This window comes from Myodes glareolus, chromosome 22 (genome assembly GCF_982192425.1).
Source record: "Myodes glareolus chromosome 22, mMyoGla1.1, whole genome shotgun sequence".
Lineage (NCBI taxonomy): Eukaryota > Metazoa > Chordata > Mammalia > Rodentia > Cricetidae > Myodes > Myodes glareolus.
Genome location: NC_142047.1, coordinates 33,834,880 through 33,906,968, shown reverse-complemented (window position 1 = coordinate 33,906,968; position 72,089 = coordinate 33,834,880). Strand labels below are relative to the sequence as shown.

At 42.7% G+C, this 72,089-nt stretch overlaps 2 protein-coding genes across 5 annotated transcripts in view; one reads left to right on the top strand and one right to left on the bottom strand.

Moving 5' to 3' along the window:
* Positions 1-5,819, bottom strand: part of LOC125398369 (liver carboxylesterase-like) — a 7,742-nt gene extending 1,923 nt beyond the window's left edge. For both annotated transcript variants that reach the window (XM_048431147.3, XM_087900696.1), the window contains exons 1-9: positions 5,653-5,819; positions 4,888-5,092; positions 3,391-3,529; positions 2,568-2,701; positions 2,228-2,486; positions 944-1,042; positions 538-678; positions 338-418; positions 1-104 (exon numbers count right to left, since the gene is read on the bottom strand). The exon at positions 1-104 is cut by the window's left edge and continues 41 nt beyond it. In XM_048431147.3, the coding sequence (XP_048287104.3) occupies positions 1-104; positions 338-418; positions 538-678; positions 944-1,042; positions 2,228-2,486; positions 2,568-2,701; positions 3,391-3,529; positions 4,888-5,092; positions 5,653-5,722 (1,232 nt within the window). In that variant the 5' untranslated portion in view covers positions 5,723-5,819. The remainder of the gene's footprint in view (positions 105-337; positions 419-537; positions 679-943; positions 1,043-2,227; positions 2,487-2,567; positions 2,702-3,390; positions 3,530-4,887; positions 5,093-5,652) is intronic.
* A 20,638-nt stretch (positions 5,820-26,457) lies between these two features.
* Positions 26,458-47,493, top strand: LOC125398298 (acylcarnitine hydrolase-like). Of its 3 annotated transcripts, none has more exons than XM_087900689.1 (13): positions 26,458-26,619; positions 30,586-30,790; positions 31,417-31,558; positions 40,495-40,628; positions 40,714-40,972; positions 41,720-41,818; positions 42,087-42,227; positions 42,340-42,420; positions 42,648-42,792; positions 43,201-43,338; positions 44,109-44,187; positions 45,119-45,224; positions 45,915-47,493. In XM_087900689.1, exons 1-13 carry the CDS (start codon positions 26,520-26,522, stop codon positions 45,966-45,968), a joined length of 1,683 nt encoding a protein of 560 aa, XP_087756815.1. In that variant the 5' UTR covers positions 26,458-26,519; the 3' UTR covers positions 45,969-47,493. The 3 variants fall into 3 exon arrangements, with proteins under 3 accessions (XP_087756815.1, XP_087756813.1, XP_087756814.1); XM_087900687.1 differs by having other exon boundaries at positions 45,899-47,493; XM_087900688.1 differs by lacking the exon at positions 45,915-47,493 and having other exon boundaries at positions 44,609-45,257.
* Positions 47,494-72,089: the final 24,596 nt, after the last annotated feature.

Below are 72,089 nucleotides of genomic sequence, written 5' to 3'. Positions count from 1 at the left end.
AAGTCCGCCATCATGTTTCTGAACTGTGCTTGCAGGGTCTGGGCATCCTCAACATCCCCCATGTACTCTTCCATTAACAGGTCACTACACTCAGGAGGCAGCATCTACACCAGGAGGAATCAGGAAGAGAGATGTAAGGCAAGTCCTTGGATAGCTGGGAAGCAGTCTCCAAATAAGGAATGTGGCCAGGGATGAGACAGGGTATAGGCAGAAAGGTATAAGCATTGGGTGAGCCCACACAGAAACACATATACTCATTAGCCTTTATTCCGGGTGTGACATCAGAGAAGAATATATGGGAACACTCTATATCAGGACAGGAGCCATGGTCTCTCACCATATGTGCTGCTGTGTTCTTCAAAATAGCTGGCAGGGTCTCTCTGGTTATGTTCTTTATGACAGGATCAAACCCCATGTACTGGAAGGTAGAGGAGAGTCTTTAGTATAGGATGCATTGGATCTAGATCAAAGTATCTCTGAGGTCCTACCACCCACCATTTGAGCTTAAGTTCTTAGGAGCTTATAACAAGGTCTCACCAAGGGGATTCCCCAGCCAAATTCATCCCTGTCAACACCAATGATGCTGGGGACAGGGCGAAAATCCACAGAGGCCAACAGCTCCCGAGGGTGCCTAGGTAGGAACGTCCCATCCACAACAGCAGGCATCATAGTAAAGACCTATGGGGCATTAAGGGTCATTGCTTAAGATAAACCACATAAATAATAAATATTCTGATGCCCACTGAATGCCCACACCCTTTTTCCGTTTCCGATAGCATCTCAGGATCTCAGTGTTAACTCCAGAAGAAACCAGACATCCAAATTAGCCTGTCTTTCATTTTGCACAGAGTACTAAAACAATACCAAACCAAGCAGACTAGTTTTAACTAGTTCCACTAGTAAGTTTTGACAATCCTGAATCCTGGTGACCACATTCTCCAACCTGGTTGATAGCCAGAATCTCTGCTTCACTCTTGTCTCGTAGGCAGAGTACCATGGCCTCTGGGTCCACGGTTTTACATCCAGATAGGTTGGCCACTTTCTGCAAATGGAACAGGTAATGGTTAGCTCATTCCTTCCACCAGGGAGCAGAGTTTCCTTGTTCCAGTAGATGGCATTGCCCCTAAATACCACATCCTGCTGTTTGCTGTGTGTGAAAGCACTTAAGTGGAATCATTCACATTTTCTGTGGCTCGGAGGTGACAGCCGGGACAGGGACAGTGCTACCTGCGTATTTGTTTTGTTGCTGCTTTGTTTGTTTCTGTGTGTGGTGTTCATGTGTGAAAATAGATATGGTGTGTCATATTTTGCCTGTGAAGTTCAGAGAATACCCTCAAGTGTCACTTGTCACCTTGAACGTTGTTTCCTTTTGTCTACACCAGCTTAGCTGGGCTATGTCTATTCAAGGATTCTACTGGCTCTGTTTCCCATCTCTGCATAGGAGCACTGGGGGAACTGTCACATTGTACCACCTCTAGCCTTATGTGGGCTCCAGGTGTTTGAACCTGGGGACTCACATTGCCACAGCAAGTATTTATAACAGCTGACCCTTTTCCTCAATCTGTGTGTACCAATTGGATACCTTTTTAAATCAGCTTGACATAAGTCAAGGTCATTGGGAAAAAGGAACTTCAGCAGAGCAAAGGCCTCTATCAGACTGGTCCATACATAAGTCTGAGCATTTTCCTGGTAAATGACTGATACAGAAGGGCCCATCACATTGAAGGCAGTGCCACACATGGGCAGGTGTCCTGGGCTGTATAGGAAAGCAAACTGAGGAAGCCATGGGTATCCAGCAAGTACGCAGTGTTCCACACTGGTCTCTGCTTCGGTTCTGGTTTCCAGGGACCTGCCTGAGAGCCCACTCTATCTTCCCTTCAAGTTGGACTGTAAACTATAAAAATTTAGTAAGCTAAAATTAATTTCTTTTCTCCCAAAGTAGATTTGATCATGGTCTCTGTAATAGTAATAATAAGAAGTAAACTAGGAAATCATGCAGATGAGTTTTGTCAATGGTAGAAGCCACTGGACACAGCTTTTCTGTTGTGTATCTTATTCAGCATACATAAAGCAGAGGGGAATAGATTGTAAATTTATGACTCTCAGAAATTACTGGAAATAATCTATTTCCCATGATCATTGTTTTCCTCACTTACAAGATTAATGGAGTACCAGAGGCGCAGACTGAATCACCAAAGTAGGAACCGGTATTTATGAGGACACTTACTGTGTAGACCCTCTCATGGGTGTCAGAGATAAGGTCAGGCAGCAGGGCCACTCCACTCTGCATGATGGCTCTGTGGAAGAGTCCTTTGGACATGGGGGACACAACAAGTGAAGACACACTTGTTCCTCCTGCTGACCCACCAAAAATAGTGACCTGGCCAGGGTTGCCTCCAAAGTAGGCGATGTTCTGCTGAACCCATTGTAGGGCGGCCACTTGGTCCAGGTAGCCCCAGTTGCCTGTGGCGTGCTGGTCTCCAGTGCTGAGAAGGGGCAGGGACAGGAATCACAGATCTGTCCAAGTTCTACTCAGACCCCATTGTCCAGCCCAGTCCCAGGATTACCTGAAGAAGCCAAGGACACCCAAGCGATATTGGATAGCAACCATTATTATATCCTCAGTAGCAGCCAGTATGGATCCATCAGTCATGGAAGCCATTCCCAGAACAAGTGCACCACCATGAATCCATACCATCACCTGGAGACATCAACACAAATCTCAGGAGGCACCACCAGCCCGTGGTCAACTGGACTACACACTAGATTATCAATTGCTTTACCTCTGTGAAGGTCAATTTACACACAGATCTCCTAAGGATTTTGGGACATGGTCCACAGATGGGATACTCTAGGCCTATAAGCATATTATAGCATATTAATATATGCTATATTACCATTCCCAATTCCTCATCAGGAAAACTTAGCTTGAATTAATAGCCTTACATCACAAGTAATGACATCATCACTCTCAAACTCATCAAAGTGGAGCAAACAGGAGTGTCTCCATGTGTGACTTTCCTGGTTGCTAAACAGAAGGGACATCAGATCCCATTGGCACAAAAGATAACCTGCAGCTAGGAATTTTGATGATGTCAATATGCAGCCCTTAAGCACCCTCTTTAGTGGGCCAGCCAGGTTCAAATTGGTAGAAAATTTTCTGGTTTAATCAAAGACGCAGAGCCTCTTATCTCTCAGAGTCCCAGAGCTCTGAGTCCCACACCCAGGGGTAAGCAGCTCATTGTGACTGGGATGACATTCCTGACCCCAATAAGTTAAAACTACCTGTCAGGGTATAAACTAGAATACAGTTCAGAATTACTTTTTCCCTTCCAATCCTCCAGAGAAAGAAACATCCTGCTCCCCAGCTGACGATACCCTGACACTCACGGGTAGGTTGGAACCTTCATGGGCATGTGCTGGTGTGTAGATGTTGAGATACAGGCAGTCCTCAGACATAGAGATGGGATGCATGATCAGATTCATCTCCTTGGCTCCCTCTAGAGTTGTTACGTCAGTCTGCAGACACCTGGGGAACATGGAAGACAGTCCAAAATGTATGATATCAAACCTAAAAATCTTCGTCTGAATTGTCTCTCAGGCACCTTCAGCCACTGCTTTTCATGATTTCCTGCGAACATCTGACCCCCCTCTGAAGTCCCTTCCTACCAAGGTAAAGGCCACCAGCTCTGTGGAAGTGGGGATGGAGCAGTACTTTTAGGAAGACCTTTGGTTGGATAGTAGCGTCCTGATGGCTAGAATATGGGGACTGCTGCCATCCTCTATGAAATGGTCGCCTTCCTGTACTGACTTTCATCCCTTCTGTGCTACTTAAATCCTGGTGTGGGGGTTGGTTTTGACTGTTGACTGGCACAATGTGGAATCACCTGGGAAAAGAATCCTAATGAGACATTATCTAGATCAGTCGTTCTCAATTTAACTAATGCTATGAGACGTTAATAGAGTTCCTCATTTTGTGACCAGCCATACACTCTCTTGTTGCTACTTCAAAAGTGTAATTTTGCTACTGTTTTGAACAGTAATGTGAATATCTGTTATACAGGATATTTGATCTGCAAACCCTTGATATGTGGAGATGGCAACCAACAGAATGAGAACCACTTGTCTGGATCCTGTTTGCCTGTGGGCAGGCCCATTGCAAATTATCTGATAACATTGATTGACAGAGAAACACCTGCCCATTGCAGGAGGCACCAGGGCCTGGGAAGGGGCTTCAGAATTGTTTAGGAGTCGGGAGAGTGAACGAAGCATTAGCACTCAAGCATGTGACCTATAGGCTCAGTTTCTGATTAGCGATGGGATGTGATCGGTCCTCTTAAACTTCTGCCCTGTGGTTTCCACCTGTAACTGATTATGACCTGAAACTGTGACCCATAGTAAAATCTTCCCTCACTGGATTGTTTATGTCAGGGTTCTTGATCACAGCAACACAAAACAAACTGAGATACTCGGGTGTTGGGGCTGTGCCCACATGGGATCTATAGGAATGAATGGATAACACCATAGGGTAGGAAGACATTCTCCATCTCACTCCAGACTCTTACGGTACCTCCTTCTTCCACATTGTCTCCAGTTGAAAGCATGTGCACCTGTTCCTTAGCCAATGTCACCTGGACAGTGGATGGTCACAGTGACCTTAGTCTCTGCTCCTCACTGCAGTACCTGCAGTTAAGTCCCTACAGGCATCACACTCTGACCCAGGATCCTGGCACAGTTCTTCCTCTCTAATCCTTAGCACATTCCCCTGAAAACTGCATGGGAGATGCCCTCAGGACAGACAGAACACTGCTGTAGAGCTGAGATGGAGGAAGCACAGAAGTGTGGCCCAGAGCTCAGGCCTGATGCTCCCTGGGCCCCAGAACTTACATGGCCGGATAGGAGGTTCCATCTCTCACACCCCTCCATGGCTCTGGGGGCTCCGGGGGAGCAAAGCGCAGTGGTCCCACAGGTGGCTTGGCAAAGGGAATCCCCAGGAAGGTGTGGACACCAACATCGCTGTCTTTCACATGGACGAGGCTTCCTCTCACCTGCCCTGTGTGTGTGTTCCTGATGGGGCTGGCTGAGTCCTTGCCTGTAGGTGGAGAGGAGTCATTAGTTGTCACCACACTGGGGAATTCCTACCTCATTGTGGTACATGGGGAAGGTAAGCTGGGTCCTCTCAGTTCAGTTGTACGATGTGGATATGAGTCCTTCTGGATTAACTATGTTACTATTGCTGGAAAGCATGACTGTTGACCCTCTTGAAAGCTGACAAGTCACTTCTCTAGTCACCAAGGTGACAGGCTGAGAGCCTCTCGGCATTATGAAGGAATTATGATCATTATCCATACTGCCACTGGGAGCTCCAGCCACAACCACACACAAAGGGGGGGGGCGTGCATGTCTCTCCTGGTCTTCTGTCCCTGCTGGCTCATAAGGACATAACTTTACACATCTCTGACCCTCCTGTGCCACAGGGCCCATCCTGTGGGCTTTGGTGGTGACATTAAGGAGTGCACAAATCCACACTTTGATCTGTCATCTTCACCATCTCCTTCCTCCCTGGTGTTTCCCTCCCACAAGCTCAGCCTCTGACTCTGCAGAACTGGGCAGCTCTGACCCAGGTCCCTCTGCTCACTTAGACAGTCTCACCATGCATGTGGAGAAGCAGGAGCCCACAGGCCACAGCAAACAGCCAGCCAGGAGGTCTACCGAGTGACATGGTTGAATCCCAGGCCTAAGTCTGTGCTGCCACAAGGTGACAACCTTACAACAACAGGAAGCCCAGAAGGTAGGACTTGCCCAGGCAGGAAATTTAGACCTTTCGGGGTGCAGGTGCAAAGTTCTTATTGCAGCGCAACTGTTACGGCAGAAACCACTGGGAGCCAATAGCCAGCAGGCAGGGCAAAGTCACTCTCTGGACTCTGAGAGAGACAGAGCATAGCATCTGAAGTCCTTCAACAACACACACACACAGACACAGATACACAGACACACAGTTGTCACACAGTCACACACACACACACACACACACACACAGTATCATCTGTGCAGCACTGACATGCGATCTGCTGGGAGAAGCACAGCTGTGACTGCACACAAAGTCCTGGCCTGCTGTGCTGGGGACCAGGAAATGAGGAGATGACAGAAAGTCACCTAAGGACCTAAAGACCTACAGGCTCTCAGTCTGGACATTGGGTGAAGTTAAGCCTTTGGACACCATGGGTTTGTACCTCAGAAAATGTCCTGCTTTGGATGCTGTGCAGTCTTAAGCAGTCCTGATCCTCTCTGCCTGGGAGTGCAGGGAGGGGTCCAGGGAGACCCTCCTCCTGCTGTGTGCCATCTCTACAGCTCCACCTCCCTGGCACCTCCCCTCCCCCAGCACCATGGTCAACACTGCAGAGTCTGGCAGACCTGATGAGTTGTAACAAGAAAAGTTAAAATCCTTAAATCGGCCAAGCGAATCTTCTGCTGCAGCCCCTCCCCCATTTGACCCGCAGGAATCAGCGTCTTTGGTGTCACCTTTGTGGATGAGGCCAGGGCAGCAGCCACTCACAGCCACCAAAGAGTGACTTCCAACATCTTTCTCAGTCAAGTGCTCACCCTGTCCTGTGACTTGCTGCCTGCACACAATGGCCTTCCTGACAGCATCTTTGTCCATGCATCTCACTGAGGGCTCCGGACTGTGATGACTGACAGTTATTGCAACAGACAAAACCTATGGAGACAGTCCTGCTTAGAGCCTGCCCACACTCACAGTGTAATGGAGTGAAATGTCCTTGTGACTGGAAGCTAAGAATCTATATCCAGACCAGGAGTCACTAGTGAAAATCAAATTAGGTGAGCAAGTTTCTTCTTTTTCTGCTTTTTGCTTTTGTTTTGATTTTTGTGACAGAGTATTGAATGTAATCCAGACTGGCCTGCTATCTCGGCTTCTCGGGTTCTGTGTTTATAGCGTATCACCTATAAAACATGCAGCTAATACACCCTTCTAAGTAATCTTGGGTATCGTCTGTAAGCCTCTGCTACTTTGATGTTCTCATGGATGACACAGGGCAGGATGGATCAGAAGAGGACAAGTCCACTCTATCTCTCTTACAGGGGTCACAGAATCTGAGCCCAGGAATCCAAAGAATACCCCAAACAGCAGCCATCAGTGAGTCAGGCAGGTCGTCCTGCATGGAGAACTCTGGTGACCTCCCAGAGCCTGGTGACCCACAGCAGGGGTCACAGGTGAGGTGAGTTCAGTGGATCTGACAGGGGTGACTCAACAGAGTTTACACTGTCAGATTGCAGAATCCCAAGTGGAGGTCAATGGGTCCACACTAGGAGAGTGTATGGCTGCACACACCCTGGGCATGTAGCCATTTTGGCTCAAATCCTGATAAGAGCCTGAAAGTTTCTGATAGGCCCAGAGCACACATGCCCTTTGCTTTGGAAGCCAGCCTGCCTTTGCCTCAAGGTAGGTGCATGGTTAAAGGAGCCCAGGGACCACTAAGGTCAACTGAGGCCTGTGGGGCACTTCTATATGCCTGATAACTCTATACCAGTTAAAGGATGGCCGGCCACTGTTCTGTCCTAGGTGACACACTCACGTATCACACTCAGAGATATCTGGCATCATGAATGTATTATTATCATTATTCAAAAGTCCAGGAGCAGCTAGAGATACAAAAGCACCTAGGAAAAGATCCCCCTGCTCCTTTATCCCCTGGCCTGCAGGTCCAGCACAACTCAGATCCCCTGCTACTGGGCTGACTCCTCAGTATGGGTCACCTCCTCCTGCATCAGTGTTTTGCTTGGGAGAAGGCTCCTCTGTGGGCTTTGGGAGGCACATCTGGAATCAGTTTAAGTAAGGTTCCCCTTAAGAGTCTCCCCTGAATGAGAAGGAGAAGCAGGAGCCCTTAGGCCACAGCATTTAAACAGTTAGGAAGTTAATCTGGTGGTATGATGGCCTCTCATTCTGTGATACAGTGGGGAGCACTGTGTGTCATTGACAGGAAACAGAATATAAAGACCTGGCTCAGACGGGATTTTGGATCCAAATGGAGTAGGAGGAAAGTTTGCTGGGACAGGGAAACATCTTAACTGAACTGGCAAAGTAGAGGTTACAAGAGTCAGTGGCAGCAGATAGAACCAAGCCAGGTCCACCATTCCTGCTTCATCTTTATCCTCTATGGAAGGCACAGCAGGGCTCCCAAGGTCCTTCTAGGATATTAGCACCTCTCCCTTTAACCTGGAGTCGCCATGTTCACAGTCCTTCCAGCAACAAGGCCAAGGTGGTGTGTGTGTGTGTGTGTGTGTGTGTGTGTGTGTGTGTGTGTGTGTGTCTGCCCAGAAGAGTAGGGCTGGTTCCTTTGTGTCTGCTGAGGTTTGTTTTTGCTCCTGAGGGTTCTGCTGACTCTGTGAGGCCCACCTTTGCATGGTCATAGCATATCTATAAAGATGTTTGACAGTAGAATTTGTCATACTAGTATGAGGATGTCAGAAGGTCCAGACATGTGCAGTAAAGGAGATTCCTGTCCCATGTATCCCCGAAAGCCTATTTTTATATGAATTGGTCATGCTTGCTTTTCTACTTAATCAGGGTAGATGATCTTCTTGTATTCTTAGATTTGGTTTGCATGTAATTTATGAGGATTTTTGTATCTATGTTTATAAGAAAAATGGTTTACAATTCTCTTTCTTTCTTGGATTGCTAGGTGGTTTGGGTCTCAGGTAACTATGACTTTGTAAAATATATTGGACCATGTTCTTTCTGTTTTTGTTTTGTGGAATAATTTGAGGAGTGTTGTTATTACCCCTCCTTAAGGTAGAATTCTGTATTTAACCATATTGAGCTGGCCTTCTTTCGGTTGGAAGGCTTTTAATGACTTCTATTTCGCTGGCAGTTGTGGGTCTGTTTGAACTACTTTTCTGACTTTGATTTAACTTTGGTAAATAGTATGTACTAAGAAAATCATCCATTTCTTTTAGCTTCTCCAATTTGGTGAAGTACAAATTTTAAAGTATATTCTTAAGATTCTCTGGATTTTCTTGGTGTCTGTTGTTGTATCCCCCTTTTCATTTCTAGTTTTGTTCATTTGAATATGAATCTCTCTGCCTTTCAGATTTTTTGAATAAGGGTTTGTCAATCTTACTGATTTTTTCAAGAACCAACTCTTTGTTTAGTTGATTCTTTGTAACGTTTCTATATTATTTATTGGAGCTCTAAGTTTGATTACTTCTTGCCATCTATTCCTACTCAGTGTGATTTCTCTTTTTGTTCTAGTAGATCTTTCAGTCATGCTGCTGAGTTACTAGTGGGAGATCAATCCAATATTTTGCGTACATACTTCAATGTGTCCTGTAAGTTTGAGTGTGTGTATTTATTTTCATTCAATTTTAGAAAGTCCATAAATTTCATTGTAAATTCTGTCTTGACCCATTTTTTAATTTAGTAGAGTGTTGTTAATTTTCCATGAATTTCTGAAGCTTCTGTTGTTGATATCTGGATTTAATCCATAGCAGATAGATAGGATTCGGGGTGTTTTTTCCAATTTCTTTAATTTTCTTAGACTTGCTTTGTGTACCAGTATACAGTCAGTTTTGGTGAAACTTCCATGAGATGCTGAGGATGCCAAGGGACACAATTCACAGCCCTCTGCCTTACACAGGTTGAGTTCTCTTTGACAAAATTGTGCCTAATGGTCCCCATTGTCTTTTGCATCTTGTGAAGGAGGGGATGGCTCCTCTGGCTGTCACTTTTCAGCATGGGGAAGTGGGAACAGGTGTCAAACCGGCCATAATAGATTGTACACTGAGATTTTTCAGGGCATATACACTAAGTCGGGGATGTTGAAAATTTTCTTCTCCTTTACTGGAAGAATAAGTCCATCCCTGCATAATTCTTTTACTGTTGTTCTCCAAGATGTCTATATGTGAACAGATGGCCTCAGACACCCTGGTTACTGCTGAAAGGTAAGAGGGAAGAGGAGAGAGAAGACTCTTCTTATATTGAATAGTGGTTTTGTGTAGAAATGGGGCAATGGGTATGGAGTTCAAAGGCTTTACTATCCTGAACCAATTAACTCATCTCTATGACCTTTTGACCTTAGAGTCTTCAAAGCAAATTAAAAACCAAAATCAACAACATTAAGTGTGAAATCTCTTGAGATGGGTGTGAGCATCACAGGATGAATTAATAAGTGTGGGTGAGGAATTAACTTTTGGGGCATCAGAAAATGCCTGGGACCTAAACTTATTCCCTCACCTTGAATGGCTTCAGGTCTTCAAAGTTATCCCTGAGTTTGGTGACCTTCTGATAGAGGAGGCCATGAGAGGCACTGAAGACCCCCTAAGCCTCAAACTACGTTCTTGAGATGATGGCAGGTTTCACATTTCTGATCTATGCCCTGCAAGAAACATATGTCAAGGTGTGAAAAGGATCTCGAGGAAGAATGAGATCAGGTGTTTATTTCTGTACAGCTCTAAAGCTGTGAGGTTAGAATTCAAGTTCTTTCCATCCCAGCCTGTGCTCCCTCCCCTGTACCCACCCAAAACGAGCACAGTAACAAAGAGGCTGATGGGAATGCTTTACATTGTGTATTTCTTTGAAAAAGGGTTTCAATATGTTGGACTGATTGTCCTAAAATTCACTTCATGTCAAAAGACAGTCCTCTTGTCTAGGGGCTTGAGAGTACAGCAGTGTGCAACTACTCCCTGACCTGGGAACACTGGTACCAGTTCTTCCTTTGTTGTTTTAAACCAATGGAACATCGTCATCCAAGTGATGATCACACACATCATCACCACCAGGAGGCAGGAGAGCAATGAGAATACTCTTATGCCTGGCCTCTATAGCTGGGCAGAGGAGCTGTGCCTGATACTTCCACAGGAGCTCCTGCTGTAAACACATCTCTGTGAGGTGTGCACTTCTGCTGATGCACAGAACACTTCGCCAAGGGGTTTTTAGACAGTATGTAACCCTCTTGCCATTGGAAAGCTTTATCATGAAAAAAATGACCGGAGTCAACAACCACTGGTCATTAATATCACTTAATATCAATGGTCTCAACTCACCTATAAAGAGGCACAGACTTAGAGATTGGATACGAAAACAGGATCCAACATTCTGTTGTTTACAAGAAACACACCTCAACCACAAAGACAGACACCTACTCAGAGTAAAGGGTTGGGAAAAGGTTTTCCAAGCAAATGGACCTAAGAAACAAGCGGGTATGTCCATTCTAATATCTAACAAAATCGACTTCAAACTAAAATCAATCAGAAGACATAGAGATGGACATTTCATACTCATAACTGGAACAATTCATCAGGAGGAAGTCTCAATCCTGAATATCTATGCTCCTAATATAAAGGCACCCACATATGTAAAAGAAACTCTTCTAGAACTCAAGGCAGTCATCAAACCACACACGCTAATAGTAGGAGACTTCAACACTCCTCTCTCACCAATGGACAGGTCAATCAGACAGAAACCAAACAGAGAATTAAGAGATTTATTGGAGGTATTGAATCAAATGGACTTAACAGACATCTATAGAACACTCCACCCAAATAGGAAAGAATATACCTTTTTCTCTGCAGCTCATGGAACCTTCTCGAAAATTGACCACATACTCGGTAACAAAGCAAACTTCCACAGATACAAAAAAATATTAGTAACTACCTGTGTCTTGTCAGATCACCATGGACTAAAATTAGAATTCAACAACAATGCTTCCCCCAGGAAGCCAACAAACTCATGGAAGTTGAACAGTCAACTACTAAATCACCCCTGGGTCAAGGAAGAAATAAAGAAAGAAATTAAACTCTTCCTTGAATTTAATGAAAACAAAGACACAACATACTCAAACCTATGGGACACTATAAAAGCAGTGCTAAGAGGAAAGTTCATAGCACTAAGTGCCCAATCCTTGTATCCTGCCACGTTACTAAAGGTGTTTATCAGCTGTAGGAGTTCTTTGGTAGAGTTTTTGGGGTCACTTATGTATACTATCATATCGTCAGCAAATAACGAAAGTTTAACTTCATCCTTTCCAATACGAATCCCCTTGATCTCCTTATGTTGTCTTATTGCTATTGTTAGAACTTCAAGCACCGGACTGAGCCCCCCAAGGTCCAAATGAGGAGCAGAAGGAGGAAGAACATGAAAAAGGAAATCAGGACTGCGAGGGATGCTATCACCCACTGATACAAGGGGACGGATCTAATGAGAGTTTACCAAGGCCAGTTGGACTGGGACTGAACGAGGACGTGATCTAACCAGATTCTCGGAATTTGGCCGGATTCTCTGAATGTGGCTGGCCCGAAGTCTTTCTGAAAAGCCATTGACTATGATACTGGGACTTGTTTCCTCTGCATATACTGGATTTTGGGGATCCAGTCTGTTTGGATACTCACCTTCCTGGACCTGGAGGGAGGGGGGAGGAACTTGAACTTCCCACAGGGCAGGAAACCCTGACTGCCCTAAGGGATGAAGAGGGAGGAGGAGAGGGAGTGGGGGGAGTGGGAGGGTGTTGGGAAGAGGGGCAGAAATGGAAACTTTTATAATTTAATAAAATTTACTTTCAAAAAAAATAAATAAATTAGCCTTTTACCAGAGGAACTTGGTAAATTTGCATAAGAAGATGAGGTAAGCAACAATCCACACTTGAAGAATGACTTATGCCTGCAAGATGTGTTGTCTGAATATGTGGAATGACAGTTAACCATGGGACAACACAACTACATCTGGCTCCCAATGTTTGGTTTTAGAATCCCCTGGTTTGGCTACCTGCCACCAGATCTGACTGCACCCAACTTGGCACAAGCCCTCCCTCAGCAGGTCCCGGCCTGTGTGTGGAGCCAACAGTTCAATATAGAATCTCACGCAGCAGCTTTTCTTGCTATGGATCAGCTGCAATTCTATATATTTTCTCTTTACACACCTTGGACCGGCTTCAAGTCCCCACACACCCTACCATTTGCCTCCCGCCAGGGCGCACTGCAGAAATCTGGGTGGGACACGGGCTTCCCTGATTCAGCTGTTCCGCGGCTTTCTAACGATTTGTTTGCATTTGCCTATTCCACTGCTCTAAAGACATCTGCAGAGCACACAGTCTGTGATTTATCTTTCAGCATATCACTCTAAAATCAGATTTCAGACCTGCCACGTGAACTCATGTGCATTGCTATGCCCCACTGGGTTAGTTTTATAGGTGGCCCCCAACACCTACTGTCAGGTAACGGTTATTGCACCTAATCTAGCTAATTAAACCACAGGTAAGATTTAATATTATAAATATAGATCATAAGTTGATAATTTAAAAGGACAATAAGTTAGACAACCTAACTGTCCAAGGTTTAAAAAGCCTCTTTACTTACAGCATGTGCAAGGTTTTACAAGACTTAAATGATGTCCCTTCTACATCATTAATCTTAATTCTGGGGATTAGTTTTGTCCTAAATATTTTTTTCTTAAAAAATTGTTTGACTCTAGGGCTAAGAATGAGTCATTTTTTAGAAATGGTGCAGTCTTTACAGACTGAAACCATGTTTCTCAAGAAAGAGTTTGGAAATCTGAAGAAGTATATGACTTCATTTAATGGAAGATTAAGCACTCTGGAGAAGGAAACAGATAATTTGGCACATAAAACCCAATCAATGATAGTGTGTACTGAAACATTATTTGAGAGAATTCATACTGTTGAATGTATTAATCGGACTCTGTCAAAGGAGTATGACAGATTGACTAATACAATGTCTCTACAGGAAGGTAATATGTATGCTATAAAGATTATGTCCAAGGATAAGACATTATCTCTACTGGACAGGCTTCATACCTTGGAATCCTCAATGAGGGCATTAGAGCAAAACACTGGACAGGAAATCCAGACATTACAAAAGGCAATGGTAAACAGATTTGAAAAAATTGAGGAAATTATCGAATTTGATGACCAGAAACAAAAGGTACAAAGGCAAAATTTAACCTCGTCAGTACGTAAAATTCTCTGGGATAGCTTCCCCAGAGTTCTGCCTGCATTTCCAGTAATAATAACAGAAAAATTATCTGGCCCCAAGTACTCTAAGGTTGTCAAAGAATATACATGGGAGCCCATACATATGACTGATTTAGAGGAAATTAAACAAGCAATTGTAGCTTACAGATTACATTTGTCCTTTGTTAGGGAGATGGTCAAAACCTGGGCTTTCAGTAACAAAGCAACATCTCAAGAATGTACTCAGTTAATCTTAGCAGTCCTAGAAAGTGAATAGTAATTACTTTGGAGGTGCTTTTTTAAAGAGGAAGCAATAATTTTAGAGCAACAAGAAAAAGCAAATGGACTTGAGATTTCCCTAGATAAAATTCTACGCAAAGGACCTTGCTCTGATCCTAAGGATCAAGCTCTTCATGATGACCTCACCTTGTTCCTACATAGCACAACAGCTTTAAAGGCTTAGGACGGGATTCAGGAATGAAAAAAGAGAGTTGAATCATATCTTAGGGTTAAACAGGGCCAGAGAAAACCTTTTAGTGACTTTTTGCAAAGACTAACTAGGGCTGTACAAATAGGGGTTACTGACCCAGTAGCTAGATGTGTAATATGAATCTTTGGCTTATGAGAATGTCAATATTGAGTGCAAATGGATCTTTGTGCTTTTAAAGATCAGATAAGCACCCATGGATGAATGAGTCTTGCATACAATGAATGTCGAGACACTTGATTATGGTACTGAAGCATGGGAAGGAGAAGTAATTTCCAATGGTAAGAGAAAACATCAAAATACCGAATGTTTTAATTGTGGTAGAATGGGACATATGAGAAGGGATTGTAGACAATGATTCCTAGGAATAATACCTCCTCTGGGAATGACAGAAATAGAAGGACTCAGTCTTCAGGTGTATGTAGGAGGTGTGGCAAAGGCTGACATTGGACAAATGAATGTAGGTTAACGAAAGATAGACAAGGCAATTCAATACCATTGGGGAATGTCATGGGGGGGCCTCTTGCAGACTCCCATGGTGAATGTGGTCCAATTATTCCCAATTACAGTGGATAACGTGTCTCACTAAGAAAGTTAAAAAATCCAATGCCTACTGTAAAAAGCTATACTGGTCTGAATGATGGGCTAAATGTGGAGGATGAGCCAAAAACTCCAGTAGGACAGAGGAAACATATATTTTGGCAGACTTCCATAAACAATCAAAGACCAAAGCTAAGAGTTTGCATAAATGGCATTTTTATTGAAGGCTTATTAGACACAGGTGTGGATGAAAGTATAATAACTCCAGAATCCTGGCATCCAAATTGGCCTCTTCAAGAGGTAGATGTTCAGTTCCTGGGAACTGGAATCCTATCTCAGGTAAAACAAAGCACGAGATGGGTTGAATGCATAGGGCCAGAAGGGCAAATAGGAAGCCTAAGGCCATATTTAGCCAATATTGTAGTAAATTTATGGGGTCATGACCTATTTCAGTAATGGAATACACAGATTAACATTCTTGCAGCTCCAAAAACTTATGTTTCTGAGGAAAATATTAGAAGATATTATAGATGACAGACACCAGCCATTCGGGCTGTACAAGAACACAAAGCAATTGATAAACCTGTAGAGGTACCAACAGCCCTACCTTTAAAATGGTTAACTGAAAAACCAATATGGGTTAAGCAGTGGCCTCTAGCTGAGGAAATGTTGCAGGCTTTAGAACAGCTGGTACAAGAGCAATGAGATGCTTGACATATAGAAGAATCTACCAGCCCTTGAGAATCTCCTGTATTTGTTGTCAAAAAGAAATCTGGAAAATGGAGGATGGTGACAGATCTAAGGGCTATCAACAAGGTTATTCAACCTATGGGCCCTCTACAATCTGTAATTCTTCTGCCTTCTCTGTTACCAAAGGGATGGTCTCTCATAGTTATTGATTTAAAGGATTGTTTCTTCACTATACCTTTACAAGAAAAGGATAGGGAAAAGTTTGCCTTCACAGTGCCTACTTATAATAATTCTCAGCCTACTAGAAGATATCAATGGACCATCCTCCTACAGAGAATGCTCAATAGCTTCACCCTGTGCCAATACTTTGTCAGCTAGCCATTGGAAATTATTCATAAGCAATTTCCTAAGTCTATAATCTACCATTACATGGATGACATTTTGTTATCTGATTCAAATATAGATACTTTAGAAAGGATATTTGAAGAAGTAAAGAAAGTCTTGCTAAATGGGGATTACAAATTGCTCCTGAAAAGATTCAAAGAGGAGATTCTGTTAATTACCTAATAGGTTTAAAGAAAATTAGAACACAAAAGGCACAAATTAGGAGATACTGGCTGCAGACTCTTAATGACTTTCAAAGATTATTAGGAGACATTTCCAGTCTACGACCAGCTGTTGGAATAACACCTGATCTAATAATTCATTTAAACAAAGCCTTAGATAGTGATAAAGACTTGAATAATCCCAGAGAATTAACAGCTGAAGTGGAAAAGGAATTTATGTTTGTTGAGGAGAAATTACAGGAGGCAAATGTGAATAGGGTGAATCCAAATATTAATTTTATTCTAGTATATTGCCTTTCAGAATTTCTTCCATATGAATTTTAATGCAGAGGGATGATATTATCTTAGAATGGATCTTTATACCACATAAACCAATTAAAAAATTAAAAAACTTATGTGGAAAATGTCTCTGAATTAATTATAAAAGGTAATTGAGACTTTGTCAATTAGCAGGTACAGACCCAGCAGAGATTATAGTGCCTTTTACTGTTGATGAAATACAAACGTTATGGGAAGACAATGAACCCTGACAAAGGTCTTATGCTAACTTTTTGGAGAAATTAATAGCAATTATCTCAAAAGCGATAGACTTAACCTTATAAAGAAAACTTCTTGGATTCTTCCCAGAATTGTACATTGTACAATAACTGGAGCCCATACATTTTATACTGATTAAAATAAATCAAGGAAGGCAGGTTACAAATCAGAAGAATTAAGTAAGGTGGAACAAAAGCCTTATAATTCTGTCGGGAAGGCAGAATTATATGCTATTCTTTCGGTACTAAGGGATTTTAAAGAACCTCTCAATATAGTTACTGAATCGCAATATGCAGAAACAATTATCTTGCATATTAAAACTGCTTAATTTATACCAGATGATACAGAATTGACTTCATTATTCATCCAGGTGCAAGACATAATCAGGAATAGGCTTTGTCCTATATACATAACACACATCCGATCCCACATGGGTCTGCCAGTTTCTCTAGCACAAGGTAATGCAGAAATTGATCAATTATTGGTTGGAAGTGCAAGCCTCTGAATTTCATAAAAAACATCATGTCAATAGCAAATGTGTAAAGGAGTTTCCTATCACATGACAACAATCTAAGGAGATTATAAAGAGGTGTTCTGCTTGCTCTTTCTACAATCAAACACTGTTGCCTGCAGGGAGTAACCCAAAGGGTACTCAAAGGAATAAAATCTGGCAGATGCATGTATTCGACTTTACAAAATTTGTTAAATTAAAATATGTACACCACACCATAGACACATATTCAGGTTTTCAATGGGCAATTGCCTTGTGCTCAGAAAAGACTGATTCAGTAATCACACATTTATTGATAGTTATGATCATCATGGGTATACCTGCACAAATAAAGACAAACAATGGTCCAGCATATGTATCTAAAAAATAAAACCCCTTTTTGCTTATTATAATATAAAGCACTTTACAGGTATACCAAATAACCCTACAGGTCAGGCAGTTATAGAAAGGCCAAACCATACTATAAAGGATATGCTGAACAAACAGAAAGGGATGGAAAATATCCCCAGAAATAGATTGCATAATGCTTTATTAAAGTTGAATTTTCTTAATGCTAAAGAGAAAGGAACAACAGCAGCAGAGAGGCATTGGATAATGGAAAAAACTTCTGAATTGAATCAACCCATATATTTCAAGGATGTGTTGATCTCACAATGAAAACCAAGAGATGTGCTATGTTGGGGAAAGGGTTTCACTCTTGTTTCTACAGGAGAAGAAAAGTTATGGATACTATCAAAATTAATAAAGATTTGCTTTGAAAAGGAGAAATTCTTGAAAAAGAGAAATGATACCACATCCACAGTGGTGACAATAATACAGGTGGTAAGTCAAGCTCATAAGGGTTAGGGCAGGGTTCTGCTCTTATCTTAGCAGGAAAATACACATCATCAAAAATTCAAGAGACCTTGGATGTTTGAATGCTGACAGAAGAAAAAATAATTATTCACTAAGGAGCATCTCGAAAACAGAATATGGTTTATGAATCCAGGTACTGTTTACACTTACATTTACACACACACACACACACACACACACACACACACACACACACACACAGCTGCTTTTGGAGTTGGACAATGGCTCTATACTTCTCTAAATCCAAGCTTGTTGTTAAAAGAGTTAAAACATTAAGAATTTCTGTCTCATATCAGGAGCCATCTGGTGTGGGATAGAAGAAAGACTTTAGGAAAAATTTTACTTTCTCCAGGACTTTTTGTCTATATCGTTTTCTTCATTGAATGTATGTTTATTTCATACAAATGATGTCTAAGTTTTCATGATGAACATAGATTTTCCTACAGATCCTTTTCCTGCAGTAATCTTTGAAGCTTCCAGGAAGAAGATGGGGTCCCATAGAAACAGCTCCACTTAGTTGAGATGACATTGTGATGCAGACAGCACTATTATAAGACCGCTTGTTTGGGTACCAGCTGCTGAAATGGTGCACCTTCTCATATTCTGGCCAGAACTCCAAATGAGAACTTTGAAAAACAAAACAAAACCCTATTGACTGCTCAGAAATTGTTTGCAACTATACTAGACAGTAATTTTGGAACTTAACCACCACTTAATTTTTTCAGGATCCCATTAAGAGAACATTGCCCCCATGACAGCAGGAAGCAATCCTAGAAGACAACATCACATATCCCAAAAAAGTTTGCCCATAGGGTTGGGAACACTTTTTAGGGGTTATTGATTATTGCTTGTACTAGATAGAGGGTTGGGGTGAAAACTATATTTGTGTAAAAAAAAGGAGATAGTAATAGTGGGTAATAGAGTGAATACTTGTGAGCTATTATTCATGGATAATTTATATTGGTATGGTTTTTGTATATTAATACAAGTTCAAATTATATTTGTTATTTTGTTTACATTATTTGTATGCATATGCAAAATTATTTTGTCAAATTGTATGTAAGTATATTCTTATCTCTGTTTAGGACATTTTGTAAACTGATACAACTTTTCAGACATATTTTCACATTGCATTATATATTACTCCTACCTCTGATCAAGATACATATAGATTGTTTACATTTTGAGGTCATTGTCCTCATTTGTTGCACATTTGGTCACAGATTATTTAATATTCTGACATAAAGTTTTACTCTCTAAGTTATACAGGTATTAATTATTATAGGTCAATAGTTGTTCATGTTTGTTGTTCATATAGTCAGTTCAATTAGGTTCTTTAGATACATAGAGATTGTATTCTGTCTAGATAGGTAATTTTCAGCCACTTCAAGGAACTGTGGAACATGGTATTTAAATAACTTAGGGTTCTGTTGATAAGAGACATGACTGGTTCTGACAGCACCAATCTATTGCTGAGAGAATGTTGAGCCCCAAAGATACTCCATTTGGAGCTTGTTTTCTTCTTGGCAAAACTGGCTTTTGGGCAAGGAACTGCCCGTGCCTCAACCACTGAAAAGTTACATGATCCGGAACTGAATAAGCAGGACTGTCAAATCTTGCCAAGACAGGATAAGACGGTTTTGAAAAATTTCCTGCCTCTGAAAATGGTCTGTCAATTACATTAAGCCATAGCCAAAGTTGGTTGCTTCAATGTTGCAAAATGAGACTTTGGGTCTTCGCTCAGGTAGCTAATTGTCTCTGTCATATATTGCTTGCTTTGGAAGCTACTTGATTGTACTTCCTGCGTGCTCAACTAATATTATCTCCCTTCTCTGGCCTTTGATAGGGTTGAAGATTAGATAGTCATAGTTACTGTCCTCTTATGATCTAGCCAAGCCATTTCCAATATAAGACTTAGACTCCTTAGGATAGAATGTCTATTAAAACATTTAGCATATGTTCCTTGCTTAATATTGTTTATGCTGATTGTAATTCTAATCTTATCCTTGATATCTGCTCCTAGTGTATATTGTCTTGTATCAGGTTTGGAACTCTCTTACTTAAACAAAAGGGGGAGGTGCTGTGGGAACTCCTTCCGCTCCTTTTGCCAATAGCCTTTAAGACACCAGCCCACTTGGGCGTGGTCTCTTTCATTTTTAAAAGCAGTGGTAGCCCTGCTCTAGTTCTCTTGCTTCCTGCGTCCAGCTGCTCCACTCTGTTCCTGGTTGCGCCAAGGGCTGTTGTCTAGGACAGTGATCTGCAAGTTTTTCCCCTTAAATAAATAACCCTTTTATTAATCATAATTCCAAACTGGTGTAGGATTGTTTTGTGACTTACGCCTTCATACATATTTACACTGTTGTTGGATATTCACCAAAGAAGATTGCCTGAATATAGATTTAATTCAATAGAAAGTCTTTATTAGGCAGCTGGCAACTACACCAAGCATTTGAAATCCCAGAGTAGCCCTGGGCCTTTCTCAGGGTGAGATTTTAAGCCCAAAACCATGTCCTGGGTTGACAACCTTCAGTTAACAGAAAGAGTCAGAAGCAGAAGTACAGAAGCTGAAAAAGCAAGGTTAGTACATGTAGACACTTTCTTGTAACTGCGGATTTTGATGGATTAGACCTTTGATTTTGTTTTGGCAGGTGGTGCTGTCTCTGTTCTGAGTTTCATGGTCTGTATAGTATTTTCACCATGGAGTCAGTTGTGCTAAGGTCACAGGGTCTACTAAGGTCTGGCCCTGGTACAACATTACTAATTCACAGCAGTAGCAAAATTACAGTTTTGAAATAGCAGTGAAAATTATGTTATGGTTGGAGGTCACCAAAACATGAGGAACTGTATTAAAGGGTTACATCATTAGAAATATTGAGACCCATTGGTGTAGAGGGTTGGGACAAAGTTTTCTAGAAGGCTCTGAGTCTGCACCCAATGTCTGATACGTTTCCTCCCATACCCAGGATTCATGGGTCTAGGAGTCAAGGACAGAAAAGGCACTGGTACCACTCACAGGCACCTGTAAATGACATACTAGCAAAGGTTTTACTTCCTGTTTCCATGACCTGGAAGTTTTAGTTCCAGAGTTGAGCATGTTTCTGCCAGGACACACAACAAACATTCTACTGAACTAGACCCTATGACTTTCCCTTGGTCTATTTGAGTGCCTGATGCCTTCAGTCAACAGTCTATGAATACAATGTTAGTGAGAATGGTTGGCCAGACTATCAAAGGGAAATTAGACAGCTTCTTCATAACAGAGGTAAGAAAGAGCATGACTGGAGTTTTTGAGATACTTTAAGGCATTCCTTGGTGATATCATGTCCTGTTATTAAGGTCAATGGGAAACTACAACAGCCCAACCCAGGCAGAATTGTAAATGGTCCAGCTACTTCATGAATAAAGGTATGAGTTACCCTTTATGCAAAGTACCAAGACCTGTTTAGGTATGTGCAATAGTGGAGGAGCTTCAAAATGTGGTAGAAGAGAAGTATAAATACGAGATGTGGTGGTTTGAGTAAAAATGCCCTCCCATGGGCACATAGTGTGTGGCACTATTAGGAGGTGGGACCTTGTTCGAATGAGTGTGGCTTTGTTAGAGGAAGTGTGTCATGGGGGTGGGTTTTGAGGTCTCAAATGCTCAAGCCTGGCCAGAGTGTCTTGGTCTCTTTCTGCTGCCTTCAGATCCAGGTGCAGGACTCTCAGCTCCTTCTCCAGCACCACGTCGGCCTGCACACTGCCACGCTTGCCACCATGCTCCCCACTGTGACAATAATGGACTAGACCTCTGAAATGTAACCCAGTTCCCGTAAATGTTTTCCTTTGTAAGAGTTGCAGTGCTCGTGGTGTCTTCCCACAGCATTAGAATCCCTAACTAAGATGGTTGCTTTGAAGTCATTTCCCCACCCATCGCCAAGCTCTCCTTGCCACTCTACCTCAAACCTCTGGCATGGCTTTGTTCAGTTAAGCGGCATCACTCTCTCCTTGCTCCCTCAAACCCAGAAAATCCTCCTCTCCCCACTGTCCTGGACAGTAAATCACTCTCTTACTCCTTCCCTAGCAGCTCTGGTTCTCCCTTGCCCCTTCAATCCTTCATGTGATGTATAGACAGGAGTACAGCTTAAACTCAGGAAGTCACACAAACAGGACAATAGCCACATCTGGCTAAGCTACTGGATAGGGCCCCTCCTCCCAGGGATCATGCCATAACAAGCTGAACTTACTGTATTAACTAGAGCACACTAACTTTGACTAAGGATCTGTTAGCAATATCTATTCAGGTGCCAAACACATCTTCCATATCATGAATTCCTACATGGAAAGAGAGGAGTCCTAACTGCCAATGACTCGTCTAGAATTAATTGCACCTTGACTTTTTTCTCTTCTTTTTTCTTTCTTTCTTCCTTTTTTCTTTTTTTCAGAGACATTGTATATCTCTGACTGTTTTGGAACTTTGTAGACTAGGCTGGCCTCAAATTCACAAAGAGCCATCTGCCTCTGCTTCCCAAGTGCCAGGATTAAAGATATGTGTTACCACCACCCAGCTTTTGAAAGTTTTGCAGGCTACCTTTTGTTCCCAGTGGGCAGATATCCTTCATTGCTGGGGCACCAAGAATTTAATTCTGTCATTATTAGTCTAGGAAATCCTCAGGTTGACAGGAGAACTAAATTCCTAGTCATAAACCTCTCTTTGATCCTTATTGCCTTGCCCATTTACCCTTCTCCTGTCTCTTCTGAGAAAAAAAAATTTCCAAAGAGGGAGTAGCCTCATATCAAGGTTAGTTTGTTAAGGGTTAAAAATAATTTTACCTGGAAAAGATTTACCATTTTAACAACCCTCCATAACCAATTCCATAGGGGTTACTGCCCCTAATCTCCTCTCACAATTAATGGAATTTGTCCCTTCTCAGAAATCCCCATAAGGTTACCCAGTCCTGCCTGACATGCCCCAGGGACATCAGAACACTGCCTTTTGAGGTAAGACTGGCCAGGACCGGGGGACTAATTTCACTCACAAGCCACCTATAAAAAAGACCAAATATTTATTGGTTATGGTAGAGACATTATTGAGATAAGTAAAGGTTTTTCCATGAATATCTAAGCAGGCTAATTTGCTGATTAATTGAAGCCATAGCTGGGTGTCGATGTCTTCACCAAGCCAACTGTATGTGTCACCTGTCTGTAAGCTTGTCTGCCTGCTTCTGGAGCTCCATATGTGCCACCATTTGCCTGGGTACCTATTAGCATCTGCCTGGCGGTTCATGTACTGATGAACAAAGTATGTCACATCGGCCTAAATACACAAACCAGGGACAGGGGTAAGAAGGGAAGGAGAGAGAGAGAGAGAAAGAGAGAGAGAGAAAGAGAGAGAGAGAGAGAGAGAGAGAGAGAGAGAGAGAGAGAATGGAGATGAAATAGGGGCTGGAGAGGTGACTCAGTGATTAACAGCACTTGTGGCTCTCGCGAGAATCTGAGTTCCATTTGACCTCATGGCAGCTCATAACCATAACTCTAGTTCCAGGGGATCCAACTCTTTTTCAGCCTCTGTGGGGCACCAGGAATACACAAAGTGCATTATACATGCATGTAGGTAAAACCTTACTGATAAAATTTAAAAATTAAAATGAAAACATTTAAAAATGAAAAGCAGGCTATTGGGAGGGAAGGGATCATTGATGAGATAGAAAGAAGGCAAGAGAAGATATTCAGGGAGAATATGATTATAAACATGACAGAATGTACAAAGTGTCATAATAAAACATTAATGAGTCATATTTTTATGAAGAAGGGGAATGAGGAAAGCACATGTGCCTATTCATACACAATGTGTTATTAGACATGTGTTATTAGGCAATTTGGTCATGATTTTATAGAATCATAAAAAGTTAATAATTTGATTGACTACAGAGATACTTAGTGTTATATACTTTTATAATATCTGTTTATGAACAGAAAAGCAATTTGTGAGATCATTAATTTTATGGCATATAAAATCTCATCAATAATCATAAAAAACTGTATAATAAAAAACAAATAAGTTGTCAGAGTTGCAGTGAATCTAATTGAAATAGCCATGGCTTCACCAAGAGGGGTATGTATAGACTTAAGGTCACCACTGTAACAGATGATAAATGGGCCAAAAAAGAAATCAGAGAAACATCACCCTTCACAATAGCCACAAATAACACAAAATACCTAGGGGGAATGTTAGCCAAACAAATGAATGGATTCAATGCAATGCCCATCAAAATTCTAGAAAAATTCTTTACAGATCTCGGAAGAATAACACTCAACTTCATATGGAAAACAAAAACCTCAGGATAGTCAAAACAGTCCTGTACAACAAAAGAATTTATGGAAGCATCATAGTCCCGAACTTCAAACTCTACTATAAAGCTACTGTAATGAAAACAGACAGGAGTACAAATGAAATCTAATCAAAGAACTGGATTTCAATATACCCACCTACAAAAGGTTGATTTTGACAAAGAAACTAACAACAGAAATCGGAAAATAGAAAGGATATTCAAAAAATGGTGCTGGTATAACTGGATATCAACATGCAAGAGAATTCAAATAGATCCATGTTTATAGCCATGCAAAACTCAAAGTCCAAATGGATCAAAGATCTCAACATAAGACCAACCACATTGAACCTCATAGAAGAGAAAGTGGGAAGTGCACTAGAATGTATTGGCATAGAAGACCACTTCCTAAATATAATCCCAGTAGCACAGACACTGGGAGCAACAATTAATAAATGGGGCTTCTAGAAACTGAAAAGCTTCTGTAAAGCAAAGAACACAGTCAATAAGACAAAATAGCAGACTACATATTGGGAAAAGATCTTCATCAACCCCACATCTTCCAGAGGACTTATCTCCAAAATATACAAAGAACTCAAGGAATTTGACATTGAAAGAACAAATAATCCAATAAAAAATGGGGCACAGACCTAAACAGAGAACTGTCAACAGCAAAATCTCAAAGGGCTAAAAGACACTAAAGAAAATGGTCAACACCCTTAGCCATCAGAGAAATGCAAATCAAAACAACTCTGAGATTCCATCTTACACCATCAGAATGGCCAAGATCAAAACCACTGATGACAACTTATGCTGGAGAGGTTGTGGGGTAAGGGGAATGCTCCTCCATTGCGGATGGGAGTGAAAACTTGTATAGCTGCTTTGGAAATCAGTATGGCAATTTCTCCAAAAATTAGGAACCAACTACCTCAAGGTCCAGCAATACTGCTTTGGGTTATATACCCAAAAGACACTTAATCATACCACAAGGACATGTGCTCAACTATGTTCATAGTAGCATTAGTTGTAATAACCAGAACATGGCACCAACCTAGATGCCCCTCAACTGAAGAATGTATAAAGAAAATGTGGTACATTTACACAATAGAATACTACAAGGCGAAAATAATTACGCCTTAAAATTTGTTGGCAAATGGATGGATCTAGAAAAAAAAACCATGTTGAGTGATGTAAATCAAACCCAGAAAGACAAATATATCATGTATTCACTCATAAGTGACTCTTAGACATCAAGCAAAGAAAAGCAGCCTACAGGTCACAACCTGAGAGACTAGACAGCAAAGAAGACCCTATGAGAGATGCACATGGACCTACATAGAAAGGTGAGCAAGACAGGATCTCCTGAGTCAATTGGGAGTGTGGGGATCTCAGGAGAGGTTATAAGGGTAGAGGGGAGGAAGAAAGGAGAGTGGAGAATAATATATAGCTCAATAAAAACCATAAAAATAGATCACTGTAAGAGAAGAGAGACCTGAATGCAGACTTTGTGAATTATGACTCAAGAAAACAAGAAGCTTGGGAGTAAAGGGAGTGCCGAGGGCACCCTGGGCTTGCTCCTGCTCTTCCTTTATCAAGAGGACAATTCTCAAGCATTCATTCCACGCATCTGTGGAAATCTCACAGCACACACCTCCTTAGAAGAGCAACCCTGGCTACCATAGATGTCTGTTCCTTGCTTTCTGTCCACACCTACACTGGACCTGTGACTCCAAAGACAGTAAACATGGTGACCGCAGGTTTGAGGTGATGGTTGCTCATATCAGAATTAGTTTCTGAAGCTATGTTGTGCCTTCCAGAGAGATTATAAAAGGAAGTCACATTGCAGAAAAGCATTTGCCCCACCTTCTGAACCCTGGTTCCTATCAGTTCTGCTTAGTTGCTGCTCTCCTGCAACTTTGCCCCGCCCACTAAGCTCCTGCCTATAAATCTTAGGGTTCAAATAATTGTCTAGACAGAGTCCACATATTCTGCTTCCTGCACACAGTGCATCCCATAGCAGCACAGACTCGGGCCTCAGAGCTGATCATGCCGTCCTGCAAACGTCGTGCTTGGCTGATTGCTGGAGCCTGTGGGCTTCTGGTAATTGCTGTAACCTGTGCTCTTGTGTTTCTTCTCCGTGCAGATGGTGAGACTCCTTACGTGGGTGGTGGGGGCCAGAGTTGCCAATTTTGGGAGAGTCAGAGGCTGAGGCTGTGGTAGGAAAGGTAGCAAGGGAGGAGGATCAGGTAGAGATGACAGAGTGGAAAAGTGGCCCCTGTAACCCAGAGAGTCAGTGATGTCTGAGGACACTCAATAGTACAGAGGGCTACTCTGACAAGCCCTGGGCCTGAAAGTCAGAGGGAAGAGTGTTGGGGACAGAGGGACAGATGGGCCATGTCCCCTTTCTGTGACTGGAGCTCTTGCTGACCCATGGGTAATAATAAAATTAATTACACCTTCCTACTAGCATTGAACTCCAAATGGGTCACCCTCTCGGACAGAGAAGCATCATGGTATACTCCAAACAGTCCTGGGAAATTTTCCTGGCCCTCAGTCATACAGGTCTCCAGCCCTACAACAGTTGCCCACCTGAGAGGCCTGTGTTTCCTTTCTCATTTTCTGACCTTTGGAAAAGGTACAACTTAGAGTCTGAGGCAAAGGGCATGTGCTCTGTGTCTGCCAGAAAGTCTTCAGGCTTATGAAAAGGTGAGTCAGGAGGGTACTGTGCCCAGGGTCAGTGTGCAGCCCTGAGGCCTCCTACCCGAAAGTGTTCAAGTCTGAGTCAAGATGACCTCCTGCCAGGCCTCCTCAATCAGTCTTACCCTAAGGAGGCCATAAGGACTTCACACTGTGACTCTTGCCTGTTGTTGTCTGGGTTCTGAGATGTCACCAGGGACTTCTGGATGGGAAGATCTGCCCAACTCACTCTTGGCTTATTTGAACATTCTTCTTTGGATCCTGGGTTCAGAATCACTGATAACTATAAGAGGGCACAGAGTTGTGCACCACCCAGACCAGGCTCATCCATGGGACATCAAGATGAGATAGGTGTGAGCTGGTGTAACGGCACACACCTGTAAATGGTGTTCTAGGTGAGGCAGAGAAGGTAGAAGGCTTTCCAGCTGCAGGCCAGCCTGGGCTACACAAGAACCTGTCTGGTGGGGTGGTAAATGTAGAAATGTTAAAACAGAATATCACAGCAATTTCAGTATCGGTAATAATCAGAAGGAAGACATCTGGAAGTAAACTTGGACAGCAATACTTACCATAGCAAAATCAGGAATTTATTTATTTTTTATTAAAAATTTCCACCTCCTCCCATTTTCTTCCCCCTCCCCCACTCTCCTTCCCTCTCCCCCTCCAGAGCAAAGAGCAGTCAGGGTTCCCTGCCCTGTGGGATGTCCAAGGTCCTTCCCCCTCCATCCAGGTCTAGGAAGGTGAACTTCCAAACAGACTAGGCTCCCACAAAGTCAGTATATGCAGTAGAATCAAAACCCAGTGTCATTGTCCTTGGCTTCTCAGTCAGCCCTCATTGTCAGCCACATTCAGAGAGTCCGATTTGATCACCTGTCCAGATGGCCTTGGTGAGCTCCCATTAGATAAGCCCTGCCATTTCAGTGGGTGGGTGCACCCCTCGCATCCTTGACTTCCTTGTTCATGTTCTCGCTCCTTCTGCTGCTTATTTGTACCTTGGGAGCTCAATCCAGTGCTCCAGTGTGGGTCTCTGTCTCTATCTCCATCCATCGCCAGATGAAGGTTCTATGGTGATATGCAAGATATTCATCAGTGTGGCTATAGTATAGGATCAGTTCAGATGCCCTCTCCTCAGCAGCCCACAGAATAAGCTGGGGACATCTCCTTGGACACCTGGGAACCCCACTAGAGTCGTCTCTTGACAACTCTAAAATAGCTCCCTTAATTAAGATATCTACTTCCCTGCTCCCATATCCACCCTTCCTCCATCCCAACCGTCCCATTCCCCCAAGCTTTCCCATCTTCCCCTTCTCACTTCTCTCTCCCTGTCTCCCCTTACCCCCACCCCCCCACCCCCAATCACCCAATTTTTGCCTGGAAATCTTGTCTACTTCCAACATTCAGGAGGTAACTATATTTTCCTCTTTGAGTTCACCTTTTTATTTAGCTTCTCTAGGATCACGAATTATAGGCTCAATGTCCTTTAATTATGGCTAGCATCCACTTATGAGGGAGTACATACCATGCAAACTTGTGCAACCACTTTGGAAATCAGTGTGGCGGTGTCTCAGGAAATTCAGGATCAATCTACCCCAGGATCCAGCAATACCACTCTTGGGAATATATCCAAGAGATGCCCAATCATACTACAAAATCATTTGTTCAATTATGTTCATAGCTGCTTTATTTGTAATAGCCAGAACCTGGAAACAACCTAGCTGCCCTTCAATGAAAGAATGGATAAAGAAAGTGTGGAATATATATGCATTAGAGTATTACTTAGCGGTAAAAAACAATGACATTTTCAATTTTGCATGGAAATGGATGGAAATAGAAAACACTATCCTGAGTGAGGTAACCCAGACCCAAAAAGATGAATATGGTATGTACTCACTCATAAGTGGATTCTAGCCATAATTAAAGGACATTGAGCTTAAAATCAGGAATTTAAAGCATCACATAAACAGTCAGAAGGCAACCCAATCATTGATGACTTTTGATTTTAAGTATGACATAGATGACATTTGTTTATTTAATTACAGGAAATTTTTTGCAACTTTTTTTTTTACTTTTCATGGGCCCCCCTTTTGCACATACAGCTGTTATAATGACACAGTAACTCTTGAGAAGGCTGTACATGTAATGAGAGATGTGGTATCCTTTCCCCACATGCCATTCAAAATCAGATTCTCTACTTAGCTGGGGGGGGGTGGTGGTGGTGGTGCATCCATATAGTTTCAGCACTTGGGAGGCAGAGCCAGGTGAATCTTTGTGAGTTCAAGGCCAGCCTACTCTACAAAGCAAGTTTTCAGACTGTCAGAGATTTTACACAGAGAAACTTTGTCTAGAAAAACCAGGAAAAAAAGAGAGAAAAAGAATCTCTCCTTAATAAACTTCAATGTTTTATTTTTAAATAAAAGGTAAATTTATGCATAGTTTTTTATTTTTAGCAAATTTATCACAAACCATCCCTTTCTGGGCTGTTTTCCTGCCTCCTGACTGAAGCACACTCACTCCAATAGGTGAGATTCCAAGGAGAGCTTCTCTTGGGGGTGAAGCATCCTGACTGTAGCCTGACTCTTAACAAACCAATTTCAGCAGGTTTTGCCTTTTGCTGTAGCACTGACAGATATTAGTGGTGCAAGTCCTCAGAGATCTATATAAGTAGATATGGCTTGTGGCATAGTGTCCTGAAGACAGTGTATCCCTGGCGATAGGAGTGAGTTTTAAGCACTGGAAAGATTTTGGCAAATTGCCTTCTGGTCCCTGAGAGTGGTTGCTGCCTTGGCTACTTGTTACCACATCAAGTAGCACCAAACATGCCATCCATGTTTATCAGGTGTGGAAGATTTTTACTTTTTATGGAAATAGGACAGCTGTAGTAGGAAGCCACTTGTTCATTCCTGGATGCTCAGCCCTGAAACAACCACACGCAGAAACCATATTATTTGCAATACTATTTGTCCAATAGCTTCAGCATATTTTCAGCTAACTCTTATATCCTAAACTAACCCATTTCTATTACTCTGTGTATCACCACGTGGCGGTGTCTTACTTCTGAGTTTCCAACTGGCAGCTCATGTCTTTCCCCTCTGGTGGCTCCATGGTGTCTCCTTGATTCTGCCTTCTTTCTCCCAGCATTCAGTTTAGCTTTCCCCACCCACTTCTATTCTGCCCTGCATATGCCGAAGACAGTCCTTTATTAACCAATGATATTCATAGCATACTGAGGGAAATTCCACATCAGACAGGTCTGCCAAATTCTTCTACACTGGAACATGGTGCTGTGGAGACAAATTGTCAGGGAAGTGGGTACTTTGAAAAGACTGAATTGAGGAAAGCAAGAAAGAAGTAACATCCATAGTATGAAGGTAGATGATTGGGCAAACCCAACCTTGATATCCTATGTCACTTACAGGTGAAGACTCAGCCCACCCCATCAGGACTACCCACACAGGACAGGTGCAGGGGAGTCTTACCTACTTGAAAGACACCAAAGAGGGTGTCTACATCTTCCTGGGAATTCCCTTTGCCAAGCCACCTCTAGGAGAACTGAGATTTGCACCTCCTGAGCCTCCTGAACCATGGAGTGGTGTGAGGGATGGGACTACCTACCCATCCAGGTAAGTCCTCCTGAGACCCAGAAAATAACAGGTCCTGAAATGGACAGGAGGTCAGAACCTGAGCCAGACTGCAGTGATTTCTCCATCTCCTGCCCTCCACTGCATTCTCTCTGTGATGGGAATATGCTGCAGATGCCAGAGAAAAGCCAAAGTGGTGATGGCTCCTTAGCAAAATCATCCTCCACAATCACTGGACCAACCTATAAGTGTCCAGGTACCATTGGCCAAAAGGAAGTTCCTTCAGAGTCTGGATATGAGGTGAAAGATGTCCCACCACCCTGTTTATTAATGCAACACCTATACAGGTACAGGACCCAATATCTAGACCTTGAAGAGTACAAAAAATGGTTTCACTGTACACACCAATAGTTTTCACAGAAGTTCATCAATATCCCATCATCAGCAAGAGTGGGATCCAAAGACCCATCTGGCAGTCTCCCTAGAAGTTTTCCCAAAGTCTGTGACATTTACCTTAGTTGGAAGAGATTTTGGAGTAGGATCTCATGTTATCAGGACATCATGGGGCCAAAAAGAGGGGTTTTGGTGGCTGAGATAAATATGTACTAGGAATCTGCTTTTAATTTTAATTACTGTGCATCTCTTAGAATAATTGTCATTGTCCCCAGATGTCTACAAAATTCTGAAACAGTGGTTGCAGAAAATCTGGCAATGATAAAACAGAGTGTGCCTTCCATCTCAACATCTGAGGACTGCCTGTATCTCAACATCTACACACCAGCTCATGCCCGTGAGGGCTCTAACCTGACCGTGAGTGGAAGCCATACTCAGATCTGGAGTAGGCTTTTAATCAACTTCGCTATGACTAAAAGGGGCAAAATCAGTGTGAGACCCTGATGAGAAGCCCTCCCTGTCAGGTGTCCACGAAGCCTTCTCTGCCATGGCATGCAACTAAACCCTAGGTATGGAACACAGACACCTAAAGACTCTGGGAAGTCAGTGGCTATGGCTTCTTGATCAACTCAGGTTTCACACTACCTACCAGAGGCCTGAGAGCTAAATCCTGAGCTCTTGAAAATTTATTGGCATGGACTATTCATTGTGCCAAGGATTTTTTCTCTTGTTTTGAGAAAGGGTCTCTTTCTATAACCCTGACTGACTCACTGTATAGACAAGGCTGGTCTCAATCTTTGATCTCTGCCTCCATAGGTATGGTAATTCTTTTAATTGAAAATAGATCCTCTCTCATATATTAATTCTTCTTAGAAAGTCTGGTATAATTCTTCGATAAAAGCCATCTGGCCTGTGCTTTTTGTTGTTGTTGTTATTGAGAAACTTTTAATGACTACTTCTGTTTCACTGGGGGTTATAGGTATATTTAAATTGTTTATTTGACTGTGATTTAACTTTGGTAAGTGACACCTATTGAGAAAATTATCCGTTTCATTTAAATTTTCTAATTTGGTGAAGTACAGATTTTGAAAGCATGTCCTTATGGATTTCCTTGGTGTCTGTTGTTATGGTCCCTTTTCAAATTTTACTAATTTGGTTATTCTGATTTTATTAATTTTGATTATCTCTCTGTGTATTTTAGTTAGTTTGGATAAGGGTTTGTTTATTATGTTGATTTTTTCAAAAAAACCCAACTCTTTGTTTTATTGATTCTTTGTACTGTTCTCTATGTTTGTATTTTGTTGATTTCTGCAGTTTGATATCTCCTGCTCTCTTGTCCTCTTAGGTATGTTTACTTCTTTTTGTTCTAGAAACTTTCAGGTGTGTTGTTAAGTTACTAGTATGAGCGCTCTCCAATTTTTTTTTTTAATGTGGGCACTTAATGCTGTAAACTCTCCTTTTAGCACAATCTTTATTGTGTTTCATAAGTTTGGGTGTGCTGTGTATTCATTTTCATTGAATTCTAGAAAGCCTTTAATTTCTCTCTTTATTTCTGTCTTGACCCATTTTTCATTCAGTAAAGAGTTACTCACTTTCTGTGAGTTTGTAAGCTTTCGGTTGTTTCTGTTCTTGTTGATATCCTGCTTTAGTTTGCATTTGTCTGATAGGATGCAGGGAATTGCCTCAATTTTCTTGTATCTGTTGAGACTTGCTTTGTGACCAACTAAGTGGTGAATTTTGAAAAAGTTTCTATGAGGAGCTGAGAAGGTATATTCTTTTGCATTTGGGTGGAATGTTCTGTAAATATCTGTTTTTTTAAAATTTTTTTATTAGATTATTTTTAGAAAACTACCAATCCGAATTCCCACTCCCTCCCTTCTTCCCATTCCATCCACACACCTTCCCACCCTACCCCCCTGTAATCCTAAGAGAGGGTAAGGTACTTTGTTTTGTGTCCCTCTTTACTACACCTAGGCTGAGCAAGGTAAACATCCAAAGAGAATGGGATCCCAAAAAGTCAGTACATGCAGTAGAGATAAATCCCAGTGCCTCTGCCAGTGGCACCTCAGTCTCCCCCGCCATACAACTGTCAACCACATTCAGAGGGACTAGTTTCGTCCTATGCTTGTTCCTTCCCAGTCCAGCTGGAGTTGGTGAGCTCAGGTAAACTGTTTTAGTGGATGAACCCTTCATAGTCTTGACCTCTTTGATCATATTCTCATTCCTTCTACTCTTCAACTGGACCTTGGGAACTTAGTTCAGTGCTCTGATGTGGGACTCTGCCTCTGTTTCCATCTGTTGTTGGATGAAGGTTCTATGGTGATATTTAAGATAACCATCAATCTGAATACAGGGGAAGGCCAGGTCAGGTACCCTCTCCTCTATTGCTTAGGGTCTTAGCTGGGGTCATCCTTGTGAATACCTAGGAATTTTTCTAGAGCCATGTTTCTTGCTAACCCCAAAATGGCTCCCTCATTCAAGATATCTCTTTCCTTACTCTCATATCTGTCTATCTCAACTATCCTATTCCCTCAAGTTTTCCTCAACCTTTCCCTTATCCCCTTCTCTTACCTTCTCTCCTTCCTTCTACCCCCTGCTCCCATGCTCCCAATTTTGTCAGGCGATCTTGTCTGTTTCCAATTTCCAAGTGGGTCTATATATGTTTTTCTTTGGGTTCATCTTATTACTTAGCTCCTCTAGGATCATGAACTATAGGCTCAATGTTTTTCGTTTATGACTAGAATCCACTTATGATGAGGACATACCATATTTATTTTGGGGGGTCTGAGTTACCTCACTCAGGATAGTGCTTTCTAATTCCATCCATTTGCATGCAAAATTCAAGATGTTATTGTTTTTACCACTGAGTAGTACTCTAATATGTAAATGTGTCATATTTTCTTTAGTCATTTAGATGTTGAAGGACATCTAGGTTGTTTCCAGGTTCTGGCTATTACAAATAATGCTGCTATGAACATAGTTGAGCAAATGCTTTTGTAGTATGATTGAGCATCTTTTGGGTATACTCTCAAGAGTGGTATTGCTGGATCCTGAGGTAGGTTGATTTCCAATTTTCTGAGAAACTGCCATACTGATTTCCAAAGTGGTTGCACACGTTTGTATTCCCACCAGCAATGGATGAGTGTTCCTCTTACTCCACATTCTCTCCAGCATAGGCTATCATTGGTTTTTTCTGATCTTAGCCATTCTGACAGGTGTAAGATGGTGTCTCAGAGTTGTTTTGATTTGCATCTACCTGATAGCTAAGGAAGTTGAACATGTCCTTAAGTATCTTTTGGCCATTTGAAATTCTTCTGTTGAGAATTATCTGTTTAGTTCAGTACACCACTTTTTAATTGAGTTATTTATAATTTTACTGTCTAATTTCTTGAGTTCTTTATACATTTTGGAGATCAGTCCTTTGTCAGGTATGGGGTTGGAGAAGATCTTTCCCCATTCAGTAGGCTGCCTTTTAGTCTTATTGACTGTGTCCTTTGTTTTAAAGAAGCTTCTCAGTTTCAGGAGGTCCCATTTATTTATTGTTGCTCTTAGTGTCTGTGCTACTGGGGTTATATTTACGAAGTGGTCTCCTGTGCCAATGCTATTTCCACTTTTTCTTCTATCAGGTTCAATGTGGTCAGATTTATATTGAAGTCTTGGACTTGAGTTTTATGCATGGAGATAGATATGAATCTATTTTCATTCTTCTACAGGTTGACATCCAGTTATGCCAGCACCCTTTGTTGAAGATGCTTTCTTTTCTCCATTGTATAATTTTAGCTTCTTTGTCAAAAGTCCAATCTTCTTAGGTGTGTGGATTAATATCTGGGTCTTCAGTTCCATTCCATTGGTCATCGTTCCTGTTTTTATGCCAATACAAGCTGTTTTTATTACTGTAGTTCTGTAATATAGCTTGATGTAAGGGATAGTGATGCCTCCAGAAGTTCCTTTATTATTCAGGATCGTTTTGGCTATTCTGGGGTTTTTTTCCATATGAAGTTGATTATTGTTCTTTCCAGGTCTGTAAAGAATTGTGTTGGGGTTTTGATAGGGATTGCATTGGATCTATAAATTGCTTTTGGTATGATTGCCATTTTTACTATGTTGATCCTTCTTCCTATCCAAGATCATAAGAGATCTTTCCATTTTCTTGTATCTTCTTCAAAGACTTAAAGTTCTTGTCAAATAAGTTTTATACTTCCTTGGTTATTGTTACCCCAAGATACTTTATGCTATTTGTGGCTATTGTGAAAGATGATGTTTCTCTGATTTCCCTCTCAACTTCTTTATCATTTGTGTATAGGAGGGCTACTGATTTTTTTGAGTTGATCTTGTATCCTGCCACATCACTAAAAGTATTTATCAGCTGTAGAAGTTCTCTGGTAGAGTTTTTGGGGTTACTTATGTACACTATCATATCATCTTCAAATAATGAAAGTTTGACTTCTTTCCAATTTGAATCCTCTTAATCTCCTTTTATTTATTTATTTATTTATTTATTTATTTTGCTATTACTAAAACTTCAAGCACTATGTTGAAGAGATATGGAGAGAATGGACAATCTAGTCTTGCTCCTGATTTTAGTGGAATCACTATGAGTTTCTCTTCATTTAATTTGATGTTAGCTGTCAGTTTGGTATATATTGCTTTTATTATATTAGATATGATCCTTGTATCCATGTTCTCTCCAAGACCTTTATCATGAAGGGGTGTTGGATTTTGTCAAATGGTTTTTCAACATCTAATCAAATGATCATATGGTTTTTTTCTTTATATGTTTATTTATATAATGGATTACACTGATAGATTTTTGGTTGTTGAACCAGCCCTGCATCTCTGGGATGAAGCCTACTTGATCATGATGGATGATTTTTTTTATGTGCTCTTGGATTCGGTGTGCCAGTATCCAAGTATTGAGAATTTTTGCGTTGATATTCATGAGTGAGATTGATTTGTAATTCTCTTTCTTGATTGTGTCTTTGTGCGGTTTCAGTATCAGGGTAACTATAGCCTCATAAAAAGAGTTTGGCAATGTACCTTATTCTTCTATTATGTGGAACACTTGGAGGATTATAGGTATTAGCACTTCTTGGAAATTCTGGTAGAACTCTGCACTAAAGTAATTCGGCCCTGGGCTTTTTGTTGTTGTTGTTGTTGTTGGGAGGCTTTTGATGACAGCTCTTAGTTCCTCACAGTTTATAGACCTATTTAAATTGCTCACCTGGTCTTGATTTAATTTTGGTATATGGTATCTATCTGAAAAATTGTCCATTTCTTTTACATTTTCCAATTTTGTGTAGTGCAGGTTTTTGTAGTAAGACCTGATGATTCTCTGAATTTCCTCAGTGTCTATTGTTATGTCCCCCTTTTCATTTCTGATTTTGCTAATTTGGATGCTCTCCCCCCGCCTTTTGATTAGTTTGGTTAAGGGTTTGTCAATCTTGTTGGTTTTCTCAAAGAACCAGCTATTTGTTTCATTGATTCTTTGTTTTTATTTTGTTGATTTCAGCCCTCAATTTGATTATTTCCTGTCTTCTATTCCTCCTGGGTGAGTCTGCTTCTTTTTGTTCTAGAGCTTTCAGGTGTGCTGTTAAGTCACTTATGTGAGCTTTCTCCATTTTCTTTATGTGGGCACTTAGTGTTATCAACTTTTCTATTAGCACTGCTTTTATAGTGTCTCATAGGTTTGGATATGTTGTGCCTTCATTTTCATTGAATTTAAGAAAGACTCTAATCCCTTCCTTTATATTTTCCTTGACTCAGGGGCGGTTCAGTAGTTGACTATTTAATTTCCATGAGTTTGTAGGCTTTCTTAGAGTAGTATTGTTGTTAAATTCTAACTTTAATCCCTGGTGATTCGATAAGACACAGGAGGTTACTCCAATTTTTTGTGTCTGTGGAGGTTTGCTTTGTTACTGAGTATGTGATCAATTTTAGAGAAGGTTCCACAAGGTGTTGAGAAGAAAGTATATTCCTTTGGGTTTGGGTGGAATGTTCTATAGATGTCTGTTAAGTTCATTTGATTCATTGCATCTGTTACTTCTCTTATTTCTCTATTAAGTTTGTGTCTGGTTGTCCATTGGTGAGAGTGAAGCGCTGAAGTCTCCTACTATTAGTATGTAGGGTTTGATGTGTGGTTTAAGTTTTAGTGATGTTTCTTTTACATATGTGAGTGCTCTTGTATTAGGGGCATAAATAGTCAAGATTGAGACTTCATCTTGATGAATTGTTTAAAGGTCTCCATCATTTTCATAAAGCTACGTTTAAAGTCATTTTCTTCTAATTCTTCTGGTTTAGGATGATCAAGTCTTCCTGATGTGTGACTGCTGGGTTCTGGTGTTACCATGTTGCTTTTTAGGTTGTTGGAGAAATGCTTGCACTGGGGCCTACCCATCTCTTCCTTCAAATGAGGACAGCGGTCTCTTTGTGTCTTGGCCCAATCCTTGCAGTGACTGTCTGAGTATTTGGGAGTTTTTCTTGGTCTGCTCTGTACTGTCAATGTCTGTCTCAGAAAGCCTCTGAGGTCTCTATGCACATGATTCCTTGGTCTTCTCTCCGAGTTTGCTCTCTTGGTGTTCTCTCTTAATCCCATCAATGTTGTGGCATGCTCTTGGTCCCCTCAGTATCATAGCAAGTTCTCAGCTCTTAGATGGAGTGTAGTTAGTAGCTTGGGGGCTCCAGTGGATGGATTTGGGCTTTGGGGGATCCTAGCCACAGGAAACTCTGTGCTGGCTGGCTAGAAAAGCCAAGGAAGTTGGGGAAGGGGCCTGGGATGTTGTCCTTCTGGGGAGGTCCTAGTGAGTGGGGTATCTTGCCATGTGGCTGTTCACGCACCTCTTAGGTCCCCTCAGTATTGGAGCAAGCTGTGTTTCAGAGTTCCACCGAGATTGCAGCCAAATATCAGTTATATTAATTTGGCTGATAAAATCAATTAGGTCTAGCGTCTCTCTGTTTAGTTTCTGTCTAGATGACCTGTCCATTGGTGAGAATAGGGTATTGAAGTCTCCTACTATCAGTGTGTGAGGGTCAATATGTGACTTAAGGTCTAATAGTGTTTCTTTTACAAAAATGGGAAGGTCTGTGCTTGGGATAGATATTAAGAATTGAAATGTCATTGTGGTGTATTTTTTCTTGTGATGAATATGTAGTATCCTTCCCTAATACTTTTGATTAATTTTATTAGATATTAAAATGACTACACAAGATTGCTTCTTGGCTTTGTTTACTTAGAATATCTTTTTCCAACCTTTTACCCTGAGTTAATGTCTACCCCTAATATTGAGGTGTATTTCTTGTATGCAGCAGAAGGATGGATCCGTGTTTGTAACCATTCTGGTAATCTGTGTCTTAGTATTGGGGAATTGAGTCCACTGATATCAAGAGATATCAATGATCAATGGTTGTTAATTCCTGTTATTTTTTGTTGTTGTTGCTGCTGCTGCTGCTGGTGTGTACGTTCTATTCTTTTGGTTTTGCTAGTGTGAGTTTATTTATTGCTTATGTTTCCATGAGTGCAATTAGCCTTGGTTTAGAGTTTTCCTTCTAGTACCTTCTTTGGGGCTGATTTGTATATAGATATTGTAACTGGACACTTTGAATGTGGCTGGCAATGAAGGCTGACTGAGAAGCCAAGGACAATGGCACTGGGTTTTGATTCTACTGTATGGACTGACTTTGTGGAACCTGGCTTTTTTTGGATACTCATTTTTATAGACCTGGATGGAGGGGGGAGGACCTTGGATTTCCCATGAGGCAGGGAATCCTGACTGCTCTTAGGACTAGAGAGGAAGGGGGAGGTGGGGAGAGGGAGGGAAAAGGGAGGCGGGAGGAGGTGGAAAATCTTAATAAATAAATAAAAATAAATAAAATAAAAAATTTGATTTTATCATGAAATGTCTTAAATTGATTGAAAGTTTTGCTGAGTATAGTAATCTTGGCTGGCACCTGTGTTCTCTTAGAGTCTCTAGCACATCTGTCCAAGACCTTCTATCTTTTAGAGTCTCCATTGAGGAGTTAAATGTAAGTCTAATAGGTCTTCCTTATATATTATTTGATCTTTCTCCCTTAAAGTTTTTAATATTCTTCCTTTGTTCCGTATGTGTTGATTATTATGTGGTGAAGGGACTTTTCTGATCCAATCTATTTGGTGTTCTGTTTGCCTTTTGTAACTGTATAGGCATTTCCTTCTTTAAGTTAGGAAAATTTTCTTCTGTGGTTTAGTCGAAGATATTTTCTAGACCTTTGAACTATTTGATATTCTTCTCCTTCCTCTATTCCTATTATTCATAGATTTGTTCTTTCTACAGTGTCCCAGATTTCTTGGATATTTTGCGTCAAAATTTTTTCAGATTTACATTTTCTATGGCCAATGTATTCATTTCTTTTATTGTCTGTTCAAACTCTGAGATTCTCTCATCCATCTCCTGTATTCTGTTGGTAAAGCTTGCCTCTGTAGTTCCTGCTCGTATTTCTAAACTTTACACTTCCAGGATTCCCTCAGTTTATGTTTTCTTTATTGTTTCTATGATCATTTTCATGTTTTGGACAGTTTTATTTCTTTCCTTCAACTACTTTTATTTTCTTCATTTTCTTTAAAGGATTTATTCATTTGCTCTCTCAGGACCTCTTTCATCTTCATATTAAGGTCTTTATCAGCTGTGTTGAAATATTTAGAACCTGATGTGGTAGGATAGCTGGGCTCCATTGGAGACGCATTGCCCTGGCTGTTATTTACTGTGTTCTTATGCTGGCATTTAGCCATCTGGATTGGGGTGACTATTGGTCTAGGTGTTGTTTTCTGGGTTTCTCATTGTTTGATGTGTGTTTTGTTACTTAATTTCTCTTTCCTCTCTGGATTTTTAGAAAGTGTGCTGCCTGCTCAGCTGGTGTGTTCCCTGGGAATGCTGGGAAGAGATGATCTGTTGCAGTGCTGGGGGTGACCCTGAGAATTGGGTCTGGGGGAACAGAGAGTGGGGAAATCCACAGGCAGCCTAGCTGGTCCCAGAGCTCTGGTGTTAATGGTATACATCACCATGACCAGCTATGTACCAATGATTTTTTTTAACAATCAGGAGAATCACTGATGAATATACCATTTTTCATTCTATTTCATAGGCGTCTGAGAGTAGGGGATGCTATTACTCCAGATTTAGAGCCATTAATTAAGGCTTGGGTCCTTAGAGAAGGAGACTAGCAAGTATCCTGATGGTACTAGAGCCCTGCCTGTGGTCCAGGTGAGGATGTCCTGAAGAGTTTTGTCTGTGTGTCTAAGTACACTGAGACAAAGTAGAAGACACCCCAGGTGGAACTTGAGCTGGGTGGGCACCTCCTGGCATCTGACTTGATTTCCACAGGTAATGGTGTGGATCCATGGTGGTGCACTGGTTGGGGGTATGGCTTCTGCGTACGATGGATCCATGCTGGCAGCCAGGGAGGATGTGGTGGTGGTCACTATCCAGTACCGCCTGGGTGTCCTGGGCTTCTTCAGGTGAGTCTGGGGCTGGTCTGCACTGTGCAGTAGGGGAGGAAGAGAAATAAGACAGCCCTGTGATTCCTTCTCTGTGTCTTCACAGCACTGGAGATGAGCATGCCAGAGGGAACTGGGGCTATCTGGACCAAGTGGCTGCCCTGAGCTGGGTCCAGCAGAACATTGCCTACTTTGGAGGAAACCCTGACCTTGTCACCATCTTTGGAGAGTCTGCTGGTGGCACAAGTGTGTCTTCACAGGTTGTGTCCCCCATGTCAAAGGGACTCTTCCACAGAGCCATCATGGAGAGTGGAGTGGCCCTGCTACCTGACCTGATATCTAACACCTCTGAGGTGGTCTACACAGTGAGTGACTTCAGCCATTGATGACCCTACAGCCTTAGCCTTCACCCTCTGGTACTCTGGGAGTTTTCTTAATTGGGGAAACAAGGAGTGTGGGAAACAGCATCTTTCATTACTTTCTGAGAGATTTGAGGGTTAGAAATACACTTCTCTCTGTACAAGCTGGATGTAATAACCATGCATAAGTACCTTATAGTGTCCATCATATTCAGAAACAAATACATATGGATTGAAGATATGGCTCAATAGGTAAAAACATAAGGACCTGAGTTCAAATTACACAGAAACCACAAAAAGCTGCATACGGTAACAAGGGTGTGATCTTGGTATTCATTCATAGGATGAGATAGGAAGCAGAGACCAGAAAAATCCCTGAAAGGTCACAAATAAGAGACTCTTGTAGGCAGTAAGAAATAATAAAAGATCATTTCTCAAACAAGACGGGAAGTGAAGAGTAGCAACCAAACGTTGTCCTCGAATCTTGGCAGGGAAACCATGGTACAGGCACTTCTGAAGTCACACACACATTCATGGACAAACACACATAACTTACTTTTTAAAGTCTGTAGGTAAAATGACCCCTCTGGCTGTCACATCTGAGCAACAAGAAAATGAGAATTTCATACTCACTTCATTTCACCAGTACAAAGTGCGATGTGATATTTAGGCACAATGCCAAACATCTGGGGTTGGGAAAACTCTTCTACTTGCCTGAAAGGATGGATCAACTCCTGCCTGATCCCTTTACAGAAAGTGGCCAGCTTATCTGGGTGTGAGACTACGGACTCAGAGACCCTGGTGCGCTGTCTGAGAAACAAGAGTGCAGAGGAGATTCTGGCTATTAACAAGGTTGGGAGAGTTGTGTGACTTGGAGGACCTGGTCAATGGGTTGTGGGAGAGTCAGTCCTTACTACTCTAAACAAATTACTTCTGTTTCATGGTTTGGCATCCTCTTAATCATGTGTGTAAAATGAATACCAAATATCCTAATATATGTGGAGTCTCTATCGGGGTGGAGAAACATCCTGAGACAATTAAATGGGGGCAGGGGTAATAGTTAGGGTTTCTCAGTGGACATCAGAATTGACCTTCACCATTGACCTTGAATGTCCCTCAGGTCTTCACTCACATCCCTGCTGTGGTAGATGGGGTATTCCTACCCAGGCATCCCCAAGAGCTGTTGACTTCTGTGGATTTTCGTCCTGTCCCCAGCATCATTGGTGTCAACAATGACGAGTTTGGCTGGGGTCTCCCTATGGTGAGGCACAGTTCCAATTCCCTGGAAGTCTGGGGACTCATAAGGTGAGCAGAGGAAACTTAATCCATATCCAGCTGACCATATACTGAAAACTGTCCTCTCGTGAGCGCAGATGTTGGGCGTTGATCAAATGATAAAGGGCATAACCAGAGAGACCCTGCCGGCTATTCTGAAGAACACAACAGCACAGATGGTAAGACAAATTGAGTACTGCCTTTGATAGAAAGAGCCACTATGTGTCCTTCCAGACAGTATGCCTGCAAACAAAGATCTGTGTGTGTGGTTTGTGGAGGGCTCACCCAGAACTTATACCTTTCCCTCTACACCATATCTTATCCCTGGCCTCATTCTCCACACTGAGGCTGCTGCCTATCAAAACAAGAACCTGCCTAACTCATTCTTCCTGATTCCCTGGTGTAGACGATACCTCCCGAGTGTAGTGACCTGCTAATGGAAGAGTATATGAACGACACTGAAGATGCCCAGACCCTTCAAATACAGTACAAGGAAATGATGGCAGACTTCATGTTTGTAATCCCTGCACTCCAAGTAGCAAAGTCTCAGCGTGAGTACATATGTGAGGCCTAGAGGAGAGGAGCTCAGAGCCATGGGTCCCAGATGAGCTTAATAGTGTTCAGGTCCCTGCTCATGTCTGGATCACATCTCTGGTACCAAACTCCCGAGGACTATTACATTGGTGTTTCTTCATTGTAGTGTAAGAGAGGGGAGTGACATCCAGATACAAACAAAGACACATGTTAATACTCTATTGATTTGCCAAAACTACTTAGCTGGGAAGGCCAGGGTCACTGTTTAGCAAAAGGCTTTCCCATAACTAGTGTTTCAGCCTAGGGTCACCCATTTGACAATTATAATACCAGATAACTGTATACCGACTTATCTTATCACTAAGGGTTAGGCAGGAAAGTTACAGGTGAGAGAATACTATGTAACCATGTGTCCGTACCTCTAGGCTCCCTTGCTTCTGTCTACTTTTATGAATTCTGTCATGTGCCCAGCTACGTCAAAGATACAAGGCCACCATATGTGAAAGTTGACCATGCCGATGAGATTGCCTTTGTTTTTGGGTCCTCCCCCTTGGACATGAAACGTGAGTCTTTCTTTTGTTTCATGAGCTGGATGGGGTCACAGGTGGGTACCTGATGGGTAACTGAGCTCTCAGTCCAGCCGAGAAAATCAAGGCTCTGGGAGAGGACATAATCAAGTAAGCACCCTTTCCAACCTCAAAAAACAATACACAGATTAGAATCTGGACCCTTTCAAATATACTATATTGCCTTAGTTACTTTTCTTTGCTGCGATGAGATACTATGATCAAGTTGGCTTATAGAAGAAAGAATTTATTGGGGCTTACAGTTTCAATGGGTTAGTTAGAGTCTATGACCATCAGGGATGGGAGAATAGCAGCATGCAGGCAGGCAAGGCTCTGGAACAGTAGCTAACTAAAGTTTACATTCTGATCTACAAAAGCAAGGCAGAGAAAGCTAACTGAACTAGACTGGACTTTTAAACCTCAAAACCAACTTCTGGTGATATACCTTTTCTAACAAGGCCATTCCTCCTAATTCTTCTAAAATAGTTTCTCTAACTGGGGACCAAGCATTCAAACATATGAGTCTATAGGAGTCATATCATTTGAGCACACCTATGTTAGATGATATGAGGACACACTGAGCAGAACTGAACCTGGAGGCATTCAATTAGAGGTGTGGGTGGCTCTTGGATCCTTGGTAGTGAAATGGGGAGGGAAAGAGGCCTAGAGTTCAAGAGAGTTCAGGCTACAGGAAGGATGGTGATGGAGGAGCATGAATAGGCAGCTGCATGGTGTGGCTGGGACCTGAAACTCTGTCTTCCCCATAGCTACAGCTGTCTTCACTGAGGAGGAGGAGCTGCTGAGCAGGACAATGATGAAGTACTGGACCAACTTTGCACGACATGGGTGAGAACACACCCCTCCCTCAACCTCCTCAGTGGTGGGTCCCTATCTAGGGCTCCATTGGTGGTTGATGACCTCATTAACATGCATGGATAACTCATCACATGATAGAGTCGTCCTCACTCCAGGGCACACTTAGGTACATTGTACATATTGGTTACTGGTCACACTGCAATGACCTCACAGGAGCTACGGTGTTGTTCTTTAGATTTTGCCTCTGAGAGGGAGACCGAAATTGTCCAGGTAGTCTTGCCCTACATGGAGCAGACATTAGCAGGTGACACTTGTTTCCCTATATAAGGACATGTGCCTCATCAGTCCCCTCAACCATTGACACAATTACTCTACTACCCTGACACAAACTGGGGGATCACAAATTGTTTGAGCATGACCTTACCATTCCCTGTGGCTGGCATATCCACAGGAACCCCAACAGCGAGGGTCTTCCCAACTGGCCCGTGATGGACAATAATGAGCAGTACCTGCAGCTGGACATCCAGCCTGCTGTGGGCCGAGCCCTGAAGGCCAGAAGGCTGCAGTTCTGGACCCAGACTCTGCCTGAGAAGATCCAGGAGCTAAAAGGGTCTCAGGATAATTACAAAGAGAAGTACCCTGTGAGAGGAATGGTGTGAAGGGCTGAATATACATGGGGTCAGCCTTACATTCTTAGAGAATCCCGGTTAGAGGCTAACAGTTACATCACCATCCTCACCTCTACAATTGTCCATTTGGTCTGCATGTATGACAGACCCTTGGTGTGTCACTCATTCCTCAACATGCTGGGACACCTTTTATGAGACTCACTCCGTGAATGCTCCCATGACTGTAGATGTGTGACCCCTAAGTGCCCCAATCTTCTTTCACTGTCCCCTGGGACAACGCCCTTTCCTTCCCTTCTTCGTCTGCTCTCATCCTCTCTCTCCTCTTCTCCAAGCCCCAGACAGTCTTCAGATGAAACAGAAGCTTTGGATATTTATTATATGGGACATAGGACTGTCAAAATCCTATGTTCTCTCAGCAAGTCTCACGTCTTCTTATTTGTAAGTAGCCAATAAAGAAACCTAATAGCCAGAGTCCTACCTATTTTTTTCATATGTTCAGTCAGGTTGTTGTTCCAAAAACTCACAAATTGCAAGCTGAACTCTGTAATGGGTATCTGTGGGTCCTGCTATTCAGAGACCTAGGCAGAAAGATTATATGATTTCTGCAGTTTCGGGTCAGCCTGAGCAACATAGTAAGACCAACATCTCTAAACAAATTATAATCTGCATAACATACAAATAGCAAGAAATTGTATACATGTGTATAAACCAAGAAATCCAAGGTCAAATGCCATCAGATTTCTCCTGTGGTGAGAGTTGGGCCTCTGGCTCAAAAGATTTCACATTGCATCCTCATTGGATAGGATGAGAAAACAATGACAATCTTGGATCTTCCAAGAGTCGTAACTCTTAATAACGCTGGATCAGAAATTAGATTTCAGCAAATAAATTTGATCCCATGTCTTTCAGACCATAGCTCATAAAGGTCTCTGACATCAGTCACAAAGGATGCCAACTGATGAGAAAAAATCCCTATATATGTTCCCTGTATATGAAATTTTACAAATGCCTGCAGAAGCAGAATAGACATGTTCATGGGATTTTCAATCTGGGTCAGGAGTTAGGGAGTTGATCAGAACTACATGGGTTTCTCAGTGCCCCGTTTTCTGAAGTTTGCTTTTGGATCAGGAGTTCTGCAGACAGTATGGAGCCCACCCTTGCTTGAGTCTATCACCTCTGTGAAAATGTTTGTCCATTGGATGTGTCCTGGAAATGGGGCGGCGTCAGAAGAGACCCTTGGCCCTGGTATCCTGAGCAAGCTTCTCCTTGTATGGAGTTGTCTCCCTGCCCTCATGGATCCTCCAGAAGCCTCTTGACTCCCTGGTCATCCCCTAATCTTCATGATAGTCTATGTGACTGATTTCCATAAATGTTTAAACCCCAGCAGTACAAAGTCTCTTGCACTTTGTAATTTACAAAGGTGGCAAATTCTGCTCTGTCTGTACTTTTGCTCCCCCAAAGCACTTTCTCTGTCATTAAGGAGTGGTGAGTGCCTTGTGTCCTTCAGGCCCTAGGACCTCCCCATTCCTCTACATCTCATTATCTTGCCCTACTTGGGCCATTTCTCCAGAGCAAAGTCCTCCTTTCCCAACCACTACACTGAATGAATACAAATCATAATGCACCATGACATTTGAGTTGACAACTGATTTAATGTTGCCCACTCAGGAAATAAATGAAACTGATGTTGAGCCTTGATTAAGAAACTGAGCAGAGGGATGCTCTTGCTGGGGCCTTAATGCATTGCTGCAATCCTGGTGAGACCAGTAGTTGGCTGCACCTCACCAGGAAGTCAGGTTCGGGCTTCAACCCTGAAAGCTTTCATTGCTGTAAGCTTGGTATCTGCTGACAACCACTGGCCCAAATCAGCTGAAGACGTTCCTGATTCCTAAAGGAAAATCAGAGGCAGACAACCAACAGTGTGCTGACTGGCAGCCCATGCTGCTGCACCCACATTCCCCTCCTCTTTGCAAAGCCCTTTTATCCCCTAAGCAAAAGCAGGACAATGTAAACCAATCTTTGGGTCCCCCTGTCGGGTGGGATCCTGGTGACCGTTGATCTTGTTCAGAGTCATTGTGCCTTTGCAATCCCCTCATTCTCAGGCGCTCCCCTTTCCCTGAAGAAAAATTCTGTGACCTTTACCCGCACTTGGTGTCTGTGGTCTCCATTTGGCACATTTGTGAGACGTGAACCAGCACTGACTTCTGGTATCGGGAGCTCGTGTGACTGATTGTTCAGCACCTTTCCCCCAATACCAAGCCTTCAAGTGTTTTGAGGAGACTCGGTTGCAGGGAAGGTCAGCACTGAGTCTCACTACTGTAAACCCTCTCTCATGTGGCTCTCATTTCTCTGAATACACAGGACAGTTCGCCAACAGCAATCCCGGGGTACTCTTTAGACTTTCAGTAGTTACTATGGGCTAGTGACCCATAAGCTCATGTTTTGAGTGCTTGCCCATAGCTAGAGGACTATTTTGAAGGCTGTGGGTCCTTTAGGAGATAGTGATAACTGGAAGAATTACTAGGGGCAAGTGTGCACCTGTATTTCATTGCAGATATTTCCTGAACCTTTATTATTCGTATCATTACTGTTGTCATTATTATTACTGCTATGGTTTGCTCATTTGGATGTTGTTAGTGGACACACAATCTTCCTGTATAACCCATGTTGCAACCAAACTCAAGACTCACCTGCCTCATCCTCCCAAGCTGTGAGATTTCTTATGTTAGTTAACAAACCTGTTCTCACTAGACTTCTATTTTTTTATTTTATTCTCTCTCTCTCTCTCTCTCTCTCTCTCTCTCTCTCTCTCTCTCTGTGTGTGTGTGTGTGTGTGTGTCTGTTTATGTGTGTCTCTATGTGTATTTGCTCTCCCGGGCCTCTTCACCCCATAATAGTCGTGTTCACTCTCTAATGAGGGCCACTGAAGGTGTGTCACTTCAGAGAAGCCCTTGTGTCATCTCCAGTTACAGCTTCCAGCTCTGTCCTTTCATCCCTAATGTCGTGTTTGGACCTGTGACTGTCACGGCAATGAATGCTGTGACTGCAGATTTCAGGTTCAGGTCACTGTTTCGAAGGGGTTACAGATGCCACATAGCTCCTTCAGAGGAGGCCACAAGGAATGGAGAATTTGTGAAAGTAACCACGTTCCCCGTCTCCTGATTATGGCTTTCACAAGCCCAGCTGCTCAGTGTTGCCCTCCTGAAGCACCCACCTCCCAGGCCCCACCCAGGGCCTTGCCCAAGCCCCATCCAGGGCCCCACCCACCCCCCACCCACCGTCTGCTGGGTACAAATTCCAGCTCTGGTCCTCAGGTGCCTTCTGGCAAAGCCTGACCTGCCTACAGGATTCAGACACACTCCTATGCACCAACCATGGGACTGATCCAAATTCCTGCTTGGCTGACCATCGTGGCCTGTGGGCTCCTGTTTCTCCCCCAGGTTCAGGTTGAGGCTTTCGTGGGAGTGACCGGGAACTGTGTCAGAGCTGCCAAATTGTGCAGAGGCAGAGTGGAGACTAAGGAAGGAAATGGGCAAGGAAGGGCTGAAATGGTGGAGTTCATTGCTCAGGAACCCTGCGCTTGTGCGATGCTCCCCGAGAGTCAGAGTGCCCCCCGAAGCTGTAGAGCAGAAAGGCTAAGGATGTCCACCTTCAAGGAAGGAGCTGAGAATGAAGGGATTTGGAAGAATTGTAGATGAACAAGGCCAGACAGCAAGCAGCCTCTAAATGGGGAGTCAGGACTTTCCCTCCTGGGCTCGTGGCTGGAGCTGCAGGTATACGCAAGTACTAAGTAATAAGATGGTACCCTCCATGGCCGTTTGCCTTTAATGTATCATTTCCTCGGCCAGAGGGGTAGCATGGCTTTCTCAGAGGTATTCAAGAAAAGTCACCTACTCTTAAGGACAGAGGAGCTCATTCCTGTACCTGAAATTGGCTCTGAGAGGTCCCAGGGTGCTTTTGACATCATATATTTGGCCTGACCTGAGGCACTGGTGGGACTTAGCTTCCAGGGGACAGGTGACAGCACTCTGTGCCTGCCAAACAGTTTCCCTGTTATTTGGAGTTAAGTGGGCAGAATTCCTGAATGTGTCCCTCAGTCTTCATTCTCTCCCCTCCAGGGTCCTGCCTGAAGGCCCCAATTCTTGCCATCCCTTTGTAGTTTTCCAATTTCCACATGCCTGTTCTTCATGCCTTACCTCCAATAGCTTTTCTCCCTTACCTGATTTGGCGTTGCTCTCAAAAGTCACTGGGACTTTGCAGACAAGGGATCTACCTAGCCTCTATAATGGCTCCCATTTTAAATAGTGCTTGGCTTGAGCCCATATCAGGAGCATCTTTAACAAGTCATAAGAGAGCACAAGTGTGGATCCCACCCTCTTCTGTCTCATCCACTGCTGGTTCTTCTACAGGAAACATCAGGGTCCCTGGGCCTTAACACAGGGCTCAGGAGTTGTCTAAGAATAGATGGAGGCTTTGATCCTTGATTTCAACCAAAATATTTACAAATTCACTCCATTTGTGGCACGACAATTTAACTCTTCCTAGCAAGGAGATCAATCACCTCATATTACGATGTATTAGAGCTCCCTAAGGTCACTCGATGGCTTCACTTCAAAGATAATCAGTTAATGCAACAAATCTAAAAGCATGGACATTATAGCATATTTTTGTTCATTGCTGTAACAAACATGCCATGAGGCCTCTGTAGCTGGTGACTGAAGAGAAATTGCATGAACGATATTCTCATTCCGCGTGAAACCCTGTGTGAGCAGCATGTGACACAGAAGGAGAGTGTGCCTTTTCACTTGGACATCTTAGTGGATTGGAGAGCTGCACCAAAATATCTGAAGCCACATAATGGTCAAAGGAAGTGCGTTTGTTCAGCTCTCAGCTTAGAGTTTGCAAATTCATGATTAGGTGGCTCACTCTAGCAAGACTGTTCAGGGCCTTCCAGCTTTGTCACAACCTGCCAATGGCATTTCACAGTTGGTGCACATGGAGAGAAATCACATGGTTCAAGAAGAAGAAATATGCCCTAGGAATGGCCATAGTCACTCTTGTCTGACAGCTCACTCTCACTCTCTCTGAAGGACCTAACCTGTTTCAAACTCCAGCAGTAATCCCTGTATGAAGGCTCCCATGACTCAGCCACCTCCCCCTAGGCCCCACTCCTTAAAGGTTCCACCACCTCAACAGCCCCACCTTATGGTACGCATCCAATATATGAATCTTTGGGGTACAAAATGTATACAAATCAGTGCATTCTATTCCAGTCCCCAGGTTCATGTCCTTCTCACAGTGCAGAATATGATCATGTTGTGCATTCAGTCCCCAAAACTTAACTCCTTTGGGCATGATTCTAAAGTCCCATGTGATTTCTGAAATTCAAGAAAAATGCCTTCTAGCTGGGAGTTTTTAAAGTAAAAAACAAGTGTGGTGGTTTTAAGAATTAAAGTTGAAACAGGCACAGAGTAAACATTCTTTGCGCTAGTTGATTTCTGTCAACCTGACAGAATCCTAGATGCGTCTGGGAAGAAAGAATCTCAACCAAGAAATCAATTCTAGGAGACTGACCTGTAGGCAAATCTGCGGGAGCATTTTCTTGATTAACTAATGTGGGAGGGCCCACACTAATGCCTCCCCTGGGCAGGTGGTCCTTTGTTATATATAAGAAAGCATTCTCTAGTTCTTTCTGCTGTTTGTCACAATTGTTATTTAAAGAACCAATTATGTACTGCATGAAAACATGACCTTTTCCTTAGTTTAAATGAACTCCAAGGTAACTGGACTTCTAAAGTACCTTTCTGTTTTGCTTGGTATCTACTTTAGCAATAATTTTTTTTACAACCTTCTGACTCAAAAAAGTAAATAAAAGTATATTTTACCACTGTTAAAAAAAAAGAAAGCAGACTAAGTAAGCCATGGATATCAAAACCAGTAAACGACATTCTTCCATGACCTCTGTTTCAATTCCTGCCGTGAGCCCCTGCCTTGCCTTCCCTTCAGGACTGTAATCTGTGAGATGAAATAAACCCTTTTCTCCTCCAAGAATAAAAATATTCACAGCAATAAAAACCTGATGAGGACATTCCTATTGCAAAAAGAATGAACAGGCAAATAGAAAAGTATGCCCAGGGCCCACTCAAACCTCTGAAAGTCCAGCATGCTGTGCCCATGAGAGCAGGCAGCAGATCTCAGGAACTCAGTGTTCCCACCCTTGTCTCATGACACTGCTTGCTGTCTTAGTTACTTTTTTATTTCTGTGATGAAATACCTTGACCAAGGCAACTTATAGAAGAAAGGGTTTATTTTGGCTTGTGGTTCCAGAAGGATACAAGTCCAGAATGACGAGGACAGCTCAGCACTCAGCAGCAGATATGGTGTCAGATACAGCTGAGAGCTCACATCTCATACTGCAGGAGAGTGAAATGGGAATGGGGTATAGCTTTTGAAAACTCAAATCCCTGCCCCCTCCACAGGGACTTCCTCCTGGCAAGGCCGAATCTCCCAAAAATATCCAAACAGAACCACCAACTGGGGACCAAATATTCAAATATCTGAGCCTATGGAGACATTCTCCTTCAAACCAGCACACTGGGCGCAGCCTACCTAGTTGCTTTCTCAAGGTGTTGCTGTGGTCTCTTGGCTTTCATAGACTGCTACTGCCAACTGCCTATATTAGTTCAGTTCTGAAATCTCAAGAGCCATGGTCCCGCTCACAGATCTCAAGGCTTTCTCATGAAAGATCTTAGCAGTGTTGCTGGAGTGGAGTCTCCCAGGTTTTTCTTAGAAATCTCAGTGGAAACTGCTATGGCCTAAAGTCCTTGAATTCTGTGTCCAACAAATTAGTGCCAGGTAAATACCCCCAAGATATAGTGCTTGACCCCTTTGGATCAGTGTCAAGAGCCATCTCTAGACTGGTTCGACCATGGGTAGAGCAGATGTACATTATTATACCAGAACGCTAGAAGCAGAAGCCTGAAGCTAGCCTGAACAGTGAGCATATGGAGCGTGCCCATTCCCTGAACCCTCCAAGCCTCTCTGTTGTGATAGGAGCTTAGAGGAGTCTGGGCAGAACTGCGAAGGGAGCTTCCTGCTTCCCAGAATACTCCTGTTCTCTTTGCTCCACCTCTACTTCCTGTCTGATTTTCCCACCTATACTTACTGCCTGACCAATCAGCATTTATTTAAAATATGATTGACAGAATACAGACAATTCTCCTGCACCAGCAGCTGATTGTGTAGGTTCAACCTTAATGTCACCCCTCCCTCCACAGACCACTCAGCCAATCCCATTAAGACCACACACACAGGCCAGATACAAGGCAGCCTTGTCCACATGAAGGGCCTTGATGTGGGTGTCCATACTCTCCTGAGGATTCTCTTTGCCAAGCCACCTGTAGGACCACTGCGCTTTGTACCCCCTGAGCCACCTGAACCACGGAGGAGTGTGAGAGATGGGACCTCCCATCCAACCATGTAAGTTCTCCTGAGGCCCTGGGGTGGATGGGTGCTATGAACTCTCTAGGCCAGATGGCAGTAGTGCCTCATCTCAAGCTCACAGTATCTTTCCACTGAGCAGGGAGATGTTTACAATGGATACTTCCTTGTTTCTGGCAACTCTAAGGGGGTGGACAGCAGTAGCACATACACAAAAGTGCAAACTCTGTATTCCTTTCACACAAAATTAACGCCTACATCTTTCTTTTCTCCCATACAGCCAGACATTTAAAGTGGGCATCTGTGTGCATCGGTCAAGACGAATATGAGTTGCTGGACTGTAGTCATGCTGCGTAATACCTTCCCTATATCAGTCTTCCTTAATTCTCAGGTCCAGCCAAGGACCGCAACCTTGTATTTCAACCAAACACAAATCTCAGAAGGAGGTAGAAGGGCAGGGAGCCTTCCCTGCCCCACTGGGGACTAAATTAAACCTTAGTTTTGATGGGTTCATAGTCCAGGGATATTCCATTTGGCAGCAACTGTGGATTTTATTTTCTTGATCTGGGTGTGGTGGATCCATGGTGCATTGCCAGCAACCTTCACAGCCATAGGACTGGAGAGAATCACTGAGCAGTTGATTTCTTTTTCTAAGTTCATTTTACTGCTCCTTTGGTTACCTGCTTGACCAGACAGCATCACTGCATTTGAACAAGGGAAAACTGGTGGGGCACTCAGAGATCAACAGTATCTCTTGAATAGTCCAGTGAATAGTCTATTTGGAAGACTGAAGGGCCTCTCATTATTTGAGAAAGAAAACGCCAGAGAATTGTTCCAACTGCTGGTCTCTGAGCCTTGAAAGCATTGGGGAAGATACTGAAAACATAATCTCATAGGGAGTAAAATCCCTTCCTATATGTGGTGCAGCAGGTCCAAAGTAAAATAAGGGAAGGAGGGCTGTCCACCCTTCACTGGACTCTAATGAGTTTGGTTAGAGTTTTTTTTTTTTTAACGTCCTGTTCTATTTTGTTTCCTTTTCTCCCTTCCCAGAAGTCTGATGTTTATATGCATAATGAAGTTTTCAACCTATGTCTAAAGCTTTAGCTCTTCGTTCAGAAGTTTTGCCTGTGAAAGGACCAGAATTATGAATGACACTGAGAAACAAGAGTCCCCTTATGATGAGAACAAGAAGACTGAGATTTGACAGAAATATGGAATCTCTGCTTCTACTGTTTTCCAGGCCAATGCTCAGGGTAGTGGATGGAGTTCAGGGAATAGTGAAGCAGCAAGTACCAATATTGCCAACAAAAGGAGGGCTTTAGTGGTAATTAAAAAGCTGTGAATTTGAGGTGTTTGAAGGATGCCTAAGACCAAATAAGCATCCTGGTTAATTATGGTTTCAGACACAGTATGACTCAAAACTGCAAGGAAACTCCTTCAGACTCTTAGGGAAGAAGATGGGAGAGTATAAGGTAGAGACCCATGACCCTCTGAAGGAGCATGTGATCAAACCTCTGATTGTGGCTGACAGTGGGGGTTGACTGAGAAGCACTGGGATAAAGGCACTGGGACTTGTTTTTACAGCATGTTCTGGCTTTCTGGGACCCTAGTCTATATGGATGCACAGTTTCCTAGGCCTGGATGTAGTGGGGGAGGGCCTTGGACTTCCCACAGGGCAGGGTTCCCTGCCCTCTCTCAAGCAGGGAGGGGGAGGGAGGAGGGTGAGTAGGGGAACGAGAGGGAATTGGGAGGAGGGAAGGAAGTGTAAATATTTGAATGGAAAAATAAAAATAATAAAAAAAGAAAAAAGAAAACCATGACCCTTACCTTCTTCTAATTTTAACTCTGTAGATATTTCCATCAAAATGGAAAGTTTCTCCATATCTTGAATGCGTGTTAGTCATTTAGTTTGTTTCGGTGGATGTGAAAAAAGAACCAAGTAGAGGTATTGGTGTATCCATTTGGAACCAAGACAACAAAATTCTTGACTATGTCTTCTTGCCCAGACACGAGCAAACCAGGCCAGACTAGTTTTCCAGGATGCTGGAGACTATAGGGCACAGGAATGAGAAATATCATATCTCAGTTATACCTTCCCATACTAGAGAAGACCAGAGAAACAGTCCAGCATAAATAACTCCAAACCGCTTGCCTATGTGAATTTATTAAAAAAATGATGCTCTGAAACAGTAATTTTTAAGGCATTTTCATCCAGAATAATCTGTCAAATCCAGAAATCACAAGGAAGAAGAGAAAGCAGAGTAAATAAATACTTGTGATCTCAAATCAGCCACTCTTTGATAATGATTAAACAGATTACAGCAGCTCTATAAAGTAGCTACAAAGAGTATATATTTGATTTTACCCCCCGGCTTGTCTCAGGCCGTTTGTACTGCTATCGTAGGGTGTTGTCGACTGATTAGTTCATGCTGACAGAAGGAAAAATAACTACCTGCTAGGGATCATCTAGAAAATGAAATATGGATTATGAGGCCAGGTACTGGTTACACACACATTTACACACACATACACACACATGTATATGTTTATGTATTTATTTTCAGCTTGTTTTAGAGTTGAACAACAGCTCTGTACGTCTCTAAATCCAAGCTTGTTATTAAAAGGTACATTCAGAGTTTCTGTCTCATACCAGGAGCCATCTGGTTTAGAACAGAAGGAAGACTTTAGGAAAAATTTTACTTTTTTCATCTCTCTTTTGTCTATATCGTATTCTTCATTGTAAGTATGTCTATATGAATGATGTTTAAGTTTTCCATGATGAACTATAGATACTATAGATTTTCCTATAGATCCTTTCCCTTCAGTAATCTTTGAAGTTTCCAGGAAGAAGATGGGGCCACACAGCAAGAGCTCCACCTGGTTGAGATGACATCATGATGCTGATAGCACTACTATAAAACCAGATTTTGGGGTACCAGCTGCTGAAATGGTGTACCTTCTTATGTTGTTCTGGCCAGAACTCCAAATAAGAACTTTGGAAAAAACCCTATCAATTGCTTGGGAATCGTTTGCAACTACACTAGACAGTAATTTTGAAACTTAACCATCACTTTACTTTTGCAGGATCCCATTAAGAGAACATCGCCCCCATGACAGCAGGAAGCAATTCTAGAAGACGACCCCCACATCCCAAAATGATTGTCCTTAGGGTTGGGAACACTGTTTAGGGGTTGTTGATTATTACTTGTACTAGATAAATGGTTGGGGTGAAAACTATGTTTGTTCAAAAAAAGTGATAATAATAGTGGGTGACAGTGAATACTTACTTGAATGAGCTATTATTTTTGGATAATTTACACTGGCAATGGTTTTGTATATTGATACAAGTTAAAATTATATTTGTTATTTTTGTTTATATTCTTTGTACACCTATGCAAAGTTGTTCTGTCAGATTGTATATATGTTATATTTCTACCTCTGTTTCAGACATTTTGTATATTGATACAACTTTTAGGATATATTTTCATATTGCATTATTTATTACTCCAACCTTTGATCAAGATACTTATACATTGTTTGTATTTTGAGGTCATTGTCCTCATTTCCTGCACTTTTGTTTGCAGATTTTTTAATATTCTGACATGAAGCTTTAGTCTTTAAGTTATGCAGGTATTAGATATTATATGTCAATAGTTGTTCATGTTTGTTGTACATACAGTCTGTAACATGAAGGGTGGGCTGTTGGGGTTTTTGTCCTGCCCAGTTCCCACAGCTGGTAAGCCCCCAAGGAAATCACACAGAGGTCTCCATAAGTTATAAACTGGTTGACCCATTAACTGAGGCTTTTTATTAGTTCTTATAACTTATATATTAGCCCATTATTCTAGTATATGTTAGCCACATGGCTCAATACTTTTTTCAGAGGGGCAGGTCACATCCTGCTGCTGCAGTGTCTGGACAGGACTGTGGAGGAATGGGCTTCCGCCTTCTTAGAATTCTCCTGTTCTCATTGCCCCACTTCTACTTCCTGTCTGGTTGTCCTGTCTATACTTCTTGCCTGGCTACTGGCCAATCAGCATTTACTTAAAACATAATTGACAGATACAGAATTGTTCCACACCAACAGTCAGATCAATTAGGTTCTTTAGATACATAGGAATTGTATTCTGTCTAGATAGGTAATCTTCAACTACTGCAAGGAGCAGTAGAACATGACATTTAAATAACTTAGGATTCTGTTGACATGAGACTTGATTGTTCCTGAAAGCACCAATCTATTCCTGAGAGAATGTTGAACACTGAAGACACACCACTTGTAGTTTGTTTTCTTCTTGGCACAATTGACCTTTTGGCAAGGAACTGCCCATACCTCATCCACTGACAAAGTACTTGGTATCTGGAAATGGATAAGCAGGACAAAAGGAAAAAGACTGTCAAATCTTGCCAAGACAGAGTAAGATGATTCTGAAAAATTTCCTGCCTTTAAAAATGGTCTGTCAGTTATGATAGGCCTTAACCAAATTTGGTTGCTTCAACATTGCAAAATGAGACTTTGGGTGATTGCTCAGGTAGCTAATTGTCTCCATAATATATTACTCATTTTGGAAGCTGCTTGATTGTACTTCCTGCTTGCTCAAGTAATATTATCTCCCTTCTCAGGCCTTTGATGAGGTTGAAGATTAGATAGTATTAGTTACTGTACTCTTATGATCTAGCCAAGCCATTTTCTATGCAAGACTTAGATTCCTTAGGATAGGATGTTTATTAAAGCATTTAGCATATGTTCTTTGCTTAATATTGTTTATGCTCATTGTAATTCTAATTATACTTGATATCTATTCCTAGTGTATATAGTTTTGTATTGGGTTTGGGTTTGGAACCCTCTTATTTAAACAAAAGGGGGAGGTGCTGTGGGAGCACATTCTGCTTCTTCAGTCAATAGCATTTAAGATACCATCTCACTTGGGCATTGTCCCATGGACTGTAAAAGCAGCTGTAAATGTGTGTCCACTCTCTTGATTCTGGCTCCTGTTCTGGCTGCTAGACTCTGTTCCTGTTCACATAGAGGACTGTTATCTAGGACAGTGATCTGCAAGTTTTCCCTTAAATAAATAACCCTTTTATTATTCATAATTCTGAACTGGTGTGGGATTATTTTGTAACTTCTATCATCACTAACGATATGGGAGGTCCTTCTGTTTATCTATTGCTTTTATTTGTTAATAAATAAAGAAACTTCCTTGGTTTGTTGATAGGGCAGAACTTAGGCAGGTGGGAAAAGTTAAACGGAATGCTATGAGAAAGAAAGCAGAGTTGGAGAGATGCCATGGAGCCGTTGGAGATAGACATGCTGAAGCTTTGCTGGTAGGCCATGACCTCATAGTGATGCACAGATTAATGGAGATGGGTTAAATTAAGATGTAAGAGTTAGATAATAAGAAGCTAGAGCTAATGGGTCAAGAAGTGATTTAATTAATACAGTTTCTATGTGGTTATTTTGGGGCTAAGCAGACAGAAACAAACAAGCCCCCCCTGCAACAAAATGGCACCCATATGGACAACTGCATCCACATGAAACCTGAGACAGCTTGGAAAGTAATTCTAGAGGGAAAAGAATAGAGTAAAGCATGTCTTATTGACAGCAGCACTTTCTTGGGTCTGCTCTGCTTAAATGAGGCAAGTGTCTCATTTAAGAGAGGTTTCCTTGACTCAGCTTTAGCTGCAAAACCTTGCAGCTCTTTTAAGAGGTCCTTTGAATGATGAATTGTCATGTGCCATTGAATGATGAATTGTCATGGAAGAAATCAAAAAGGAAAAGCAAAATTCCAAGAATCAAATGAAAATGAAACAAATGAAAAGTAAAAGTCAACATACAAAATCCCATGGAAGATATGCAGTCATGAGGGGTGGGGTGGCATTTGCAGGCCTAAGTCCCTAGGTATGCATTTCAAATGTCCATGCCCTTCTCCCTCCGTGGTTTCTCCATCTGTGGGATCCTCTGTACACACCTGCTGAGAGATCCGGACTCTCAAGTGCAGCCTTCTGCTTCCTGCTCCCCATCCTTTTCCCAGGTTGGGTCTGTGACAAGGAAGTCACCCTGATTTGGGGTGGGGTTCGGGGTAAGGGTCACTGATACTCATAGATTCAACGCAATCCCCATCAAAATCCCATCAAACTTCTTCACAGACCTTGAGAGAACAATAATCAAGTTTATATGGCAAAACAAAAAACCCAGGATAGCCAAAACAATCTTATACAATAAAAGAACTTCTGGAGGCATTACCATCCCTGACTTCAAACTCTATTATAGAGCTACAGTATTGAAAACAGCTTGGTATTGGCATAAGAACAGAGAAGTCGACCTATGCAATCGAATAGAAGACCCGGATATTAACCCACAAACTTATGATCACTGATACTCAGAATGACTTCAGAGTCCATGTTGTGCCTTCCAGAGGGGGTGCAATAAAAAGACAAAGCAGATGAGGAGGCTTTGCCAGCCTGATAAGCACTGGCTCTCCTCTCCTGGGTGAGGCCCACAGCTGCTTCCTGTTGCGAAACACAGCACATCCCATAGAAGCACAAACTCAGGCCCAGAAGCTGATCATGCCTCTGGATCAACTTCCTGGCTTCCTGACAACTGTGGCCTGTGGGCTTCTGCTCCTCCTCCTGTGTTTGGTGTGAGACTCTGAACAGGGAAGATGGAAACAGGTCAGAGCGGCTGACCTCTGCAGAGTCAGAGACTGAGAGGCAGGAGGAGGCAAGGACTCAGAGAGGGAGGAGCATATGAGAATGACAGACAGCAGTGAGGGACAATGCCACTGCTAAGGCAAACAGGATGGCCCTATAGCACGCACAGGGGCAGTGACACTGGAAGACACTGAACACTGAGGACTAACAGTGTGAGGGGCTCTGTTGAGTGCTGGGCCTGGAAGTCAGATGACTAGGCAGATGATCAGGAGCACAGGGACAGATGGGACATTTCCCTTCTCTATGTGTCTGTGGTTAGACTGTAGCTGCTGCTGCTGAGGATCCAAGGATAACAATGAAACTATTAACACTGTCATGGCATCATCGGGATCATATGACTCACCCCTTAGGTCAGAGAATTACCCAGGCACCCCCCAAAGACTCTGAAGAGTATCCTGGACCAAAACAGAACCAGAACCCTCCAGCCTCACAGCACCCTGCTGAAATGAGAGGACAGGATCCTTCAATGTGTCTGACCTTGGGCAAAGTTACAAGGTAGATTCTAGGACAAGGAGCGTGTGGTCTGGGACTGCCACATAGTCTTCAGGCCCTTACATAAGATGAGCCAAGAGAGGACTGGGGCAGGTTGTGTGTGCAACCTTGAAGCCTCTTATCTCCAGACATTCTACTGTGAACTCTGAGACAATCATGCCACTCTCCCAGTCAGAACACTCTAAGGAAGCCACACTCCCCCCCCCACCTGTGACCCTTGTGTGCACTTCCAGGACTCTAAGAGGTAATTCTATCTAAAAAGCAAGGAGATATAACTTTTTCATGCATGGCTGCTCTTCTGAACAGTCTTGGTTCAGGTACCTGGCTTATGAACCACAGACAACTATAATAAGACACAGAGTTGTAGCACATCCTCTTCCATGGCACCCAGAGTTGTCTCATCCACAGGGACATCAAGGTGACAGTGTCTTACATACTTGTGTTAGCATGCTCGTGATGTCCATCTTCCATTCTCACTCAAAGCAAACTTGCACAGCCTTTATTAGGATCATTAGGTTTATTAGGATCATTAGGTGAAAACGATGATTCTTGCATGTTCTACCCTGGACACCAAGGGGTAGACAAGGACACAGCACAGCCTGACTTTGGCGCTGGGAGAGGGAGGAGCAATTGCTCTGAGTGCAGGGGGATGGCTGCCTGATTCTTCCACTGCAGGATGAAGGCATTATGGAGGTCCTCCTGCAGACATCCCTCTCTGTGCTTAGGGGGCTCACAGGACACTTTAGAATCTCAATAGTTATAGTGTTTCTGAAGAGCTTCATTACTAAATGATTAGTGTGTAATCAAATTCATCCATTTATCTGCATACCTTGGTCATTTTGAACAAATGTATGAGACATTTTAACCATATCCAAGTGTGAGGATGTTCTGTCATTCAAAACAGTTCCACCTCACCCCTTAACATTGACTATTGTCCTGAGCCATGTTTCTTGGCAACCAACTAACTGTTTTCTGGGGCTGAGGTTTTGAAAAGGAACATCATTTAAAAAGTTTAAATCCCTGTGTATACTATCATGGAAATGTGATTATTTCCTGTGGCAAAAGGGTGCTTGACCTAGATCACAGGCTCTTTCTCTGTGACGTCAGGTAGACTGGGGAGACTCGGATGCCCGGTCCCATCTCATCTTCCCTGGGATTGACGACACATGAGTGCCCTCTCACCCTGTCCTGAGGTGCTGACTCTGTTCATCTTGTGAGCACCTGGCTCTGCCTGCAGTGTGAGGGTAAGAAGACCATAGAGGAGCCTGGGGAAGTGCCATGTTCTGGGGAACTACTGAGGGTCTCAGGGGACACAATCCATACCCTTCAGCCTCACACAGGTGCAGTGTTCTCTTTAGTGGGCACAATTGTACTTAATGGTCCCCATTGTCTTTACAATCATATGAAGAGGTAGGATGACTCCACTGGCTGTCACTTTTCAACATGGGAAGTGGGAACAGTTTCAGACTAGCCCCAATGCACACAGAGTTCACTATGAGATTTTCCAGGGCACACACACTCAGTCGGGCATGTTGAAAATTTTCTTCTCCCTTACCAGAAGAATGAGCCTGTCCCTCCCTGCCTAACTCTTGTACATTTGCTGTCCAACATGTCTGCATGTGAGCAGACAGACACGGATGCTCTGGTTACTACCTTGGAGGCAAGAGTGAAGAGGAGATTCTGCCTTTTATTGAATTGTGGTTTTGTGTAGAAAAGTGACCAGTGGGTATGGAGTACAAAGTTACTACTCTGAACCAATTACCTCATCTCCATGGCCTTTCGACCTTAGAGTCATCAAAGCAAATTAGAAACCAAAATCAGCTACAGGAAATGTGAAATCCTTTGATCATCACGGGATGAATTGATAAGTGTGTGGGGAAATAACCTTTTTGTAGATAAAAAAATCCAAAGTTAGGTCTAGGACCTGGTTTTATTTGCTCATCTTGACTGGCCTCAGGTCTTCGAGGTCATCTCTGAGTTTAGAGGAGACCCCCTGACCCTCCAACCACAGTTCCAAGAACTGATGGCAGATTTCACATTTCTGATCCATGCCCTGCAAGAAGCATATGCCCAGGTAGGAAACCATCTCTAGGAAAGATGGCCTCATATATGTATTGTTTTACATCTCAAAAGCTACTGTGGGTTAGAATTAAAACTCCATCCATCTATCCTGTGCTCCCTTCTCCTGTACCCACCCCAAGAGTATAGTACCAGTCATAGGGGTAGAGGGATATACCTCTATCTATCTATCTATCTATCTATCTATCTATCTATCTATCTATCTATCTATCTATTTACTATCTATCTATATCTATCATCTATGTGTTTGCTGTTTCGAGCTAATTGAACATCATCAGTGATGATTCTTGCAGTGCCCTCTCTGAACATGAGGGGGCAGGAGAGAAACGAGAATACCAGCCTGGACAGCTGGGCAGATAGAAGAGCCCTTCTTCTGAGGACAAATGAGCTGTGTCTGATAACTTTCCCAGGAGCCTGAATGCATCACTGAGCTCTGCCCCACGCTACCGTCTCGCCAGCAAGAACCACGCAGGACACTAGGATCCTTCTGCAGCAATAGCTTTAATGCCCCTTGGGAGAGAGAGCATCAGCCAACATGGCAGAGACCCAGATATGAAGGAACCCATCCCTTATATAGGAAACAGTCCTTGCTTTGGACGTGTCATTCTTGGATTGGTCCTCTGCCCATAATCCCAGAATGCCTCCGGAGTAGGCGGGGACTCAGTGGAAAGTTACCACGCACCTGTGCTTTGTTCACCTGGCGGTGAAACCAGGTGCTAGCGCCATCTTGTGGTGGAGAATGTGGTTGCGGTCCCCTACAGAGCTCCTGATATAGACACACCTCTGTGAGGAATGATTTCTGCTGAAGTACAGAACAGTTCACTGAGTGACTTTTAGATTCTAAGTAACTCTCTTAACATTGGAAAGCTTTATCGCCAAATATTTTTTTAATTAATTTATTTATTAATTAAAATTTTCCATTTCCTCCCCACCTCCCTTTTCCCCCCCTCCCCACCTCCCCCTCCCTCTCCTGTCCTAAGAGCAGTCAGGGTTCCCTGCCCCATGGGAAGTTCAAGGTCCTCCCCACTCCATCCAGGTCTAGGAAGGTGAGCATCCAAACAAACCAGGCTCCCACGAAGCCAGTCCATGCAGTAGAATCAAAACCCAGTGCCCAAGGTCCAAATGAGGAGCAGAAGGAGGAAGAACATGAACAAGGAAGTCAGGACCGCGAGGGGTGCGTTCACTCACTGATACAAGGGGACTGATCGAATGAGAGCTCACCAAGGCCAGCTGGACTGGGACTGAACGAGCATGTGATCAAACCGGATTCTCTGAATGTGGCTCCTCCCTCCTTCTGCTCCTCATTTGGACCTTGGGTGCTCAGTCCAGTGCTCCAATGTGGGTCTCTGTTTCTATCTCCATTCATTGCTAGATGAAGGTTCAGTCTCAAAGGTTGTCCTCAGCCTATTGCCAAATAATTTCTATGCAATCATTTTTTTTGCCAGCATATCTTAGTAAACTGGCAGAAGAATATGAGATAAGAAACAATACATATTTCAGGTATGAGAATAATTCTTTCATTGGAAAAATTTAGCTCATGGTCATTTATGCTAATCATTACCTGGTCTCTGCTCCCTGCAAACCATTGATGATTTCTGGTGGAACAGTTTGAAAATTCTGTAGAATTTAAAAATTCTACAAATTTTAAAATGTCAGGGCCCCTGCCATCTATTTTAATTAAGATTTCTATTGTGGTGAAGAGACACATGACCATGGCAACTCTTATATAGGAAAATATTTAATTGTGAAGTCAAACCTACATTTTAGAGGTTCAGTCCATTAGTATCTTAGTGTGTAGCACAGTGACGTGCAGGCAGACATGGTGCTGGCTACATTTGATCAGAAGGCAACAAGAAGTGGACTAGGACCCTTAGCATGCCTTCAACATTTTTGAAACCTAAAAGCCTGCCTCCACCATGACACACTTCCTCCCACAAGGGCATACTTTATCCAACATGGCCACACCTCCTAATAGAGCCAAACCCTTTGAGGTTTTTTCCTTCAAGCCATCACTCCCTGGTCCCTAAAAGTATTTTTTAAAATTTATTAGATTTTTTTAAAAAATACCAAACCAAATTACCACTCCCTCCCCTTCTCCCATTTCTCCACAAGTCCCCCCCCCCACCTCTATTTAATCCAAAGAGAGGCACATTGCTTTGTGGAAGGTCCAAGGCCCTCCCTACTAAATCTAGGCTGAGAAGGGAAACATCCAAAAAGCTAGTACATGCAGTAGAGATAAATCCTGGTGCCACTGCCAGTTACCCCTCAGTCTTCCCCATCCATCATCTGTCAACCACATTCAGAGGGACTAGTTTGTTCTATGCTTGTTCCCTCTCAGTCCAGCTGGAGTTGGTGAGCTCCCATTAGCTCAGGCAGACTGTTTCAGTGGGTGAACTCATCATGGTCTTGACCTCTTTGCTGATATTCTCATTCCTCCCACTCTTCAACTGAACCTTGGGAGCTCAGTCCAGTGCTCTGATGTGGGTCTCTGCCTCTGTTTCCATCTGTTGTTGGACGAAGGTTCTATGGTGATATTTAAGGTGATCATCAGTGTGAATACAGGGCAAGTTGAGAACGGGTTCCCACTCTTCTGTTGTTTAGGGTGGAGTCATTCTTGTGGATTCCTGGGAATTTCTCTAGAGTAGGTTTCTGCTAACCCTATAATGGCTCCCTCAATCAAGTTATCGCTTTCCTTGCTCTCATCTCTGTCCTTCCTCCATCTCAATTATCCCATTCCCTCAAGCTCTCCTCAACCCTCCCTTTCTCCCTTCCTCTTCCCCTTCTATCCTTATTTCTCCCCCCACCCCCATGCTACCAATTTTTTCAGGCGATCTTGTCTGTTTCCAACTTCCAGGTGGATGTATGCTTTTCTCTGGGTTCACCTTATTACATAGCTTCTCAAGGATCATGAACTATAGGCTCAATGTCATTTGCTTATAGCTAGTATCCACTTATGAGTGATAATATTCCATATTCATCTTTTTGGGTCTGGGTTACCTCACTCAGGATAGTGTTTTCTAATTCCATCCATTTCCATGCAAAATTCAAGATGTTATTTTTTTTTATCACTAAGTAGTACTCTAATGTGTAAATGTGCCACATTTTCTTTATCCATTCTTTGGTTGAGGGGCATCTAGGTTGTTCCCAGGTTCTGGTTATTACAAATAATGCTGCTATAAACATAATTGACATCCAGTTATGCCAGTACCATTTGTTGAAGATGCTTTCTTTTTTCCATTGTATAGTTTTAGCTTATTTGTCAAAAATCAGGTATTCATAGTGTGTGGATTAATACCCGAATCTTTAATTTGATTTCATTGGTTCTCCTGTCTGTTTTTATGCTGATATCAAGCTGTTTTCATTATTGTAGCTCTATAATAGAGCTTAATGTCAGAGACGGAGATGCCTCCAGAAGTTCATTTATTGTATAGGATTGTTTTGACTATCCTGGGTTTTATATTTTTCCATATGAAGTTGATTATTGTTCTTTCAAGGTCTGTGAAGAATTGTGTTGGGATTTTGATGGGGATTGCACTGAATCTATAGATTGCTTTTGGTAGGATTGCCATTTTTACTGTTACATTTTTACTATGTTGATTCTTCCTATCCAAGAGCATGGGAGATCTTTCCATTTTCTGGTATCTTCTTCAATTTCTTTCTTTAATGACTTAAAGTTCTTGTCAAATAAATCCTTCACTTCTTTGGTTAGTGTTATCCCAAGATATTTTATGTTGTTTGTGGTTATTGTGAAAGGGAGATGTCTCTCTGATTTTCCTCTCAGCTTCTTTATCATTTGTGTATAGGAGGGCTACTGATTTTTTGAGTTGATCTTGTATCCTGCCACATCACTGAAGGTATTTATTTATCAGTTATAGGAGTTCTCTGGTAGAGTTTTGTGGTCACTTATGTACACTGTCATATCATCTGTAAATAATGAAAGTTTGACTTCTTCCTTTCCAATTTGAATCTCCTTGATCTCCTTTTGTTTTATTGCTATTGTTAAAACTTCAAAAACTATATGGCCTTGGCAATTACCAACACAGGGTCTGGATGAAGGTGCAGAGAGTAACAAAGCCCACGGGCTCCACCCTCCCCCAGCTGTCACAGTCACTGCTCTGATGCAGTGGAGGACACCATGACCACGACATCTTGTAACAGAAAGCATTGCGTTGGGGGCTTGATAAGGGAGAATTGTCTGTATTCTGTCAATCATTTTAATAAAACGCTGATTGGCCAGGCAGGCAGTATAGGCGGGAAAGCCAGACAGGAAGTAGAGGTGGAGCAAAGAGACTGGGAGTATTCTGGAAGCAGAGCTCCCTCAGCACTCCTGCGCAGACCACTGAAGAGGCAGCATGTAACTTGCCCAGCTGAGAAAGGTACGGAGCCAATGTGGCTAATGTAGAAAAAGATAATGGGGTAACATAAGTTATAAGAGTTAACAAGAAGCCTGACCTAATGGGCCAATCAGTTTATAACCTTATGGAGTCCTGTGTGTGATTTTCTTTGGGGCCTGCCTGCTGTGGGGTACTGGGCGGGACAGATACCCCAACAAGCCGGCCCTCATGTAACAGGGGCTTCCTTCCAGTTTCAGAGGATGAGTCCATGACCATGATCCTTGCAGGCAGCCTGGCAGCAGGCAGGCACACAAAGTGTTGGAGGAGTAGCTGTGAGCTTATATCCTGATCTGCCAGCAAGAGGCAGAGAGATGACTTGGGCCTAGTGTGGACTTTCGAAACCTCAATCCCACCTCCAGGGACACACCTTCTCCAACAGGGCTGCACCTCTCAAACAGTCCATCAGTTGGGAACCAAACATTCAAACGTATGAGTCTATAGGGGCCATTCACATTCTAACCAGCACAGAGCTTAGCTGAGAAAAGTCTGTAACAAGGAGAAGCACCATGAACATCAAGAAACATGAAGAGTCTTAATCCTGGGTCCTAAAACTTCTCAATCCAATGACCCATTAGTTCCTTTGGTCAAGGAATTGAGGGTAGGGAGATTAACTGACAGTAACGGCTGGGACCATAGACTGGCCACAATTCACTGGAACCACTACACCACCACAGGGAATTTTGATTGTTGAAGGAGGCAAGGAAATGCATGGCTATGCCGTGGTAGCAACAAGAGGAAGTTTTGCAGTGCTAAGCCAGGGTCCATAGAGGCAAAGGTGGGAAAACCCTCCCTGACGTGAGGTCAACCTGGTCTACAGAGCAAGTGCCAAGACAGCCAAGGCCGCAGAGAGACTCTGCCTAGAAAATCAGAACAAAGGAAGGAAGGAAGAAAGGAAAAAAGGAAGGAATTCCTACCCCCCACATTCTCCAGCTGAACCCAAACACCTCAGATTCCCTGCCCCATGCACGCTAGTGAAATGAGTGGGAAAACAGTGTGATAGATCTAGCCCAGATGGTGTCTCTCTACCTGCAGGCCTGGACTAAGTGAGCCCCATCATTAATATACACACAGGGAAGGTGGAAGAAGCCTCCTCCGTGAGAAGGGTACCATGCTGGTCTCCACACTTCCTGGGAATTCCCTTTGCCCAGCCACCTGTAGGTACACTGCGTTTTGCACCCCTGAGTCCCCTGAACTATGCCGTGGTGTCATACATGGGACTTCCTATCTTGCTGTCTTGTTAAGGGTTTCTATTGTTGTGAAGAGACACCATGACAAAGGCAACCATTATAAAGACAAACATTTAATTGCGGTGGCTTGATTACCATTCAGAGGTTTTAGTCTATTATCATTGTGGAGGAGAGCATGTTAGTTGGGAGTATAGCAGCATGCAGGCAGACATGGTGCTGAAGAATTCAATGTCATGTTCCAAGGGCAACAGGAAGGAACTGTCTCACTGTGCATGGCTTGACTATATATGAGACTTCAAAGCCTGCCTTCACAGTGAAGCACTTCCTCAAACAAGACCACAACTACTCCAGTAAGGTCACTCCTTCCATTAGTGCCACTCCCTTTTGGAGCCCATTTTCTTTCAAACCATCTTACTGGCCATGTAGTGAAGACTTCAGGTCCTGAGGTGAGAATGTGCTCTGAGGTCTGGACCAGAATGGGGGGCTTCCTTCATCCCAACCAAACAAAAGTTTTCCATCTGTGATGTGTAGGCTGCCATGCATTTTCGGATACATGGCTAAGGTTTCTAAGAGAACAACTTCGCCAGTCTCCTGGGTCAGAGTTCAGTACTTGCAGGGAGTCTAAAGATCTTTTGCTGTGGTGCGTGTCAAGGGTGGGAGAGGTAGGAACGCACAGACTTGTCTAAGCAGAAGACTTCCTTTACCCTGGCACCATGACTGATGGTTTCTCAATGTATAGAATTATCTTCCTGTTTTCCACAAATCCTGTTGAACAATAGTCTCTCTTCTCCATGTTCCACGTGACTGGTTTTTATTTAATTTCAATTCTTAGACCTCTCTTTGTTAGTGTTGTACTTAAACTTCTCACGCCCACCCAATCAAAGTGTCTTTATTTTGTCATTTGCAGTGGTGCCAAATTGTTCTCGATGTGCCTTTTGTTCCTCCAAAGCATTTTCTCTGTTCTTTCAGAAGGTGCGTCCTGTGTTCTTTAGACCCTGGGACTTGCACAACTTTCCCCCTCTGACCAGCTGGTCGTCTTTGTTCACTGCCTTTCCCAGAGCAAAGTCCCCTTGTGTCATGCACTGTACTGAGTACCAGCCATAAGGTACCATGCCTTTGCGTGAAAGTCAAGACTCCTGTGTTCTCTGTCCTGGACACCAGGACACAGACAAGGGGAGTGCTAAGGAGTGGCTCCATTGCTGAGCTCATGGATACCATCCCCCTCTCAAGAACCCCTCCATGCCCTCATCCACTTCTTTCTTTCTCTGTACTTTCCACCGGTACGTGGTTTAGAATACTGTACCTCTTCCTGCCATGTCCTGTAAGAGGAACCACTGGAGACTAGCTGCCATCTGGGATAGCATTCTTGTGATCCCCTCCCATCATAGCAGAGTCTCAGCTCCATTTATGCTCTCAGCAGAGGCAGCCTGCGTCACTTCCATGTTCAGACTCTTCTTTGGTGGGGAGGGGTCTTTCTTCTTGACTCACTACATAGCCCAGGCTGCAGTCACACTTGCCATCTTCCTACATAAGCAGAGGACCACCCACTGCAACCAGACTGCAGAGCTGTAACGTCCCAGTGCAGGTGAGGATGTGAAGCAGCTGTCGCTGCACACAAGGTGTCAGGGGTGAGAAATGATGCGGTCATTTTGGAAGACAGATTGACTTAGTCTTTCTAAGTTAAGCAATCACAGGCTTGTTACAGACTCCACAGTTCCAGGTTTATAATTTCATTCAGGGGAAGCAGAAGCCTGTGGACACACAAAGCTATGCTTGAAGTTAGCCATAAGAGTTTAGTTTAAAGTTTCAGTGTGCACACCTTTCATTCCAGCAACCAGGGCCGATTCAGGAATGTTAGAGTCTTAGGCAAGTGTGACTATATTTTAAGACATTGTGTAAAAGTAAAGAGATACAAAAATCTATCCACTTGGATTTTGAGCTCAACTTGATCTATTTTTGTGAGAAGCAAGGTTGTTAACACTCATAGGACTCTGACCTCTGGGCTGCTAGTAGATGTGGGATATGAAATGTTTCTTAACACCTAATTGGATGAAGTCAGTTTAGGTGGGATGGAGATAGATAGATAGATAGATAGATAGATAGATAGATAGATAGATAGAAGGCATCAATTGGGTGGTGATTTGGAAGGAAGGAATTGGTCTAGGTAAAAGAATAAACGTGATCTGAATACATTGTATCTGTGTATGGAATTATTAAAGATTAAAATATACAAACATTCTGGATACACAGTTTAGGGACAGAGCACTTGTCTCCCATGTATACGAGCCTGGATTCAATATCCTGTCTCCACTTCAGATGTTTGGGGAAATTGACTCACCAGAGGTGATGAGATGTCAAAATCTCATGTCCATCTGTTAATAATCTCTAAGTATTCTCATCTACATAGGAAACTTATAAAACATGTGGCTTGACACAGCCCTGGTGTATCAGAAAGTTTATGTGTTCATAACAAAAATCTCACGAGGGGCAGCAATCTCAGGTCTATGACAGACACACAAGTTGCCTGGGTACTTGGAATACCAAGGCAGGTGGATTTTATGAGCTCAGGAGTTTCAGGTCAGCTGGTAACATATACACACACTTCATCTCAATTGCATGTGTGCATAGACTGATACATGTAACATGCATACATGAGTTTGTATATATCATAACCTATGTGGCTTATTACCAATAGGAATTTGCTCCCAAGTTTGGAGACCATGAATTCCAATTTTAAGGTACCATCAGGTGTGCTATATATTGAGGACTAGCTTTCTCGTCCAAAGATTGTTCTTTTTGGTTACACTGGGCTGATAGGACAAATAATGATGCCCGTGACCTGAGCATCCTAGTGGCCCAACACTCAATCTCACTGTTGAGTGCAGGTTTGAGGTGACCTGACAATAGATGTCACAGCAGCAAAGGACAAGGTCAGATAGAGACAGGAAAACGCTTTAAGGCACACCTGGTAATTCAAGCAGGCTTTATCAACAGTACAGATTTGCTGAGTCACAACACAGGTGTGTTTGATTTTTGAAGAAAAGATCCACCTGCCTTTCAATATGACTACACCACTTTGCATCTGCTCCAGCCATGCAGGAGCATACCAGTGACTCCATGATTTTCCAACACTGGTATGTTGTGCATACGCAGTAGTATCTCCATGAAGGCGATTCTGTAGACTTTAGTCCCTCTCCCCCTTCTTGTCTGTAAATGAAAAGTTCCAGATCCACCCCTTTCACCATATACACAGAATTTGAGAGTCTTCCTCATTCCACAGGCTTACTATGGTCTCCACCATCATCCATGAAGGGCCTCTGAATGGTTCTGCACTGGGTGACAGAGCACATGGGAACCTTCCCCCAAGCCATGCTACACAGCAGCCCAGGAATAAGAGGACCACCAGGTTGTCCAGGTAACACAAAGAAGTTACTTCCATGTCTTTGAGCATGGAAGAAATGGAGAAGGGTGGGTGGACCCTTCAGCTCCCACAGCCCAGATGGTCTCCATAAAGGGAGTTGAGGAGAGAGAACATCTGCCTATTCAGGGTCTGGAAGCACAGAATGTGTGGAGGGAGACACTAAATCTATAGCATTTATGAATGGGATGATTTTTATGTTCCACATTGCAAACACCAGGGATCAGAAGAGAGACAAGACTGTCTCAGCCTTGACTCAGTAGCTGGGCAGAGAAGATCTCTTGCTTTGAGTGCCTGATGCTCTCACTGGGGACTGGCGTTTGTGAGCTCCTGCTGCACACATGCATCTGTGAAGTCTCCATTTCTGTTGATAGACACAGGACACATCAACAAATGGTCTTTAGACTTTCAGTAGCTGTGTCATTTTTGAAAACTTCTGACATCAAATGGTTTCTATGCAACCACATTTGTCCACTTGTACCAGCATAGAGGGGTAAATTTTGCATAAAAGTATGAGCTATGTAATTACATTCAGGGAAATTTGAGTCTCCTTCTTTCATTGGAAGAAGTTCCCCTGAGCTCCTCTCAGCCAATCATTGCCTAGTCTCTGCTCCAGGGCAACCGCTTTCTAATGCTACCGTTTGGAAACTGCAAATGATTTAGAAACATCAGAATCCTAGTTATCCTGTCTCTGAAAAGATTCCTATGTGACTGGGCCCATTACTAAATAAAATGCCGTTACCGTTATGTTCAAGCGTGCTACTTCCAAGTACAGAGCTGAGCTCGGGGAGTCTTGCTGAAGAAAGAGAGGAAGAATTATAGTACCCAGGGGATCCTGACAGGGGTGGGACACAGAGACAGCTGAGCTGAGCTCATAGGAGCTCAAGGACTCTGGACCAACAGTTAGGGAGCCTCCAGGAGACGGACATAGGCCCTCTGCCTGTGCGTGACAGTTGTGCAGCTTTGTAAAGTTCCTAGCAGTGAGATCAGGATCCATCCCTGGCTTTTAACTGGCTTTTGGGGACCTGCTCCTCATGCTGGATTACCTTGCCCAGCCTTGACACAAGAGGAGGAGCTCAGTCCTGCCTGAACTTGATGTGCCATGCTTTGTATAAGTCCACAGGAGGCCTGCCACTTTCTGAGCAGAGATGGGAGGAGTGGATAGGCAAGGGTGCAGATGTGAAGTGTGTGAGGGTGGGGCAAAAGGAGAGGAGGAAGGGGAAACTGCAGTCAGTATGTAAAATAAACGGAAAGAAATTATTTCAATAAAATAAAATATAAAAAGAGAAAGAAGGAAATTGAAAAGGAAAGAAAAGATTCATGTGTCCTGCCTTTAGTTAACAGTGTCTCTCCATATGTGCAAACATCTCATTTTGCCCAATCCCTAGCTGACCAACCTGAACGACCTGATTTTGACTACTTTTAAACATGCTCTTGTGAACTTTGTAAGTATGAGCTTTTGTGATTGGTGTTTTCAGTTCCTTGAACTAAAGACCTGGTATGAAAATTACTCAATCACAGGATAAAAATGTTTAAATTTTAAAGGAATCATCTGTCGTCTATAATGACTACATCATCATGT

Excerpts from the sequence above, each read along its gene's own strand:
- LOC125398298 (XM_087900687.1), top strand. The coding sequence starts at position 26,520 with ATGCCGTCCTGCAAACGTCGTGCTTGGCTGATTGCTGGAGCCTGTGGG. Across the intron at positions 31,559-40,494 it reads GTGAGGGCTCTAACCTGACC|GTAATGGTGTGGATCCATGG; the intron begins GTGAGTGGAAGC and ends TGATTTCCACAG. Across the intron at positions 40,973-41,719 it reads CCTCTGAGGTGGTCTACACA|AAAGTGGCCAGCTTATCTGG; the intron begins GTGAGTGACTTC and ends ATCCCTTTACAG.